The sequence below is a fragment of the Ciconia boyciana genome, chromosome 2, assembly GCF_034638445.1.
Source record: "Ciconia boyciana chromosome 2, ASM3463844v1, whole genome shotgun sequence".
Taxonomy (NCBI): domain Eukaryota; kingdom Metazoa; phylum Chordata; class Aves; order Ciconiiformes; family Ciconiidae; genus Ciconia; species Ciconia boyciana.
The window spans coordinates 91355456-91427544 of record NC_132935.1 but is presented as its reverse complement, the minus strand read 5'-3'; the positions used below and the strand labels follow the sequence as shown (position 1 = coordinate 91427544).

General features: G+C 43.0%; 1 protein-coding gene across 1 annotated transcript; it reads right to left on the bottom strand.

The window, feature by feature from the left end:
• Window positions 1-29284: 29284 nt before the first annotated feature.
• CDH20 (cadherin 20) lies at window positions 29285-66020 on the bottom strand. Its single transcript, XM_072851362.1, has 11 exons — window positions 65778-66020; window positions 58940-59234; window positions 57119-57238; window positions 52762-52929; window positions 50723-50910; window positions 46235-46488; window positions 42614-42750; window positions 39949-40070; window positions 37945-38062; window positions 31260-31511; window positions 29285-29784 (listed from the first exon to the last, which is right to left on the bottom strand). Exons 1-11 carry the CDS (start codon window positions 66018-66020, stop codon window positions 29285-29287), a joined length of 2397 nt encoding a protein of 798 aa, XP_072707463.1.
• Window positions 66021-72089: the final 6069 nt, after the last annotated feature.

The following is a 72089-nucleotide window of genomic DNA, read 5'->3' as shown; positions in this document are numbered from 1 at the left end:
ACTAACCAAAACCATACATAGATACGTGTAACGCTCTGAAACACTGCCATCTTTTGGTCACTGGAAAATGTATCATATGATTTGTTTCAGATTCCTCATAGGCATCTGGGAGGAGAGAGAGGTATTTCTACACCCCAATGATTTTATCCTATGCAGCAATGCATTACGTCGAGGAGCCTGGAGAATCACATCTCCATATTTTGGTGGGAAATTCAGTGCTGCATTATTTTCCTTCCTGCCCCTGTCCAGGAAATGCACACACAGCTCTCTCCGTAGGCAAAAGGAAGAATGAACTACACATAGCAGAGCTGTTTGATGCTCTGCTGCAAAATGCTTACGCAGTCCATTAATGATGGCTTTATGAGACCCTGTATTAAGATCCTTTAGGATATGAAGGATAAGAGTTAATAAGCATGATCTGAACATCGTACTTGACATTGTACATTTTCGGGAAATATGCATCTAATTCTCTCTTTGAAGTTATCCATATCCTCCAATTAATAAAATTTCCATCCTGTTTCTATTCATTGTACATTTATGAAGAGTTTTGAGGCCTGCCTAGCTTTCTGCCCAAAATGTCCCCAATGCTAGGGACCTTTGGCTTCAGACTGGGCAATTTAGAAATAAAACCTGGAAATAGGGAGAATGGAGGAAGAAACTGCAGATGTTCTCCGGGGCCGAGTCCCTGGCATGCTGAGACCGGACACAGGATTCACAGGCTGTTCTCTCCGTGCTGAAGGTGAATACAATCAAGGAAACTGCGACAGTGGCCTGAATCCTTCACAAGGGCTCTGTTGTGTCTTTAGCCGACTGCCTTACCTGGTAGCTCTAGTGTTTTGGGAGATTATTAAGGTGATTATAAAGTAGGACTGTAATCAGGAAAAAAAGGATAAGGTATTGAAGTTATATTGACTAGGCTTGACTTTCTTTTCCCCTATGCAGCTTTTTATGTGGAGTTAACTCTATTACTGAAGATTTACATCAGTGCAAGGAAAAGCAGAATTAGGCCCTCTGATGCAGATGCCACATGCTTTGATAGCACCTCTCTAGCAGCAGACTGAAATATGTGAAAGAAGAATTAGATGCCCAGACTTACTAATAGATGCTTACTTATATGAGATCATACAAGAATACAAGTTGGTACAGTTTTTCTTGGCAGAGAGCCAGAAGAAATTGTCACATTAAATTAGGAGGATCTATTTTAATTTTCTCCTTCTGACATCCTCCTATTGATTTAGTCCAAGTGCCTTTATTCAATAATTCTACTAAATGAATACCAAGCAGTCTAGTTGCTTAAATAGCATTTATTTATCAATATAACTTTTAATACACAGAATTTCAGTCTGTCAGGAGCCAGCTTATTTATGAAAGTGTGTAATTAAAAAAACCCCAAGAAACAACATAAAAGTGTATTTTAGCATGTAGCCTGGCTGGGAATTAGCTGTAGTGTGGAAACACTCTGTTCTCAGGAGCAGCCAGACTGCAGCTTTTCAGCAATAGTGCTGTCAGATAAACATTATCTTTCGGACAGAATCTAGCTCCTTGATTATTTGGTGTAATAGAAATAAAGTAAATAGATGTTATATGGCAGAAGGGGACTGTTACCCTATGACAACATTCTAGTCTGATGAGATTATAACTTAACCACAGAAATAATTGGAAGTGAAGAGGTCATTTGTGAAGTTGTTTGGAGGCACCATGTCAAAAACAAAGAGCTGTGTGAATATTTTCTGAGTGGTGTGACATCATATCTAAATTTTTTTGTGATGAAGAAAAGGTTTATGTGCTATGTCCTCATGAGGATTGATTACAATATCAGCAAAGCTTTAGTATGTCTGTTTTATTGCACTTATATACATTTGGAAAATGTATGTCATGATTGTAATATCTTCTTTGGAGGAGAAGCAAAACTGAAATCTTGGTAATTTATGCCACTGAATTTGTGGGGAAGGTAAGAATGGGAAGTTGGTTCTCCTCCCAACCTGGTCAACTCTATTTTGTGAAATAATGTTGTGTCTACTTCAACACCTCCAGCAGAACCAGTTGGCAACGGCACTTTTGTTCACTTCCTTGTCTTAACAGCTATGTTTTGTTACTACTCTCTACTCCTACAATTTCTAAAAGCAGTGACAGCATTTCAGACGTTGTTGTATCTGTGTTTGCATGTGTATGTGAACATAGCTATTAATAATGTTATAGGGTTTTGCAGAATTCATAAGAAATTCGTTCAGGTGCTCACTGTGTATCACTTTTGCTGGCTGAGTTTCTCTACCACTGTAGAGAAGAACTGGTATGAATATGCACGGCTCACATGTGAATGTGTAATATATATACTGTCAGGCCCCAAATTTGTGGAACCTTGTCTAGTCAATGAATGATCATAGTGGTTCAGTATTGATAATATCCAGAAAGTTGGCCATTAAATACTCTTTGGTAGGCTGCATATATATATATATATACACACAGTATACAGAACTGTGTGTGAGGAAGGGAATATTTGAAGACATGGAACAATAAAGAGAAACTTTAGCAGAGTTCAAAGAAATGTGGTCTCTCTTGTGTAATTCGCACACTTTCTCACATATGCATTATTGAGCCCTGTGAACTTCAGAAGGAAACCTCTAGCTCAGCCTGATAGACACCAGAAGACACTATATGAAGAACTTAACTACAAAGTTTAAGACTAATTAGCTCTTCTGTTACCTTAGTAGTGCTAATTCATTTAAATGGATTTGATGGAGTACAGTTTGACCAAACAAGGATCAGACAGAGGCAGTCATTGACGGTGGCTGATGGGAGGAACAGACATCAGGAGATTTGTTCCTTTCTTCCCCCATCCCGTTGGCTCTCTGAGAATTACTGTTTGTAATGATAGCAGGCTTCAGAAGAGGCTTGCTGCAGTAGCTAACTTATGATCCTGATTAATTTTCTATAACTCAGTAAACTGTAAATAAATGGATTAAAGAGCCATTTGATCTTCAAGAAGAGGTTTAAAGTGGCTTTGATGACTAAGTACCTGGGGGAATACAACGGATTATCATGGATAATTGATGAAAGAAGGGAGGACATTAAATTGATGTATATGTGAATACATATAATCTACAGTTCGTGCATGGGAGTTCTGTGTGTCTGCATGCGTGTGCGTAAATGCAGACACATAAATGAGAGAGCAGAGTGGGTGTATAGAAGTATACGTGTTACTATTTTTTACTTTGTCTTCTTTACAGTTAGGAAATGAGAGATGAGACTTTACTCCGTTAAACCGTAATTGCATTTGGAGATACAGCACCATGCTACTAAATTCCAGGTGAAGTTCAGGCACCAGGCAAATTTCTGTCAGACATGCTATCCCTTAGTAAAACTGTGAATGTAAAGGGCAGCACCATAATTATAAGCTTGTGTGAGCTGAAGCATTCAGTGATGATTGAGAAGGTAGATGGGTGGTGTAAACACTAAAATACATTAGAAATCATCTCCCCATAAATAAAAGCACAAGAAAGCAAGATTGCTCTTGCTGTCTTCCCCACTGTGTCTTAGCTTGGATACCAACACCTCTTTCTACAATGGGTATGTGCTTAAAAAGAGGACTCTGAGGAAAGCTTAAAAACATGTAGGACAAATAGTAAGGGGATGAAAAGATCAAGGAGCTGCCCCCTCCACCTTTCTTAATAGAAGAATGTAAAGACTTGGCTCAGTTTTTAAAAGACTAGGTTTTAAAGTCCCATGTGGTTAGAAATGAAAACAATGTAAGGTAACCCAGAGACTAGTTTTGTGACCTCCTCAGATTAAACAATTGGTTCTCCTGCTTTGTAAACTGGATTTCAGTCTGCAGTATATTAAGTCAGCAGAGCTGTATAAACCTGCTAAAAATAAGAAGTGAAATGGAAACAAGAAGTCAGGCTTGACCTTAGTCCTGTGAAGGCTAGCTTACAGGAACTGAAGCAAATATATATATTGTTTGCTCTCATTTTCTTTCTTTCTCTTGGATGAAATATGTTTAATTTTACAGATTCATTTTTCTTTCCCTTCATTTTAGTAAAGACTTTGTGGAATAGGGAAGGGTGAATATAGCTCAAGGAGAGAAAGAGGGAGGTGATGTTTGTACCCTGTGGCAGTTACTCTCTTGCACCCATGTGATGGTACTTCTAATTTTGTCAGTTTTGTAGTTTAAATGATAACTTTACAGATAATACAAAGGCAAAATGATGTAAAACAATTCATTCCTTGATTTTGCTCCTCTTCCACATATATTCCCTGCCCAGCCGTCGTTGCTCTTTAAAATTAAGTGGAGAGAGAAGGATTTATTTTGCACCAGGGCTTTGGGAAATCTAGAAAGCAGCTGTTCAATTCCACTAGAGCAACAGAGACGGCACAGACTGTCCTCTGGGAACTGACATCAAGTGTAGTACTGCATTATAAATACCATTTCCTAAATACAGACTAGGCTCCCCGCGGCTGATGAATAGACCCATGCTGTCTTAGTACAGGGAGTTAAAGAACAACATTTTCCCCACTTTCAGAGCAGGGGGAGGCGTCTCACAGCATTTCTTTTACTCCACCAATTGTGTGTGTGGTTGGATAGACCTTTAACAATCATTTACGGACTGACCTTCACTCTGGCTCTGGCATCATCATCTCCCACTGAGGTGAGCTGCAATTAGGGGTGCAGATCCTTCCCAGCAGAGTGAGAAGAAAGACATGAGTTTGGACCCTTCTGCATTTCTGGGCTTGGGCACCGGTTTGACGCATAGCCCTTGATAAATGGCTTCACAGCATCTTTGCATCGCATTGCTGGTTTGTGAACTGGAGCCTAAACTTCCTCATAGTACTGTGGGGATATAATCAGCCACACTAAATGATTGTCAGCTTCACTGAGTGCCTCTCTTTTCTTACTCATCTGAAATAACTTTCCAGTCTCATTTGGAGAGTTAAACTCCTCTTGCATGCTAGGAAGGAATTAACTTTGTACAAGCTATGCAAGCTAAAAGCGACAGTAAGTAACTGGATAAGCTCCCATTGAATAACTGCTGGAAATGCTCCTCATTAGCAAATGCTCATCTCTTTGGGTCCTTTCTTCCCCTTTTGTGTTCCCTTTTCTGCAGGAAGATATGACTCTTCCTATATTTCATATTCTCATGCACCTGTTCACCACGAGGTATTGTCTGAGGAGGTAAGAAAGTGAAGCAGAAGGCACTTTACAGCTCCTTGTATCAGCTGTGAAAAGCCTCCTGTGAATTACAGTTGAACAGATATGTCCTCTCTTCCTTAGAGAAAGCAGCCTAAGAGAAGACTGTGCTGTTAGGAAACAAACAAGCTGCAGGGAGGGTTGATTATTATTTTTTTTTAAATAACTCTTAAGTGAGTCTTTACTGCTCTGAGGGCTTCTTAATTAATCACCAGAACGCAAATGATTGTGAGCATGCAATATGCTCAGCTGCATGATCATTTTGTTTCTGAAGATTTGAAATTGCAGTAGCTGGTAATATCTTAGCCCTCATTAGAGCTAAATTGCAATTGAAACTTAGGAACCTCCTGTCAAGGTCACTTCCATGCTGCAATGCCAGCCCGAGAGCCACACGCAGCAGTGGTGCCACACGCAGCAGTGATATGAGTAGTAATGCAAGAAATAAGAAAGAATGCCTGATTCTTTCGCGAGGAAGAAATGAAGCTGGAATAGGAAAATACAATTTTTCACAGGGTGGAGTGGGGTTGAGTTATAACTTCAAAGAAGACATTGTTTTGAGAATGGAAGAAGACTTTTATGTTCTTTTGATACACCCCCTTGGTTAAAGCTTAACAAGTGAATTCCCGAAGTTCATTCTTTCCATCTTATTTTTCAGTGAGTTGCCTGGTTATCAGAAAGACAGCACCTACCAGCTGCTATTGAAGTCAAAAAAAGCAACCATAGTGTTTGCCTTTTATTAATTGCTTCTGTGCAGGAGATTCTCCCCTGTGAATCTGTCCCTTCATTTTTTATTAGAAAAACAGATATCTAGAGCAGTGCTATTTGCACATACTGTAAGAACCAATCAACCAAATTAAACTTGTGTTTAAAAACTGATTCCCAACGTAGAAGAAACTGTAGTGTAGATGAAACATTAGGAGGAACCAGCTGGAAACTGGGTGAGGTTTTTCTCATGAAGAATTAAATAATTTTTAATAATTTGTCAAAATGTTCAGCAGATGATCTTGGTTTTTCATTGAAAAAGTGAATAGTTCATTTTTTCCTGTCGAGACAAAGGAGTATTCAAGGAAAGAATACACTTTATGTAATGACAACATTATTGTAATAATAATAATAATAAGGCAACAGGTTTGAGTTGATGGGAAGGATCCTGGAACAGGATGAGTGGGGTGGAAAGGAGGCTGGAACAGGAGTCAAGGAAAACTGATGGGTAGCTCTGTGTGCTGAGGTTCCCAGGACCTGTGTCACCAAATAGCATTGCCACAGCAATTAAAATTAAAAAAGGAAAATTAAAAAGAATCACAGAACTCTCCCCATTTGTCTTTCATTTGCAGATGTTGCCCCTTCTTGCTGTGTACAACCAGTCATCTTATGTTTTCTGATTAGCAAAGAAGCTATTTTAGGATAGATTTAGTTATTTATGTTTTATATTTATATTTAGTTATTTTAGATAGATGATACCCTCTTTTTCTTTTGACTGCAGCCAGCTGAGCTGGTGCGACACAGAACTGACTGCATCAGTACATCCAGTAAGGCCACTTTAACAGTTACTGAACATGAATTTTTCAGGTTACTGTACTACCCATGTTCCCTGTCCGAGTGTGCTGTTTAATGCATCATAGCCATTTCCCTTGGAAATAAAACAAAAAATGATGATTCAAGTTATGTTTAAAAAACGCCGATCTTGTGTTTGCGGCTTTGCTACTTCCCTTGAGTGTAGGCAGAGCAGAGCTCTTAACCAGTGCGCGGTGGTACAGCCCGTAACACACAGCAGAAACGATGCCTTGCTCCAAGGCAAATTCAGGACAAGGAAGCCCGAGCACTGCCTTGCCTTTCTTGTGTGTGTCCTATCTCTTTGGAGAAAAAGTATTTCTGGTGTAACGGTAACACTAAATGAAAGTAAACAGGGCTGAAGGGCAACTTGCAAAGAGTTTAGCTCAGCTAAGCATTCCGGTCTTATTTCTTATTAATTATTGAGAGCAGCTGTGTGCTGGAAATGGTGGAATACACAGAGGATAACATGAACTAGAGAACACATGGTGTAACTGAGTCACTATATTGCTCTTCCACCAAATGCAGTTTACTGGGGAAGGGCAAGAAGGGGAAACAGTTGTAGAGTCGTCATGCCTGGGAGTCAGGCACGTGTAGACACGGTGACTTTCTGGAGTGTCCAGAGCATGCGTGTAGCATGAATTCTTACTTCAGAAAGCCAGTGCTTTCTTGTCTTTGCTAATCCCTGGCAAGAAAGTGGCATGGAGAAGCACAGGCTCACCATGGTCCGTTCTATGCCTGGTCCTCCGGGTGTTGGTAGTGATGGTGTCGGTCTGCTTAAGGAAAAACTTGTTCTGAATTCCATTTTTTCCACTCTATTCCAGCACATAGCCCTCACTGAGAAATTCATTCAAGACTGAGCCATGCCATCCTCTCAAGCTGAATGGGATTCAAGCTGATGACTTAAAAGGGAAAAAACATATAGGTTATTGGCAGCATCATGTGCCTTAAAGCTCTCTATGCACCTGTGAGAACGACTCTTCTAAATTTTTCTCCCTGGAAAAGTAGTGGATGAAGTTAATAATTCTTTCATAGTAGAGCCAAAAGATCTTTTCACAGGACTGTTTCATCTGGACTAAAAGTTGCTGTAGGACAAAATCAGGGCAGACAGAATTGCTATAACTAAAGTGATGCAGTCAGAGAGTGCATGATGTGAATCACACATACAGCAGCAAGTGAATGCGCTGTAAATTGCATTTGAAAGGAGGTTTAAAAGACAGGGAATGGGACCCAGTTTTCAAAACCGAGGTGTCATAGTGGCCTTTCAGATGCCCTCCGTCGCGTACACTCTAGCTGCTTCTCCAGAAGGTTGTGGATTTGCCGTCTCATGTCATGTGTGTCAGCCCCACGTGGATGTCTCAGGTACTTAAGGGCATCTAAAATGTCACTTCATGCCTGTGTTCAGGCAGCCAGAACAGCTCTGAATGACTATTCCAGAAAGTGCTTGGGTAGAGCTGTGGGGCCTGCTCCTGATTTTTGCTCTGTATTGTTAAGTCCTATTGACTTTTGGTGGTTCTGCATCACTGTTGAGACTGAAAATGAAGTAAAAGCAGCCTTCATCACAGGGTATTGCGCATTTATTTCTGCCTCACTGCAGGGCAGAGGTAGAAGCAGTAACCTCTCCTAACTGAGGTTTGGAAGGTGAATAACTCTTATTGCCACATTAGGAGTGGGTGTTTTAAATCTCTGCTTGAACCACAGATTAGAACCTTTGACCGAGTCAAAGGGTAACAACACTTATTTTGCTAAATTAGGTTTCAAAAAGATCCCAAAGGTGAATGTTTCAGATCATATAAAACTGAAAATAGTATTTTCAGTCATTAAAATCTTTTCCAGACAGTTAAAAGAAGAGGAAAATAGTATTTTCAGTCATTAAATCTTTTCCAGACAGTTAAAAGAAGAGCTGTATTAACCAGGTGTGTACTAATCAGTGGCTAGTTAGGACAGTGATTAACATTACCATAAATGCTTGATAGTTCTTGAACTTGAATTTGAATACTGAAACATTTACGTGCCATATTTGTATGGTCTCATTCTCTCTTTCTCTCTTTTTCTTTTTCTAACAAGATAATAAATTCAGTTCTTCGACAACTATTCTGATTCTTTTTTTCCCAAACTGTTCAGGTTCCTGTCTGTGAATAATAATTGCTTTTTAAAGCAGTTGTGTGTGCAGTGGAGGGTAATGCATTTGTGTTTAGAGACTCCAAAGTTTTCAAATAATTAGATTGAGGAGGGATCTTGTCTTTTTTGTATGTCCATAAAGCACTGTTATTTTGTTCTGTACAGGGCCATATGTCATTCTAGTATCTGAGTTCCTTCTGGCACTGCAGTAAGCAGTGTGATTAGTGTTTTGTAGTCCCTGAATTCCTCTAGACCAAAACCAGAGCCACAGATTGCATTTCCTTTGTTTTTCCAGCTACGCTAGGGAGCAGTGAGCACACTTCGTATTTGATACTTCTACCTGACCTTGGAAACACCAGCGTTATAAAACCTTCTTTACATTGGCTTTACAGTGCTGTGTGTTTCCTTGGAGCTCAGACAACCCCAGTTTTGCAAATGATTTGGACATCCTCTAAGATTTTAATGCAATTTAGCTTTCCCTGGAACAAAGTAATGATATCTTTGGGTGTTTTAAGGACTGCTACTTCCAGCTAGATGAGTTAATCTGGTAATAACTATGTGCCTAGAGTTTGTTGGTGATCCAAAATTTGCAGGTTTACATACAGAACTATTTTTTTGCTGAGGAAGCAATGTATAATAAGCTCTGAGAGCTGCCAGCTAGTGTCTGCAGCTTTCACTTGTGCAGCTAAAAAATAAGTTCCTCCCTGTAAATTGTGAACAGCTCCATGGGAATCTTTTTAATATGTGCAAAGTAGGACATGCATAGCAATAGCAAATGCACTGATACCACAGTGCAAACACTTTGGAGCAGGAAAACAATGTTTTTCACACTGTTTTATTTGTTTCAACTAACTCATGTGCAGCATCAAAAATTATATCCAAGACTAACTTTGAATTCTTGAAAAGTCCCTGTACTGTGTTCAACTGCAGCAGTGGGATGACGAAGTACTGTGAGAGCAAAGGAAATATGGCCCTGTGCATTACGCTTTGCTGTGCTTTGTGTAAGGCAGGCCTTTGAGACTTGTCATGTATTATTGACTATTTGGAGAGAACAAAGAGGTTCTGCAATGATTGCTTGCACCAATAAGTTGTCATACCGATGTTCTTATAAGGGCACATTTCCAAGGCAGGAAGACACTTCAGAGACTGCTAACTAACAAGTTACTGTGCTTGGGTAGCAAATTACCCAGTTTTACTGGGCCTCCTTGTGAAAAAGCTTCAGCGAAGCAGCTCTCGCGTTTTGACTGCAGTTGATCGGCTGGCCAGCTGCAGCACGATGTACTTGCTGGTGGGACGCTAGCTGCCTCTCCTGTGTCAGTGCTTACAGGACACTGCACGTCCTGGTGAAAGCTGTAGGTCAGAACTGCTGAGACTGGAACATGACACTTCCCCAAAATGCTTCACTGCAAATGTATCTTTGATATAAAAAACTGAGATACATTTGCAATCTTTCTTTTCCTGTTAAGCTTTGGGCAATGATGACTCTGTAAAGCTTTTAGTTGCTGAGGTTGTAGAAAAGCCCAGCCTTTCAATGACTGCCATGTTGCCTCTTGGCACTTGTGGACTCTGTACCTTCTTTATTTTGTTTACTTTATTGCTTCTGCTGTTTTCCCATATAATTTGGTAGGCATGCACTGTACTGGCTGAATAATTTTTATTTATGTGATGTATCTTCTACGATATCCTAGTTCTTCAAAAACAACGTGGTAAACTTTCAGCAGTTTTGCTTCAGGTGTTCTTGCCCTGTGAGCAGCCTTAGATAGATGCTTTTCAATATTCTTAGTTTCTTATTCCACTTACCTGCAGGATGTGATTGCCTTCTGGCATGCTGATCAGTCTTTGAGCAGAAAACGAAGAAAAGAGAAGACAGCGTAACATCCAGGGTTTTTACTTTTTCTGCCCATATATTATTCTCTGTTACTAAGTGAAGCAGAACTCTCTTAGTTCGTAGGCATAACATTCCCTCTATACAAGAGCTCTTTTTGTCATCTGAATCGTGTTAATTTTTCACCATTCTCTGAACATAAACTATGAAAACTGTCCCTTTTCTTCCTCCCTACTTTGTGAATCCCAATTATAAATTGTGGGAGGGTCACGATCAAGTTGTACAGAATATAAGATGTTGCATTATAAAGGTTTTACTGACACTCATTTGGGATGACCTACATAAGTCACTGGTCATGTTAATGCTTTAGAAAATTAGAAGGAATTAATTTATAAATGAAATTAATGGAAAAAATGAGCAGGAATTTTAATAGAAGTGTAATATTAACAGGGATGGAATTCATTAAACTTTGAAATATGAGGCAGCCTCTTCATCCACTAGACTCCACAGCTGTGATTATAACTGATGGGGATTCAGAGATATTAAATTGGCTGCATGAAGGCTTTCGAACTGGCCAATGAATAGCATAAGAGTAAGGGGAAAGGAGGGAGATGGTTGCAGGGGAATAGCAAAGAAAATCAAGAGTGAGGGCAAAAAATATTGAGTTTATATGATGCCTGGTCTCCACTCCATGGTGAGTTACAGTGTTCATCATCTGCATTACCTGGGGGTTTGGTTTCCCCAGTAAGAAAGCTGGAATAGTTTTTCTCACCTCTTGCATTCTTGCTTGTGTGTGTTCCCCAGTTAGAAGTATTTTTCTGCTCTGAGCATGCATGCTTTTTCTCTCTCCTGCCCCATAAGGGGCAGTCTCTGTGCAACCTGATGCTCCCCTCTGACTAGAAATGCTTCACACCACTGAGAGTGGATACAGAAGCAGCACCTTTTTCAGTTTGGCTTGCTTCAGACTGAACCACAGCTCTGTACCTTGTATCTCTTGATTTCTCTTGGTTTGTTTCCTGCCAGGCAATGCTAAGGTGTCCCATGAATACCTGATTATAAATTTTCAAAAATGTTTTCCTAGGTAAAAAGCATTCCTCTGTAGGCTGATGCTACCTGACACATGCAACTGAAATGTATGTGCATGTGTCTGTCTGCCCATCTAGCTACTAATAAGTCTCTATTTTTTTTGAAAATTAAAGCTCATCTGTGTTTTGCCAATTTCTTCAACTTGATATCTGAAGTCAGTTTCTTTTCTGCTCGTGCTTTTCTTGAATGTCTGATTGGTGCTTAGTTCTGGTTCACTTAATATGCGTTTATACACTTTACTTTTCAATTGAACTTTTACTCGTCACGGGCTGAGAGGCAAGTTATATTGCCAGGCCTCAGTTAATTACCAGTGCCATTATTTTTTTATTTGCGGTGCCTGAGCAAGCAGGAGAACAGCAGGTTAAGTCATATTTGAAAGAGATCATGACTCAATTAGTGCTTATGAGTAAAAAAGGAAAAAAGGAATAATTAAGGGTATGGCAGTAACAGCATTATATGCCTGCCTAAGTGCTAAGGAACCTGCTCAAAATAGAAACCCAATAAAAGAATGAAGGATTAGGAAGGGTGTGTATAAAGCCTGAATGCAACAGGGAATTTGTGTGAGAGGCTCTTCACACAGAGGAATTAGAGTAGCTTGTCAGAGCAGGGCACAAAATCTTGTCTCTGGTTTTGCAAAATCAATGGACACAAATGCCTTGGTTTTGCTGCACGGCTAGTTTACTTTTGGTTATGAAAGCAAAAATAAAAAGCACCAGATATTCAAGACCCTCCCTGTCCACTGCAATCAGAAAGGCCCAAAGGTGTCAAAGTTTTGCTTATGAGATCTGTTGTCTCTCACTAGGAAAACTGTTTTTCCCTTTAGGTTCAGCTATGTTTCTGTTACCTCCAGCAATTTATAGTTATACTAATTCACATTATTGTTAACTGCTTGCCTCAAAAAGTGCCAAAGTGCAAACTCAAGAACTGGATGGATCGCTGCACGGGATTGGAAGGGCTGTCTGTAATTTTGTTCTTCACTGGATGTACTTACAACCTGGTGGTGCTGACAGTCTGGACTCCGATGTAAAGCTAGCTACGGGCAGAGAGGTGCAGCTCCCCTCAAAGTAGGAGAGCTACGGCAGTTGGAGCCAGCTGCAGAGCTAGCTTTTTGGCTTACAGGTCCTTTCCTGAAAACTAACTTGAGGAACATCACATACACGCTATTTGTTAGCTTGCTGAAATATTTTTGAATTAAGTGGCAGTTAAAGGACTTTTAAAGCAATTCTGGGGAAGAAGTTGTTGTACACAGTAGCAGGGATATGCCATTAAAGGTTCTCTAGCTTTTAAAATTTAAGGTCCAAGTCTGTGTCCTTGAAAGCAGTGTGCTGGTTTCGGTGAAAGCAGACGCTCTCACCATCACCATGTCACCAGATCCAACCAGTGCCTGGAGCTGCAAAGATGGAGCCACAGGCTCCATGCCCTGAAAAATTCTCCAAGGTCCACCCAAAACCACAAAACATGTAAGACCACAGTGTACAAAACCAAAAGAAATAACCCCCCCCAAACTGTAGACCTCCTTTTCCACTGAAGAGGCTGCTCTGGCTTGTCCTCTGCTGAGAGAAAACAGCCCCTTGGCTGTGGTCTGCTCCTCCTCACACTGCATATTTGTCTTTCAAGTTTGTCAGCTTGCTTTCTCATTGGGGCAGTCTGCCTCCTTGTGCAATATACAGCTGCTTGCCTTTCCTACAGGCTGCTGGCTGGGAAGATAAGACATCCTGCATGAAGGGAATCCAGCCACTCTTAAACCTGGGTGCCTTCAGCTCACTTCTTTGTGGCACTCTTTTTACCCTTCCTTCTTAGTTTTTTAAAAATTTCTGTACAGCCCCTGTGATGTGAGTCTGAGTGATCGGACTGGCAGCAATACACAGGTGGATAGGGAAGCTGAGCTGCACATCTAGTGCAGTAATATATAATATTGGCACCACCCCAGTCTGCGGCAATGACTAGATGGTGATTTCTTTTAAGCATGGATACATTACAGTGACAGAGGTTGGGTGTCATCCGCCCCCCCCCCCCCCCCCGTGTGTGTGTACAGATCATCACAGAAGGCAGATGATGATGGTGAATGTGATTTTTTCGCTGAGTGACAGATCCACCCAATGATAAGACCCTAGAGGAAGTTGATTCTGCAGTGGAGAATGGCCACTCTGCTGTTGCCATTTGAATATACAAGTGCCAAGACATTTATACCCCACCATGCCATGTAGCATACATAAGGAGTATGCTTCTCCTACTGGGAGAAGTACAGTTTGGTATTGTGGTGTTCTGCCCTAGCACTGCGATGAAGCAAGGGTTACTATTTTGAGAAAAATTAAATTTTTGTGCAGCCAGGTTGCAGCTAATCAGCATGTGAACTTTTTCTATGGGACAGGAGTATCCAGTAACCCATGAGGCCTCTGAAAGCTCGTGCAAGGGAAGGATTGTCAAATATATCTTTCTTTTTTTTTGCGGGGTGTGTGTGTGTGTGTTTAAAATTGCATGTGTATCTTTGCAAATGTTTTCTGAATCTGGAAAACTGATTAGGAAGCATGTCCCTTCATAGAGCCTGTGACCCTTCGGCAGGTGAGCTCAGCACAACCTTAACCAGCTGAGGGCTGCAGTGGCTGCACTTAGTGCAGACATTTCATGTGATCTAAACAGGCCTGAGGGTTTGATTACATTTGCTTTTCTTATAGAAACATTGGCACCAATCTCTTCCCTTGACAGATAAAACAGAAGTGGACTAACCATACACAGAATTAGCCATTGCTCAATGTAGGACTTGGAGCAGAGGGTAAATTATTTTCTAAAAGGACATGGTCCTGAGTCAGTGGGTGCTGAGTGTGATCTTTCCTCTGATACATATTTTAGTGGATGAGGATAAAGAGTTTTGCTTACTGTGTTTGGGAAACGGAGTAGAGAGTTGTGTAGCAAGAGTGCTGAAAAGTGCGTTTCCTCATTGTTTCTTTAAATGAGCAGCAGGGTGCTCTTATGCCTCCTAGCTTGCCTTTGGTAGAGGCAAAGTATTAATACTAAAGAGCTAAGGAGGAATATCAGTATCCCAGAGTCACGGTACGCATGATAGAGAGCCCTGTCAGAAACGTTTGCTAGTGGAAATCCAGGTAATGAGGTGGGAGATGCTGCGTTTTCCGCTGCTCCAGAAGAGCAGGAGCCTGTTGACCTTCAGGGGCAGGCTGCCAGGTTAGTTATGCTCCTTCGCCCTTGAGCTGCAGAGGAAGAGCTGGAGATTAATGACTTTGAGGGACTGGGTAGGTCAGCTGGCTTTTGTTACTTGTACAAGGGGTTGTGCTAAGGGTGTGTTCATGACCAGAGAATTAGGGGTTAATAGGGCACTGAGAGATGTTTTAATATATGGTTAATTAGTTATCGTGCAGGCTGATTGATTGCCTATCTATTAAATCTTCTGTTGATGGACTTGTAAAATGTATTACTCATCTGTAAAATGATTATAACAGCTATAAATCATTTAGGAAACCTTATAATTCATTTATGAACCTATTCTTTAGACTAAAGTGGGAGTGATCTTCATCTTCATGTCCTGTATTTTTAAATTACACATATGATGACAGAACCTCATGAGAGCATGTCTGTCATACTGGGCAATTGGATAGAAAGGATCCCATGTGTTTCATAGCGACTGCTTATTTTCTTCTCCAAGTTTTGGTCCTTGTCTTTGTGGAAGTTATCACAGTGCCTTTAAAGATGCTCTACAGGGCCTGTTGCAACACCCTGTATAGCTCTTGGAGCTGACCGGAACACAGCCGTTTGATCGGTCCATGGGAAGTACGGGGTTTTGGGCCGTTATACCACCGTGAGAACCGAAGTGAGTCTGCCAAATGCCAGGTGGTCCTTTCCAGTGGAAGCTGGTGGGGTTCTCAGTGGCTTATGAGGAATAACATAAGTTCTTGGCCAACATTGTTTTGGTTTGATCAGGTCGTGGTTTAACCTGGTGGTCCTTTAGAGCAGTTCTGGGGTTGTGCTCACTTACGCCTGTTTGTGGCGCTGGGGAATGATTCCAGGGACTGTGGAAACCTGGGAGTGAAACGTGTTCCCAAACCCTCTTTTTCGCAGTGAAACCCTCTCTGTCTGAAAGGGCGGGGGCTGTGCCAGCTTTGGGCCATGCCGTCATTTCCCTGCCTCTGCAGAGACCCTGCGGAGGACGTGCAGAGCCTTTGCCCTGACTTGGAAGCTGTGCGGCTGGGCTGCCGGTATCACTCGGGCTGTTTCGATGGCCGCAGCTTCTGGCACAACGGAGTTCTTTGTTCCCGCACGGGTCTCGTCATCCCCCGCCGAGCTGCCACCGGCTGAGGGCGGCGGGTGCCGCCGGTAGGTGCCAGTGTCTCCCGGCAGGAGCGCCGGCAGCGCCGCGCCTCCCCCCGCCGGCAGCTCCGGCGCTGCCCGCTGCGGCCGGCCGTGCGGAGGGCTCTGCCGCGGGAGAAACTCACCGGGGACTTTTTGGCTTTTTTCGGTTTTTTTCCGCCATTCCCCTACAAATGTGTCATCCAGCCCCACCGCTGCTGCGGGGAGGAGACGGCCGGTGCGGTTTTTTTAAATGAGATTTTCAAACGCTTCCCTCCCCGCCCCTTTACTTTTTATATTAGCCTCTTCGAAATCGGAAACTGACATCTCTTTCCTCCCTCAGGTTTTCTTTTTCTTTCTTTTTTCTTTTCTCCCTTATATCGCTTGAGCGTTTGATGGCTGCTTTTTAGAGGCAGCCTGTAAGTTCATGAAAACAAACAAGCCAAGAAACAAACCGTACTGTATTGAGATGGGGAGGATGTCAATACATTTTGCAGAAAGGCTTTGCAGACTTCAGACACAGACAGGAAAGCAAGGACACTATAGGTAATATTAGCATGGACTGCATCCCATAAATACCTCTTGTGCCGCTCTAGCACAGATGTGAGCTGCCCGAGAAGCAGCTGATGCCACCCAATGAAGCCTGTAGACCCTACGTAATTCCATGCAAGGCTCTGTGCTGTGTGACGAAGATCTTTATAGCTGCTGGAGTGCCTCATGTCTTATACGTCTTTCAGGAGGTTATTCACATAGGTTTGTCCTATGTCCTGGAGACCTCACTCACTTGCAGAACAATTAAGAGTCCCAAATGAAATGTATCTCGTTATGGCATATACTACATTATGCCTCAGAGCATGTTGTCATGAAAGCTGGACATCAGAACATTGGTCCAACAAACGATGCCAATTTCTCTCTGTGTCCTGTTAGTGCAGTGGGGTGTGATGTCATGCAGCCGTCTGGAGGTGACGCTGACTCAGCCGGGGCTTCCTGGCACTATGCCCCTGAACCCATCTCCCCTCAGCATGCATCAGCACCACAAAGCAGGCGATGAGCCTGTGCTTGTCTTATTTCTCTTTCCATGTGCCCTGCCCTCCTGTCAAGGGATTAACTTTAGGTATGAGATACTAAGAAACTCAGTCCCTTCTTTTATGATACAAACCTGGCTCCAGGAGTCCTGGTCAGTGTTGCCGGCTTTGGGGATTTCATCACAAAATTCAAGCAATTTGTGTTTTCATTAAAAAAACAGCCTCCTAAAAAGGCAGCTCAGCTTTTCAATTATTTAGAGAGGCAAGGTTTTCATGACTGGGAGCTCTGGGATGTGAGCTCCAAAGTTGCCAGTGTTAGTGGCAAATTGTTAGAAACAAAATGCTATTTTTTCTTAAAAGAAAATATATTACGATGAAGCAAAGAAAGTTTAATAATTTGGGGATAGCTGACTTGTGTTTTTTTGAGTGCTTGTAACAGATATAACTGTTCCCCCCTACGACAGCAACCATAGGGGTACAGCAGGATTAACTGTCCTCCACGTCTCCTTCTAATTCCAGTGTGATTTACCCTTCATCTGGATACTTGGTATTAGTGACACTAAAAATATAAATCAATTATTCTTTTGTTGTTGTTGCGCAACTTTTAGCTTCATTATTGAACACTTACCCGAAAAGGGCTTCTGGAAATGGTCAAATTAGCAAGCACAGATATAAGGACAGGGGGCCCTTTTTCTCTTGGCCCATGGCTTTGTATGACTGTGTAACCTCCTCACCTGCATCAGAAATTCCAGCATGAAGTAGCTACTGCAGCCATCACTTTCTGTTCATCCTCAGATCTCTGTTCAGGCATTTCTAACAAGGTCCTTACTTCACTGTCAGCCCCTTTTCAGCTAAAAGGATGTGAAGTGGGATCAATGCTTTCCTATTATTGTTGTCCTGTCCTCATGTTCTGAACGTGCTCTTTGCAGGGATAAACTGAACATCCTCACAGCCGAATACCTCCAGCTTTTCTCCTCTGTCTGATTCCCAGCCCTTTTTGAAGTAGTGCTTTCTGTCTGACGTGCCCCAAATCTCATGATCACACAGCAGCTTCCCTCCTGCTTCCTGCTGCTCTTGGATCTGCACGCTCCCCAGCCCTGAGATGCTACGTCCTCCCTTTTCATGTGAGCTGCGCTGCCCCTTAATACAAGTCCATTCGTACATCTCAGCCATGCGCCCTTGTGCCTTGGCTCACCCATTGTGTGGGTCCCACGGGCCTGCATGAAGCAACAGGGAGAGACCGGTTGCACCCGATGACAGTCTGGGATACGTGCAGCCTCCATGGCGTCTCGGTTCGCGATCAGATGCATTTTGACCCCCTCTGATGTTGGCATTTCTAGATGGAGCCCACCCACTGCAGTGTGATCAATTCCTAGGTAATCCATAATTCCTAGGTAATAATTCCTAGGTAATCCTAGGAATAATTCCTAGGTAATCCTAGGTAATTCCATAATTCCTAGGTAATCCTAGTTAATTCCAAAGTTAATCAATTCCTTAGGAATTGATTACCTTTTGCCAGGGCTATCATGAAAAAAGTAGTTATTATTCACTGTGAACTCTATCTTGCCTGTCCCCTGCACAACATGACCTCCTTATCAGCCGTGCTTGAAGCAGCTCAGCACTGAGGGGAATCCTGTGCACAGTTAAAACAAACAAATGAGCCCTGAAGGCAGGAGCTTCCAGCCACCAAGGACTTCAGTTATAAACTCAGGTCATCCAAACACCTTAAAAATGTCACCAGGCTCCACAAACACTGCTGCAGTGTGTCAACCCCGATGATTTGTTGCAGGGAAAGCAAAGCTTTTCTTGTTTTCAGAGTGATGCCATCAGAGCTGTTGTAGGGTTGGGGCGGGCTTCATTAGCGGCGTGGAGCACCAGGGAAGTCAAAAGGGTTGAGGGGAGGCAGGAGGCCAGCAGGTGCAATGGTGCAGTTGGCCCACAGGAAGTTGCATTAAAGCCCAACCATACTGCGGCTCCTGATCCCTTGCCTCATTTTCAGCAAAGGGACACACTCCAGCTTTTAGGATGTATTGATTAGCAGGGAAAATAATGTGAGTGGTGATGCTGTCTGTAGCTTCTCTCTGCAAAACTTTCCAGCCAAAACTAGGTCAGGTTTAAAAGCCTAACATGTGCACTGAAGTGCAAAGGCAGTGAGAGGGATGACTTGTTACCAGTAATGATATTTTAAACAAAAAGAAAGAGCCGGCATTCTGTTTGTTTAATGGCTGCAAGCTGATCGGATATTTCACTACAGCTGTGTTTTGCTTTTAGACGCTATCACAGTATTTACTTGCAGAGACAGGACAATGAGTTGCAGGCAGAGGCTGGCAGGGAGGATGCTACAGCAAAAGTAGCTAAATAGCGTCATTTTTCTTGTTATAATTCTGATACATTGCAGTAGCCATTATCCACACACAAAATGAGAGATGCTCCCCTGGCCTTACAGGCAGAGTAGCTAAGGTGGAGGAGACCATTATCTCTGTTTTGTGGACAGGGATCTGATTCTAATAGAATAAATGACTTGCTACAGGTCTAAAGAAAGTCTTTACCACAACTACCAGTGGTAAAGTCTTTACCACTATGAAACCAGTGCCATGTTCTTGCAGCTTGTCTTAAGTACAAATGTCTTTTATTTAAAAGAGAGGTTGACCAACTTGTTTTTGCCATGTGTCAGTTTGAGCAGCAGGGGTGGTGGTAATTGGTGCTGACAGCAGGTATATCCACCGGCAGTGGCAGGTCTCACTCACCTCTTTTCTGGGCTGTACACCCTTGTGAAGCAGTGTGTGCAGCACTACAGGTACCCAACCTGGAAATTTGGGTTTCTGTGAGATTTTACTCTTCACTAGTCTCTCTTGCACTAATGTCTCAGTGAAGCCCCTCTTCATCCCTGTTGGAGATGTGCAGTCAGAAGTCAGGATGCCCTCAGCAGTCCCCTGGGCACCTCTGGCCCATGTGAACACCTCCTGTGTGGCCAGCAGCCGATGGCCTGGGGGGAGAGAAACGCTCTTCCAGGGGCCAACTCTTCCACTCTTGAGAAGGGTGTCTAAGGTAATACGGTTTTCTTGCTGGGGAATCTGCCTCTGTCTCTATTGTCTATAGAAAGAGCTTAGACATTTAATTTTTAGTTCTGTTCTATGTTTTTCTGGAAAAATGGGATCTGCTGTGTTATTGGTCTCAAATCCTGCTGGGCTGCACCAAGACACTCAGCTGATTTCCTTTAGCAATAGTATTAACATGTAATACTCTCCAAGGGCTACTGATAACAGAGTCACCATACACATCAATGATGCTGTGCTGCTTCAGTAATTCATATTTGCTGCGTGCTTTGATGTTTTTGGAGAGAAGGTCTGACAAAGAAGCAAAATATTGTGACTACAGCTGATAAAGTGAGACAAAGGGAATGGATTAGGATCTGGCCTGCTACAGCATTTTGCTCAAGCCTATTCCAGGTAGGCTTTAAGGGAGCCTGCATCATTACAATCTCTGAGTGCCTTCCAGTAGTGCGTTAAGAGATGCTACCAACATCTGCTACTTGTGAGTCATCCTTATTTTCCTCATTTCCCAGAGCTAGAAGAGTATGTGCTTTTTGAAAAGAAATATGCAGCTTTATATCTTATCTAGCATGTGCCTGGGGCCCTAAAATGCTTAGCAGTCTGCTTAAATAAATACTAAAACTCTTCACATTGTTATGCTACTTTAGAGTGGGTAGCAAAGATGGTTATCCCTGTGGTATGCCAGGTGGAAAGCCACAGCACAGAGAGACCTTGAAAATTTGTCATACTCGCATGTAGCATCAACATCAGAGTCAAAACCAGACCCCAAGTCTCGTAGTGCCTTGGTGTTGCTTGTTAGGGACGAGCTAGGAAAGCACATTTGGCAATATATGGCTTATACAGGGTTATGGCTGCTCACCAAAGTGTTGGTGGGAGATGCCTTCCTTTCTGTGAGCCCAGATATAAAGATATGATACTGGGATCATTGGGGAAGGTTTCCAGCCTTCCTTTCTCTTTCACCAGACACATTATTGGGGTGGCTGCTGCACTGGTTTATGCAGTCTAACTCCATCTGTGGGATGGAGCCATTTTCCTTACTGACATTAGTTTCTCTTGCGCCAATCTGCAAATGAAGTCAGGGCTGGCAAGGCACTGAGCCTAGTCCCCATCAGAAAATGCTGACAGAAAATACTTGTTTCATTTGGTCTTGTTCTAAGCAAAGCCAACAGTTTACTGCATCTTTGAATGTGCTGTTCATTTATCAAGCAGATCCATGAGATGGCTGAAATTTTTCAGGGAAGATGAAGGAGGCTCAGTGTCTTATAAATGGTCAGTTTGGAGCTCTCACTGTAAGTGATGTTTCTACAATGCTAATATCATCTCTCATTTCTCAAAATTACACATAATTTATGTTGTGGTTGTTCATTACTCTAACAGTTTAGGAAAACACTTTACAATTAACTCTGGATGATAAGATTTAATAAGAGCTTTCACACATTTTTATCCTACTCATCTGTTTTGAGTTGTAAATGCAACATTGACTTCTGATTTCTTTAGTGGTTGGACAGCTGGCTGAATAGTAGTTGAGAGTTTCAAATATACAGGAATCATGAAATTAAGTTTCCTTGGATTAGTAGCAGAAATAATTTTCTGTTGTGGGACTATATTTCTCATTTAATCCATAGACATGTTTATATTATCAGTAAAAAATAACTTTGCACCTGAGCTGTAGCTCAAAGTTCCATTGCCCACCTGCCACCTATGCCATAGGCATAATTTACGAAGTCATAAGAGGAGGTCTGCTTAGATCAACAGACTGTTGGGACAGGTTGTCATTTCTAGAATTATTTCCTCTGAAAACTTTGTAATTTTTTAAACTTCTCTGTGCTTCCATTTATTTGTCTATAAAAAAAACGGTGACTATTCTGTACCAGATATGAAGGCCTTACTTAACTGAGGTTTGCAAAACACTTTGCAATCTCAGGACAAGAGCGTACAGTCTAAAGGCAGAATATGCACGATTTTCCTTACTTCTAGTGGACATCTTAAATGCAATACCGTGGACAGTAGGCACAAGATTGAGGCTATTGAAAGTACGTACCTCCACTAGTTAGTTTTCTTTTTGAGAACCTGGCTCCAAGCTGAAAGTAAACAAGAGTTTTCTAAACCAAAAGGATGCCCCAAGGTTGGAAGAGGTCATATGCAGGCTGGGCTCTGTTTCTGTTGCCATTAAAAAGTCACTTGATTGCTTTGTACCTCTTTTGTTTCTACCTTTCCCATCCATGATATCTATGACCTTACAGAATAGTTGGTTGAGGTCCTTCAAAAAGAAGTGGCCATGCTGGGCAGGTTGTCTCCCTTTGACTGCTCCAAAAAGAATCCACGCAAAAATAAAAACAAATAAGCCCAAACAACTCATTCTGTGTTAGCACTACTACTTGGGAGAAGAGCAGCTTTTCTCCTCTGAGCTCAGAAACCCTTTTCCTGTAAGTTTGTGGTGATACATTTTATATCCCAGGTAGGGAACATGAAGGTTATGAAGGTGTAAAAATTATCCTGTTTTGAACTACATCCCAGGCTACCCAGGAGCACATACCTCCACACCTGAAGGAAAAAGGGGATTCTTGTGTTCCCTGATTTCTCCCTCATAACTGATTTGAATGAGGACCAGGTTAAGACAATCTGGGTCACTTAGAGACCCACTGGGGACCAGCAGTGGCTCTGATGCTCTGCAGTGATCATGGCAGTGAACCTTCTTCCCATTGTAAAGGGGGAACAAGAGGTGCAGGGACGTTTCGCTGTACCTGTAACAGTGGCAGCAAGGAGAGTGGGAGCAAAAGGGAGTACAGGTTCCCTTGTCGTGGGCTGTTTTCACTGCTGGTTTCAAGAGGATCCCTCTTTCCCTTCCTTTGTCCTTCCTACCTGGGAGGGGTGGCCTTTGTGCTGAAGGACTGGTGTCAGTGGAGTGCAAGAGCATTAAGCTGTGCTGGGAGGAACAGGGCACTGCACAGTGCTCCAGGCTCTCTGCGTGCTCCGAACAGCATCCAAATGAGATTTTCCAGATATTTCTTTTTCTAGACTTGGTGGAAAAGGCAAATCTCCTATTCTGCACTCATCATGGTACTCTGATGCCGAGGAGGATCATGTTGTACTCTGACTTACCCATGTTTGCTTGGCAGGATGAATGCCTGGAAATAATAAGCCTTTAATTAGGGGTTCAGCTTCCCGAGCCCTGTGATAAGTCTGGGAACTTTCACCCTTCCCACAAAACAGGCCCTCCCCGTTGTGAGAGATGTTGTCATTATTATTATTTTTTGTTATATGGCATGGCAAGCACTTCTGCCTCTAGTATTAAATGTTGTAGCTCATTCACCTTTCAGAAAAAATTATAGGATCAGTCATCATGGGACTGGCCTTACAGATATTAAGCTGCTAGCTTGAAAATTCATATTCCCCAAGAGGGCCATTCCTTAATAGAAGGCTTAATAACAAATGAGGTCTGAAAATGGTATTCAGACAGTGTACTGTCTTCTACATCAGCTCTTAAAAAAAATCATGATTTTTTAAAGTAATTGTAGAGTGACTCTCTTCCACCTCCTCCACCATATTACTCTAATATCTCTTGGGAAATACAGTATCAGCATTGCACTGCTGCTTCTCCTCAGAGCCAGTGATGCAGGTGGCCTGGTTTGCCACCTCTGAGGCCAACAGTAAAATATCTTGCATGTCTATGGGGGCAGGATCTTTAGAAGATTGATATAAGGAAACAAAACTGAAATTTGTCCCTAAAGCTTTGGTTTGGCAGTGAGACTCCCCAGCCCTTATTGCTTTCCTTGGATCATAGCTCTGACTCCACCTCAGGTTCACTGCTGTCCCTGCTAATTTTCCTCTGTCTATTTAAAGAGGATGCACTGATACAGATTATTACTGCATTACAGTCCAAATGAGAGGCAAATCATTGACCTCTATGCATGAGAACGAACCCCTTAGGTGATACAGCTGTTTTGTAGCAGTGGCTATCTTGGAGCACTCTGATGGCATATGCACTGCCCTGAGAGAGACAGGGCACTACTGAGTGAAAGGCATTCCTCCTCTTCTGAGTGCTGCAGATCTCAGCAGGCACAAATTAGGATGTCTTGGACAGACTCACTCCCTGTTTACACCAGCTGCATGTGAAGAGAATACATTAAGGGTTATTTCTTGAGCAGGATGCAATGGGCTGCCTCACATCCTGACAGACAGGAGGAGGGAGAGCAGCAGCAGATTTAGCTTGCAACACTATGGATTTCCTCACATGTTGTCCTCACTTGTTATTGAACCCACCTTCTCTCCTGAGGAGCAGCAGCCTCTCCTGGGTTTGGTATAACTGATAGCTAAGCTAGCATAAACCAGAGCGATCACGTCTGACAGCACCTTAGTAATAAGACCCTGGCAGCACAAAGGCAAAAGCAACTGAATCTACTCAACTTTGAATTTGTCCAGGTCAGAACTTTTCTGGAGTCTGTCAGGCATCATTTGTGCCTCTTTTACATGCCTCATTTCTCTTACTCATGGCCAGGACAGGTAAGATGTGGTGCATATGCAGCATAGACCTCTGGGACCCAGCTGTCCCTCCGGTTTGATGGTTCCTGGGAGCTGTGGTCAGGCAGCAGGCAATGAAGCAGGCTCTAGTTTGTGCTATATGACAGTTGCACCAAGCAAAACCCAGGCACAGGCTAGTAAATCATATTTCAAGGTGACTAAAATATAACTTTTGGGTCCCCCAAGGATCTGTGTCACTATTGGTTTTAATGAATGGTCTAAAAGGGGATTGTAGGCAGCAAATGTGACGGTGGCATAAAATGATTAAGAGCAATAAAAGCTGGAGGAGAAATGACAAAATCAAGAGGGACCTAATAAAGCTGGATAAATGGGCAATGCAGCAGCAAATGAAACGCAGTGTTGCAAGACAATTTATGCCAGAAAGAATGATGTTAACTCTTTTTATGCATTCTTGAGTTCTGCATTTTGCTCTGAAGAGATCTGGGCTCTTGACAGAGAGCTTAAAGAGAGCTGCTGCTCAGAGCCTAGATGTGACGACCAATGCAGTATATGAGATTGCAGGTCATGCAGTCTACTTAGACAAGAGAGAGATGGGTGGTAGGAAGGGAAAAGGAGAACATCAAAGACTGTAATGTTTGCCCATGGTCACTCATAAAACCAAATGTAGAGCAGAGAGCTTGAGAATGTCATGCCTAGGGCCAGACTCTGAACCACATGGATAAATCCCCAGAGGCCAGGCCATTAACTGAGAGAGAAGGACCTCCAGAGGGCCATAGCATCATACAGATGGCCAAGACAGTGGGAATGAATCACTTTTTGTCTAGCTCTGTTAGAGGCAGAGCTTAGATGGGTTGCTTAGGCCATATGCTCAATTTTTAAGTGGCTGGAATTAGTAAAATGACTTACACCCTCTGTTGTTTTTTCCTCTGAACCATTTATTTTCAGCCACAGCTGAGACTAGGGGATTGTACCTGGATGGTAAATCCTTTTGTTTTTTCCTGAGAACTGGCAGCTGTGAAAAAAAAGTGTTGTCAGAGGACTCAAATAAAATGAATAGTGATAAAAGCTCTATGCACTCAGACCAGCCTTGGAGCACAGGGGGACTGGGGACACTGGTGAGGGCATATGGGATCTTGTCCTGGCCCTCTGACATTTCTGCCCTTCCACCAGGGCAGTGGGTAGAGTGTGGGTCCCATGCAGGACTGGGGCTGTCACTTAGAGGTGTCTGCTGGTGTGGAGAAGCCCAGTCCCTCCATTACGGCAGGCAGAGCTACCTGGCTGTAAACCACTAGCAGGTTTTATGTAGTGCTGCAAATGTTCATGCACACTGCCAGGCCTGGCCTTGAGGAGCCCCAGGGCAGGAGACTGAGGACCTGCACGATCAGCAGGTTTGTTTCACTGCCAGCCTGTGGCACCATACATTTCCTTTGGGCTTAGAGTCTTCTCCCCTCTTCTACTTTGGGCCCAGCTTGCTGAGCCCTGATGTGTCCGTAAATGGATCCTTTTTATATCTCATCAGTAAAACAGAGTGTTCTTCAGTTTTGTTTGTGGGAGGGTGATAGATACAAGTGTTGGTTGTTTGCATAGAGATTTCACAGACCGCAAAAACACTGTCACCTGTTCCATAAAAGGGAAAAAAAAAAAAAGCCAGGCTGCCAAGTGCCTACTAAACACCAGCTGGTAAGTGTCACAGCATCAAGCTGTCCAACTACTGACTGGGCTCACAAGCTGAGGCAAACCTGAGGATAATCAGATAGCCTAACGCTGACATGCAGCTTAGCAAGGTGGGTTCAGAGCCCGCTCTCACTGCAGGCTCCCCTGTGGTGCAAGTGCAAGCACCTAACACAAGTGCCATTGGTCCTTCCCCACCAGGTGATACACAACCCTGGAAGGTGGTCTCAGCTGCTGCACAGCCTGTCTTGCAGAGGTCACTGCTGGGGGCTTCTGTGGAGTAAAACCAGACCTTGGAGCAGCTTGTCCTGGGAAAACCCTCAGTAAATGTAGTAGGTGTCTTCAAGTTGAAGGCAATATGATGCTGGACTGCATTTCTACCCCCCCTTCCTCCCACTCTGCCTACAATGGGAGAAGTAAACCATTGTGGTATCAGGACATGAAGAACTTTTTGTTACTGTAGACTGTGAGTAAAGGGTGAGACTGTAATGGTCTGAAAGTACCAAACCATAGCTCTACAGAGGAACAAAGTCATCTATGTGCATTACAGGATTGCATGGCAGCAAGGGATACTTGCCTTATACTTCCCAGGGAAGGCTTTCAATGCTGAATATATTGATGCAGTGGAAGATTGCCTAGAAAGGTAACAGTTGGGGGTTTTAAGAATAAACAGGCATCTGCTTAAAATATATAAAACTGTTGATTAATTCAGACAGGGAAGTGGTGGAACAGATGTCTTCTCTATCTTCATTCCTGCCCTACGTTCTATGACTCCTGTTGCATCAGGAGGTGAGGAAGCTCTCAGAAGTCTCAACACCAGTTTTGTATGCTGTACCACCACTTCCTTGATCATGGTGGTTGCAGTTCTTTGTCTAGTGTTATAAAATCAATATGTTATGTGAGGGTTAAGTGCTATGGGATGAGTAAAAGAATCATTATCACATGATTTTCAGTGCTCTTTCTGCAATGGCGTAAGGCAGGTTCAGGTGATAAGCAGAACCTATGGCATATTATTTTTGTGAAGGCACAGATTTTCACTGTGTCAGATGAGCAAATGTTTGAGAAGTCACTAAAACTTTTTTTTCCTTGCTGGTTGCCTGGCTCTCCAGGGGTGCAGGACTTACTTCGTATGAGTCTGTGGAAACAAGGCTCCTGTCTTAAATTGGTACAGCCTAAGATTAGGCAAAGTAGAGACAGCAGTGTTTTGTGCACATCTGCAACAGAAACCAAGCACAGTATGCACATAGTAAAAGTGTGGTAACGGGGTGGTTATGTCTGCACACCTATTTTCTGGGCAATTTGAGATGGAGAGAGTCCTTAGCTAGAAAGAAACCTGCAAATGTCATTGCAGACTGTTCTACTTTCAGAAGCCTTTTGCCACCTTCCATGAAACTTGTGTTAGTGTAATTTCCCTAGCCCTTCCCATTTACACATGCAAACAAGATCCAGGCTCAAAACTTTGATTGCAGAGTAAGAATGACCATAAATGGATATTGCATGTTACAGTCCATCGTGTCTCCGAAGGCATGAGATTCTGTTGGGGGCTGTGTAACTCATTTCCAAGCTTCTCAATGCCCCAGCCATAACATTTCAAATAAATCAGCCAAGACTTTCTTTTGACTTCAGCATGATTGGAATAGCAAAGTAACTAGTCTGGCGAGCTGCATGTGGGCTGATTCACTGCTAAGGACAATGTCCATGTGAACACCAATGAAAGAAGCAGATAGTCCACTTGAACCTGCAAACTGAAAGCGTCTCCTTGAAACGATGCCGATGAACCATTTTTTCTTGATGCTCAAGGCATGTAAAGCCACAGATAAGCACTAACGGCTGTGTGCAAACTAGTCAATAAATTGCCATCAGACTCTCCCTTCTGTTTAACTTTTATTAAAAGAGGTGCTAAGGTACTGTACTGTATGCAGTACATCATATTTATTACCAAAATTAACAAATATACAAAACTTATACATGTAATTTTCTTACATCCATTTATTGGTCTATAATACTGCATTTGTTCAAGTAGGTTATCTACAGTATGTAAACATCCCTTGGATTGACCTCACACAGATTAGGAAAGCCCATCTAACCCATGTAGTTACCAAATATAGCTTTTTCTTTTTTTAAAATTTATTTGGCTTTCATTGGTAGAATCTAATCTTCACATTTGGCACATGGAAGAGACATCTACAGTGCAAAAGAGGCAGATTTTCTGGTTTTGTTCTGAGCAGTTTAGCGGAGTCATGGTTTTAAAGAGCCAAGAATAAATTTACACAAACTTGATAGGAGATGGATTAGTGTTAACGCTCATAGATCAGCCATTAAACTAGAGCAGAAATTCAAAGCCTCTTCCCCAGCCCGCTCAGCCAGGTAGAAAAAAACCCTCAGCTTTGTTTCTAAAGGATTAGAAAAGGACTCTGTTAGCAACAGAGAGAGGAGGTTTAGTTTAGAAAGAGCCCTCTGAGATTCCAGTTTCAATTTTCTGCTTTGTGGGATTTTTTTTTTCCTCTTGTTAGCAAGCAATTTTTTTTTCCTTTTCAAGGGGGGAAAAATAACCAGTGGGGAACCACTTTTCTATGCTGGCAATTTCTCAGCGAGTCGGAGATTACAGTAGGAGTTTACAGATCTTTGAACCCAGACGTATAGAGCTCAGTAAGCTGCCGTGTACAAGGGAGAGAGAGAGACAGAGGGAGGGAGAAAGAAAGAGAGTAATGTCAGTATGTTCCAGTCATGGAGCTTTCCAATTTTGCTGTAAAAAACAGGAAAAAACTTTCTTCCTCTGCTTCTCACTGTTTCAAAAACGTGACTTAATTTAACTGAGTAAAGCTGATCCAGAGAGACCTTCATTCGCACCCTTCTTCCCATTCTCAGCCAAGCACCGTATTGCTATTTTTTAGGAGGCCTCACCTATGTCCATGGAAGCATCTGATGAGAATGGACCTAACCAGACACTGTTTCGCATGGAAACCCCTCTGCCTTTCCTCGTCTGTTACCACAGAGCCCCGCTGCTGTCCGTGGCACCGTACATCTCGGCCAGCTTCTTGAAGCGTGGCCCCCAGTCTGTCAGGTAGTCGTAGCTCTGGTCTGAGTCTGTCGTCACCGACTGTAGGGAGCTGAGCGACTCCGCCACCGAGCCGTTCCCTTCAAACATGTACGTCTGGAGGGAGTCGAAGGGAGGCGCCCACAGGTCCATGTCAGCTTCGTACAGCTTGGCGAGCACGTAGTTGTGGACGTTGTTGTCCATGACGCACGCCTGAGGCACGTATCGGGAGAGGCTCTCTATTTCAGGGAGCATGTCCTGCCGGTTTTTCACCACCAGCTGGGCCTCCCGCGGGTTCCACATGGCGGCAATATCGAAGGCCTCTGTGTCCTCTTCCCCGCCGCCCTCATCGTCGTACCTGACGATGTTCTCGTGGATGTTCTCCTCCTCGTCGATGATGTACGGCTGCTTCCGCTGGCGCCGCATGGAGAGGATGAGGAGCACCAGCACTGCGGGAGGCAACCGAGACATGGGGCTGTCAGTGAGGGGCCAGATCTTGCAAGGGCTTCAGACTCTCTGTTGCCCTGTTTTCCCATCAATGAGCCCAGCCAGCCCCTTGGATTTAAAAAGCTGTGGTGTTTGCAGGTGGAGGGGTGCAGAAATCCCCTCCCCCAGTCAAAATCAGTAGCTTGAGGTCCTGCTAATCTGTCCCTTTTCTCACCTTAATTCTTAACTCTCGGTGACACTTAGGACATGTCTATCCAGCAGTGCTTGCCAATGCACTGTAGCAACACTTGAGCTACTTTTAAGCTAGTCAGATCAGGTATCAGTAACGGTTTATCTCCAGTGGCACACAGCTCCATAGGGATAATTTTCTCCTGCTCTGTAGCTGGGTTTTGCAGCAGGCTTTGGGGATGCCTCTGGGGCTGGGCGCTACATGACAGAGATGGATGGTGCCGAGGCACCATGGTGATATGTCTGCCGACATGGCAAAATGCAGAGCTAGCCCCTTAGTCTGGTCTAAAGCATTTTTGTGTTTGTCTGCAAGGCACTGCCTTGGGCTGGGTATTTGCTCTGCACTAACGAGATGCAGATGCTTCTTAGCATGGGGAGAAGTGGTCATACAGGCACCAGAGGCCTTTACTATTGAAAATGTGCCGTCACCTGGTGACTGTATTTCCAGGGCTAGAACTCAGCAAAGGTTTTGAATGCTGAAATTTTGGACTGAAGTCTCCAGGCTCCTTTGCAGGGCCAGAATTGAGGCACTTTTAAAGAATTTTTCCTGTATTCTACTCCACTGCTCCTCAAACTGGTTCCTCTGAAATTTCAGGGAATGTGTGTTTTTAACTAATATTTCATAACTCAAGAGAGTGAATGCGGGAAGTGAAGTTCTTTTGATACCAAGAGCTAACAGGGGACATAGAAGGCCTGGGAAAGGAAAGGTGAAATTTATTTGTCGAGACAGAACACATGCAAGATGCTCAGCCCCTTTATAGCAGCACAGGCACCATTTATATGTAGTGTCTCAAGGAGAAAGGATGGTGGTCGGGATATCTCCTGCCAAAAGGCAAGAAGTGGAACTGGACTTACCGCTCCTGTTTCCTGTGAGAGCATATGATCAGAAACTGCCAAGGGTGAGAAAGTAACTTGTCCCCAGCCACAGCTCTCAGTACTTCCTCCTGGCGTACCTCTTGCAGGAAAGCAGGGCCATACCAGACACCCTAGCACTTTGGGGATCTGGCAGAAATATTTGCAGGCCATATTTTTCCTCCATTCCTACACCCCAGGGTCTGAAGCCATACGCAGCTGACTATACCACCTGGTCCTTGATTTGGCCCTTTAAGTATGTGTGTGTCTACATATAATATATACATATACATAGGGGTGTGTGTGTGTGTTTGTGTCCTTCACCTTCAGTGGATCAGCAACCCCCTGGCCAGAACTGAAGAGTTTGTCCCCTCCCAAGAAGAAGCCAAAGGTTTACCTAGCAGGACAAAGATGCAGGCGAGGATCGCAATGAGTGCCCCTCTGCTCAGGCTGACGGGGAGGACGTAGGCCTCCACGTTGCAGGACATCACCATGCCATCATCATCACAGCTGCACACGTGCACGGTCAGCGTACCCGTGCTGCTCAGCACGGGGCGGCCATTGTCGCTAATCAGGATGGGGAGGTAAAAGGTGTTCTGCTCATGTTGTCTGAAGCCAGAGCGCCTTGTCAAAATCCATGCTGTATTGTCTAGGGGTAGAAAATAAATGGAGAGAAGAGCTTATATGCAGAACAAATATATTCAGCAGAGAAGGAAGGTTAAAAAAATCAGCCCTAGACCCACATCCATTTGTCTTCTCTCTTTTTTTCTTTGTTTTTTATCAGTTTGTAATTAATCAGCATTTTGCCTCTGCCTCCCCTATTCCAGTATCTTATATATTCCAGTGTCTTCTCAGGCCATAGCTCCAAACCTGCAAGGCATACACACCTTATGAGCTGCCTTTACCCCTTACGACATAAAGTGCCACAAGCAAACTCACAGCCTTCAGATTTAGCTAAAAGAGCTTTCATAAGGCAAGACAGAAACAAACAGTTGAAGGCAACTTGTAGTCCCTGTTTGTTCATGCTCAGCAGCTATTCTAGACCTCACTCTTAAGTGCTGCCACCATTTTGGAGATGCTAGTATATAACCCTTTTGGACATGTTAAGGTTCTTTCTGTGTTTTTGGATACATGGCATGGCCATCTGCTGGAGGCAACAAGGAGACAAAGGAAAAAAAACAGCTTGCTATCCTAGAGCAGCAGTGAGTTGAAAATTTGCAACTAAACATTTTTCAGTGAAATACGTGCAATTTCATTGGCACTTTTGCCATTGAAAAAAGTCAGAATGCTTCATGTCATCATTGTCAGAATTATTATGCTTTGATTTGACTGTTCTGCTTCATTTAGTGTGACCGCCTGTTTTTTATAAGAACTTGAGTCAAAATGAATCAAAATGATGCTGCTGAAACAAAACAGTAAGAGAGTGACCTAACAGCTAGTTGCTGTTGGTCATTTTAAGGGAAATTCCTAACTTTGGGGCTTTTTCCTCCATATTCAGCATGTTTTTTAAAATGCCAGAATTTCCCAGTGGCATTTGAATTCCTGTTTACCCCTCCCTCACATTCCTCAGACTGTGCACCAAGTTTCCTAATCAGAAAGAAATTGGATTCAAGAATTTGTTCTTCTCAATTCTCATCTCAGGAATGCCAGGGCAAAATCTTTGGAGATCAGTGATGATGATGTCAGTGCTGACATTCAAGCTTTTTGGCCTCAGAGACTTTTGGAAAGCGCAAGACTGAGTGTCTCCAATGCGTTCTGGGCCACCAGGGAATCTGAAGGAACCTGCAGGAAAATTGGCCCTTCTTACAAACATGTCTGCAAATCTTGGGCCAGCTAAGATAAATGGGGAACAAAGGTACGTTTTCTCTTTGGCAGACCTACAAGCCCTGACCCTGTGCAGTGATGTTGTGGGATTTTTGGGAGCTGAGCTTCATGCAGTTTCTTTTAGTACTTAGTTTTTTTTCCTGTTCCCTTGGTTCAAAAGAGGTCTGGCCGTCTGCATCTCCAGCTTGTTACCAATGTACATTCGCTACGCTTGGAAATGCAGGATGCCAATCAGCTCTTCCCAGGTGGATTGGCACAATGGAGCTGCTGCTTGGAAACGGCAAGAAACCTTCTGATCACAAGTAGACTGTGAAAAAACCCAAAATATCAACAAGGAATTGTTCCATTTCCTTATTATTTCCCTGTTGATTCACTGCTAAAATTTAAATCTTGAGTGATTTTCTTCAGTGCAGAGACACAGGTTGCATGTAGGTAAATCAGCTGTATTATCTGCTGTAGTCTGAACATCAGAAATGATTTGATGGCTTTTAGGAGTGAAATCAGGAGAGTTATATACAGCCAGCTGTAGAATATATCCAAACTCAAGCTAGACTTGCTAGACTTGCCTGCTAGACTTAAATTATGCTCCAAGTTCCATACTTTGTGCTGCAAATCTTAAGGCATCAGACAGTACTGGCGCACATAAGTATTGAGACGCCTGGCTCCACAATTCATGAGATTAGTTTGAATTTGTGTCATGTTTTTAAAAGGAATCTCAGGGTCTTTTATTTCTTGTATGTCGATGACATTTCAAGCTTTTACTCTGAAAGCGTAAAATTCTGAAGTGCACGTGCATGTCTGTATGTGAATATATAGTGAAATTGTAGTGTCTTGTTAAATCATGTGATCCCAAGAGCTGGAGCTTTGAGGAAAAACCACCAAGTGCAAGATGAAATCCCCAAAGTTGCTTAAAATTGATTATGCGTCAGTGTTCACTGATTTCACCACCCTTTGATATGCCATGCAGCTCCGAATATGTGCAGCGGGTGTGGACAGACATAGATGATTTTCAGGAATGTGTCCCAAAACCCAGCAGAGAGCAGCACCCTGCAGCTACCACGGCTCCTGGGCAAGGGGTCTGCTGCAGATGGGAGCCCTCGCCTCCTGCAGACCTCCCCCTCCTCTCTCCTGGGCACATGGAAGTGCTTTCTCTCCTTCAGGCTGTTTATGTGCCCTTTAGTATGTGCTCCCCAGCTATTAATACCACATCTTTTCTTCACTGGGTCTGTTTTAGCATGAGAAAAAGCAGCCCAAAGGGCAGAAAATGGCAAAAAGTGCCTGGATTTATGTTGTGTCAATGGAAATGTCTGAGTCATCTTAACAGTGTAGTAATTTGGTTGCATTTCCCTTTCCTGGGTGAAAGACTCACTCTCTTTAAACTGACTTACAATATAAGTCACAAATTCTATTCAGGTGACAGCAAACCTTCATTTTATGTAAAATTGCTCTCTGTGAGGGAAAAAGACTTCATTATTCTGAGCTGGTCATACTTTGCCTGTAAAAGAAGTCACAGGCAGTGAACCTGACTGAAGCTGTGCAAAATCAGCTAGTGAGAGATCTCAAGTGTTTTTAATGATAATTATTTTTTTTTCAGGCCAAAACCAAGTTTCTATAATCAAATATTGAAAGATATATATGTATATATATTTTTTTGCTGTGATGTGCTGACCATATCACCCAGGTCTTAAATGTTCTTTGTGATAAAATTCTCTTGGTGACTCTTGGCATTACATTTCGACCCTTTTGTTTTGCTTTGTACTAGGCAGGCATCCAAATCATCCCTAAAGGATCGCTCTACCTGTTACTCTGCAACTGCAATACATTGGTGCCAAAGCTTGTTGTGTGAGTCATCAAAAGCCAATGCGATTTGACGTGCTACTGCAGTGCGAAGGACATGCTGGAATGTGATGCAGCATGGCAGAAACCGGAATACGCAATTTTCTTCCAAATTTGATATCTGCTAAGCCCTGGCCATCAAGACAAGAGGGCTTGTGAGGACATGAAAGCCCATTATATGAAAAAAAAAAAAGCAAGCATGATAAGAATGCACAATATTTTTGCATCACAGCTTCCAACACAGTGTCTTCGGCTTGCAGAGGGCTGGATGGTAACGCTTAGCTACATCGCTGAGCAGAGATACTGAAGACTGCAGCATGGCAGGTCCCGTGCCTCTGTGGTCAGCAGGAGGTGAAAGCTGTACTTCCCGTGGACATGCAGGGTGGTGTTTTCATGTGGTTGTGAGAGCAAGTCATGGGGCATCTCCTTCCTGCAGTTTTCTGCCCCACTGAAAGTGATGTACCTCCCTGGAGAGGTCATGGGAATTAACCGCTGTGTAGGTCCAAACTCTGAGATCAGAGCTAACCACCGCTCTTCTCACAAGAAAGGCTTGGTTTCTTTCTGCATGCATCTGTACAAGAACTGGGGATGATTAGCCCAGAACTTCTGTTAGCTTTTAAAAACTAACTGTAATAATTATGAGTAGTTAGGAATAATATAAAGAAATTTTTCACCAAGAGCGGGACAAAGAGCACAAGGAAGCAGGCATTACAGACACCACCAGCTTGAGGAAGGGGTCACATTTTTTCTTGGGGTTTTTCAGCTCACTGCTTTTGCACTCTGCCAAAGCGTGAGGTAGACCACAGTTTTAGGAAAGGAAGAAATAGCTAAAAATTTTCCTAGCACAAATTTAAACACAATGGGGAGGACTGCCAGAGGCTTCCAATGACAGGCCTGGGGGTGGTATGACACTGATGCCTGCACCCATTAAAATGGCTACTCTCCTCATCAGTTCCTGGTACCCAAAGAGGGAGGGCAGCAGTTAGAGGTCAACAGAAGATCAGCTCAGAGCTTAATCTGGAAATGCAGTAAGCTTATTTTGTTGTTCATTGCATTCTTACAGCAAGCCTCTTTTGCCAACTTTTTCCCAGCATAATCTCACCCAGATTTAGAAGCGGGGGAAGATGGCTTGCCAATGCTACATCAGTAACTGAAGAGATAGGAGACCCCAGCTCAATTCCCTGCTTCATCACATGTATCCTATACAGCCTTGGGAAGTCACTTAGACCCAGATCTTTGCAGATACTTACATGTCTATCTCCCACTGATTTTACTGAACTCAAAGGAACCAGGCATGTAAGTAGCTTAATTTCTCCTTGCTCCGGATCCCCGTCTATAAAGTGGAGAACAATAGGATTTCTCTGTCTGCCGGAGATATGTGGAGAATGAATAGACTGAAGAAGTTCTCAGAGACTAAAATGACAAGGGCCAAAGAAATATGTAAAACAGCTCATCAGAATGCAAACTGTGATCTATCTGTTGCTCAGTATAAATCAAGGTTTTAATTGTTGCCAGGAAGGCTTCATGCCTTGCAGTTTCTCTTACTGCTATATCGGACAACCAAGTAATCAGCACAATTGCTAATCTTAATAGTGCCTTCTCACAGCCTGGGAAGCATTGCTGTCTCGTGTTTATGTGCACAGGCTGTGACTAGCAAGGTGGGTTCTGTTTCTTGTCTTGTCACCCTGTGACATACAGTATAGCTACCCCCTCTGTGACCAAGTCATATAATTTATATAGTACTTAGTGGTCCCTAGATGAAAATATAAATATAAATTATTGTTACTGAAATGACTACTGCACTCCAAATTGCTGAGGCAGTAAATTAATCCTTAATGTGTATATTTCAAATAGTCAGTGGTTTGATACTTAACATTTTTATTTCAAATTTGTAACCAATAGTACCCTAAGCTTCTTGTGATATATATCTCTGGAAAACTGGTATTTTACAGAGAGTGGGCGGCACAGCCATTCAGTCACTGCTGTCACTATAAATTATCACAAGTATGGCCTTAGACAAAGTGCATCTGATGCTGGGAATTTTGAGTTTCTTTTTTTAGAACAATGCCTTGAGGATGAAATGAGCCTAGTTTGCCAAATGTTTTAGCAACGGTTGTGCTTTATTTGTTCACTTATTTTGGCAATATGTATTAAAAAATAAAAAAGAGGGATACAATGGGAGAGAGCAGGGGATAAAAATGCAAGAAATTGTGTGGGGAGGCTTCAGGGATGCTATAGAACAAAATTGCTTTGGGGATGAAAAAGTATTAGCATGCTGTGGAGGAGGGCTCCAGACTCTGCAAGTAGCATGTTTTAAGACATGTTTGGTTAGTGAAGGCAGGGGCTTCTTTATTAGCCTCTATGCTGCTCTTTCATATGCCTGCAGAGGCGCAGACAAGGGCTTATGGAAGTACGTGTGACAAGTAGGCACGTGTGGGAGCAGGGGCAGGCACTCTGCTTGGAGACTGGCCATGGATGCTGCACATGGGCAGTCTTCCTCCCTGTTTATTCTGGAATTGCTTGCTGATTTGTGGTACTTTACACACGAAACTCCTACTGAAATCCAGCCCCTTCATATTGACTTTTAAAGCTCTGCACCAGGTCACTCAAGGTTGTCCCTCTTTCCCGATGAAGGCTGGTGTGGACCTGACCTCAGCACCATTGTCTGTCCATGGAGATCCTCTATCAGCAGCAGTCATGTGAAGGCCTGCCACGGCAGGGCTTTCCTGCAGGCTCCAAAACCACCAAAGCTTCCCCAAAAGAAACAAATTCCACTGGTTAGGCTACTCAAATGCCAGCACTTTGCCATGAGTCTTCCCACTGGTGTTTCAGTTTCTACTTAGCACATCTTACACAGACTTTTAGCTGTATGCCAAGGTACCCCCCTAAGGCTCTGCATCTCCTCCCTCCCTTTCCTAGGGAAATGAGGATGTGCAAAGCAGAAGAAAAAAAGTGCTTGGGGGAATAGACTGGAACAGTACAAGAACCTTCCCTTTCTGTGCCTGGGAGAAGACATGAAGAGTACAAAAAAAGAGCAATGTAATTCCCTTCAGATTTGCCTCCTAGTTCCAGTTGCTATCCTACCTTTAAGCATCTCCTTTTGAACGAATGCAATTTCCACTCCGGTAATCCGAGATGCCTGCAGCCTGACCACAAGACCTGAATTTGCACAAAACATTGGCACATTTCCTCGAAGAAGAAAAAGGGGCCTATTGCTAGAGAATATTTATAGAGAAGAAAATACCATATAACCTTCAAGTGTATTAAGTAATATGTCATTTTATCACTGCCTTTAAGGAGCAGGTGTCACTTGGTATTATTTGAAATGGCAGTCTTATCACACACTGTAAGTCACAGCCTCTCAAGTCCAACTCAGGCATTAGAAATTAGAGTAGCTAACTGTCTGTGTCCACTCTGATTACCTTGATTGTCCCTTAGAGTAAAGTTGGGGTTGTTGGCTGCCTCCGGAGCCAGGCTGTAGTAGAAGTGCTGACCCTCCTGTGGGTCGTCCCTGTCGATGGCACTCACTGTCTGGATCAGCTACAGAATATGAGAACAAAACAGAAACAGGTGAGAAGCAAAATATATATAATATAAATAAACAAACAGATAATATATTTTTATATATATAAATATAAGCAACTGGAGCATTTGAATAAAACTGTCTTGCAGAGGTACAATAGATAAATCAAGAAGAGACTCAAAACCTTGCAGACTTCATTTATTTTGCTATGATCATGCAAATCACTTTTAAACAAAGGAGGAGACAGTCAGGAGATCATCAAATAACAGACACTTTTCTCTCATGCATCCCTATCTTCTGTTGAACGTTTCTTTTTTCTTTTGAGGGCCCAGGATGTTCAGAAGATTCACTGTGCATTAGAGAGCTTGTAAGAAAGCCCATACTTATGTTCAGCTTCATTTTGCAGGTAGAAAAGGACTTGAGGTTGATTATTTTATCACTCTTAATTTTAAATGAGTTAAATTCTTCCAAAGATGTCAGTGGAAAAGAAAGAGAGAAAAGGCAACCATGCAGACACACCGCATATTCAATAAATAACACCATGGAAAGAAACTAAGACAATGCTAAATCCAGAAAGAGATTTGTCACCTCACCTATAGAGCCTTAGTAAAGTAGGTCTAACAGCTTGAAGCACAGTGAGCTATAGCTCTGTCTGAATAAACATTCTGACATCTTTTTAGACAAGGAATAAATCTTCACCTGGATTTTTGCATTCGAAAGTTATTTTTGGATTCAAAGGCAAATGACAGACCCATAAAGTCTTATTTATCACCTTAAAACTGATTTCAGAACTTTTCAAAATGTGGCAACAGAATTTGGCTTTCTCCACTGAAGGAAGTAGTCCAAATTAGCATGCATTTCTTGGAAAGCTTATTATTTAGGACACTCACCCTTCAAAACCAGGAAAAAGGCTAGGCAATGATTTCTATTCCCTATATTATTAAGGACCTCTGTAAATTAGTGAGGTGAAATTATCCTGTATATGATAGTTGTGAGGACAGTTGTCCCAGCAGTGAGTAGCTATTTCATTCTGCTTCACAGCAAGCTGGGAGAAGCTTCAGTGAACACACAGTGATATTACTAGCATAATTTTTCCTTCACTAATCATGACTGGTGCGTCTTTGTGTTTAAACTATGCTAGTCAGCTTAGCACAAGTCCCCACCGTGGACCCTGGGTGCTGAAGCACCACGTTGCCTCCCCACCAGCGATCATCAGTAGAGCTTGCACCAGCTCCAGCAAGGGAGAGCTCATGTCCATCTGTGACACAGGCAGACCTTGTTCAAGGGCTTTGGTGGGGTTTTGGAAGGGAGACAAGCAAAGACGCTTCACTGCTTGCTTGGAGGTGCTGGTTTACAGTGTGCAGAGTGGGAAGTCCTGTGTTGTCTATGAGTCTCTGTCATCTCCAGTTCACAGCGGAACAGATTCAGTTTGGCAGCCCTTTGAAGCTAATGTAGTATGTTATGCCCAGCTCCCATAAGTCCAGGGGTGCTTAAGGCTCTTATAAATAGGGTCTTTTAACAGTAAGCCTTGTCTGTCACACGTGGACCAGACTGACTCCGTGGCACGTCTCATAACACTTCTCCTCTCTTTGTTGCTGCTACAGGACACACTGGGTTTTTGCCTGCTGGCACCTGCCCAAGGGAAGGCTTTATTTCAGCCGTGAAGTGTATTGCGCAGTGAGCCTGGAAACTACTGTGGCAGATAAAAGAGGTGCTATATACCATGCTAATCCTGGTGCGATGTGCTTGCCTTTGGAAAGCAGCACAGAAAGCTGCTGACGAGAGTTCAGATGAAATGTGTGGTTAGCTGAGCCCTCTTTCCAACGCTCACCCTTTCTGGCACGCTGTCTCTGTGTAGGACAGCATCCCCTCCCCAACCCCTGGCGTTACTAGCATTTCTCACCTGCCCTGCTTTGGCATTTTCACAGACAAAAGCTTCATAAAACCTTGCAAACTCTGGCGCATTGTCGTTCACGTCCAGGACTTTCACCGTCACGGAGACGCTGCCCACCTGCGAGGGGTTGTCTGGAAGGAGAAGGCACAATGTAAAGAGGGGCGATATATGGGAAGGGGAAGGAGCTGCTCCTCACTCTGCTCAAGAGGTAAAGCAGCTTTTTTTTGCTACTGACTCATGTTAAATGACATTTTCCCATCAGGAACTGCAGTTACTTGTGGCTTGTGTGACTTGGAGTGAAGCTGCAAAAGCTGCTCTCTGTCTATCCTGGCTTCCCATCTAATCACATCTTTTTCAAACAAATTCTGTGAAAGACTTCAACCTGGTTCAGTCCAGTGGGACTATTTCTATAACAAAAGTTTTAGACAATGCCCGGTATTTTTTTTTATTGCCCTTTGACTGGGCAATACTGTTTGTTGAGCCTCAGTACTGGTGGCACAAATTAGGAAGGGACTCTTTTAAGGATAGGCTTGTTATTTAGAGCTTGCTGAAAGTGGTAATTCTGCAGTTCAGATATGTTTTTGCTCAGAATTTATGTTCCTTGAACTCAAACATAGCATCAAGTCTTTGATACTTTGTACAGGGGGGTTTAAAATGTAATAAGACATGAAATTGTACAGAAAAGCTTTCACCGAAGCTTAAAATTGCAATGAAAATTTTACATTCTGCATGACATCATTTGTGATATTTCTGTCCCACTGGTTCATTAGCTTTCTTTGCCAGTAACTCCATACAGCATTTCTCATATCTTCACAATTTCCAAACTAACTGGCCACAGAATATTTTTTTTTCTTATTGTGTTTTTCTGCCCCAAAACATCTTTTTTTGCCATATTTAATGATAAAATGAAACTCTAAGCAGAAAGAAAAAAAAAATAATTCATTATTAAGAGGTCAGAAAAGGTGCAAAAATCCAGAATATTCTTAAAAATTAGTATTCTTATCTGCTTTTTAGCCATACCACTTCATGCATTTATCTCCAAATATATCTCCTTTTATAACAAGAAATGATATGTTCATATAAACAATAGAGAATTTTCTTAACACTCTGGAATTTTCTTAAATGTTCAATGTACTGTATCCATAACGTGTCACATTTTATCATTAAGATAATGCTCTTAAACTATATTGTTTCTCCCTAATTTATAATTTAATCCTTCAGCTTCTCACATATCCATACATATCTTGCTAACACACCTGTCATTGTGGCAGATGAATGTCTGCATTTACACTCTTGGTAATATCGATCTAACTTGTAAGACTAGGAGCTTTATTCAGGAGTGCACAACTACAACATTTTTGAAACTATTCACTAAATTAAAATACTGTGCTGCACACGTACAGAGCAAAACTGACAGAGGACTGAAGGAGGATGAGTCAAAGGAAGACATGTCTTCATATTGGTCTCACCCTTGAGTGCTGCTACAGGGGCAGTTTTACAGACTCGTCTGTATATGTGGATTTACATGGAATTGCAATGGCCATTGGTGGCTGAAAATAAAACTAGCATTAAATTGATGGGGGTGAGATCCTATCATGTCACCAACCCCTCTCACTACTAAAAAAGGGACAGAAAGGCATCGTGTGCTCGAACAGCCTGCAAATATGTGGCAGAGTCACCCCAGCTCTGGTGAAATATTCCCTCTGCCAGCTCCAAGTTGGCTGATTGCATTTTGGGCAAGCTTCTTGAAACTTTTTCCCTCTCAAACTGTCCCATAACTCTGGTACAGCCTGGATGTGCGGGGAGCTCTCTCAGACATGAGGAATGACTCAGCTGTTGGCAGCAAGCTTCTGAAAAGCTGCTGCCCCTCAGCAGATGAACTGAGATCCTGCGCAAAAGCTATGTGGACCAAGGAGATTTCAGGTGAAGATTGGGTGAACCTTTTATTTTATTTGCTTATATATCCCAAGCTCCTTTATGAAGCTCACATGTTAGTATTTCAAACTCAGCTAAATTTTTCATACTGACACTATGAAATGATCAGCATCTCCTTGTTCTCATAGCCTCAGTAAATACCTGGCGCGGATGAATCCTGAGCTGAGTTTTAGCTCATTGTAAAACTCAAAAGGATAATGAGTTCAGCATACTAGAAGATCCCAGAGCACGCTGGCCCGAATTATTTATGCAGCAAGCAGATGGTGATGACATTTACTTGCTGCTGAACCAGAGCAGATTTCAACTAGTGACCTAGCAGGGTAGGATCATTGCTGCCTACCAGTCCCTGCACCGCTCAATCCTCCCAGGTAGGACTGGCAGCTCTGGCAGCTGTGCAGCCTTTGCAGTGTCTGCTTTAGCTGCCTAGCCCTTCTGAAGAGACAGAGCTCTTGCAGAAGCACATCAGGAAGAGTTTTAAACAAATCCCTGGAATACTAATGAATTGAAAAAGCAGCACTCCACATTTAATTGCCAGCCTCTACTCCTCCCACCACCCTGTGAAAAAGAGTGTAAAAAAGAAATAAAATGCAGTATTCGCTTGTTGATGTCAGAAGAGTAATTCAGTTAATACGGCTTCCCACTCAGTGCATAAGAACATGTGAATTGCTGAATTCAGGTCTCTCAGCCTGCTTTGTCTGTTGTATCTCTCTAATCTATGTACAGTCTGCATTCTCCTTACTCAGCTCCACGGCCAGCACAGTGATGTTGTGCCAAGAAACATCCTCCCGGTCAAGAGGTCTTGCAGTCATCAGTGCTCCTGATGTAATGTCGACATAAAAGAACCGCCCCGGATCACTGCTCCTGTCAATCGAGTATCTGCAAGAGTATGTATTAAAAATATTATGCAACCCTTGTGAAAACTGTGCGTTATAGCCAGTGAAGTACCCCAGCAATGGGAATACTGTCATACACAGCAGATCCACATTCTTCCACAACCTAGTTATGTGCTCCATTGACTTGTATAGGTACAGAGTGAGACGCTTGAAAAACTAGGAGTTCATGTGACTAACGGCATTTAATGGTGAGTACTACTTGGACGGAGCTGGAACACAGGAAGATTTAGAGGAAGAAGCCTCAAAGCAAGGCACAGCTCAGCACAGGAACATCTGCTTTACAGAGAAAAATCTGTCAGTGAGGAGTGTGATTTCTTTTTCTAAGCAATATAATTATGCCCTTTCCTTGGGCACAACTCAGACAGGATGAAAACGACTTTACATCAGCTCGTTCTCTGGGCACTTAGGATGACAAGGAGGAATCGTTCCCTTCCTTGTGCTTTTGTATTCTCTCCTCCTTCAGGGGAATAAACTCCACCTGCATCCTGGACCTTCCTACTGATTGAGCCATGTCAACGCAAGGGGGATGATGACTGGCTTTTTCATATCATCCAGCCAGAAAAACAGCTCCCTCTGTGAGGCTGATTCATCATAATTACTGAACCTGCCTGGCCAATATGTCAGTTTAATGCTGGGAACAAGCTTCTCACACCCGTGAGCAGGGGAGTGTGGTGGTACCTGCAGGCCAGAAAACTCGGGCAGGGAGGCAGCTGATTGGCAGCTGTCACTGCTGTATTCGGTCAGAGGGACCTTTTCGCAGGGCATGTAAAATACTCAATACCCTTCGTATGCATCACCTTGCTCTTAACAGCAGTTTGTATGAGTTGCCTTCCTAGCTAGCTATGTTAGCATGGTAAGAGATCCTTTGGCAAAAGCCACACATGTGCCTATGTAAATGCCACAGCCTAGAAGAGAGCCAGACTTATTCTTGGTTTTGTTGGTTCTTTCTTTGAAGTTGATGGGAATTGAAAGCTTTAGTCATAACGGATGCTGAACGGGGCTCGTTCTTCTGAATTTTCTCCTTTCAGCACAAATGCATTCACTGGAACAAGCAAGCCAGCCTGATCTTTATATAGGCACTTATTAAACTGGGATATAATTTTGAGCTATGTTGTTGGGAAATTCTTTTACACTTTTTGCAGAAAAATTGAAGAGGGTGGGATGGCAGGTTTGCTTCCCTTTCCTTCCCAGTCCTTCCTATCTCTTCTTAAATAAAGAGATTTCTGATGTATTTGATTTATTTAGGAAATAAGTACGAGTGTTGCTATATTTTGCTATAATAATTATTCTTGTATGAGGGCTATAAAAAGAATTTCTGACAGTTTAAGGACAACAAGTATCTGAAATTGAATACGGCCTTGTGATTAGTGGTGCAGGATTAATCACTGGTGTCAAGAGGCACAGGTGGAGTCTTTGTCTGGATTCTCCACATAAGTTCTCCTGTTAATAATACGTGCTCCTTCACACTTGTTTCCACTGTACTCTCTCAGTAATCTTCCTGAATTGCTTAACAACAATCATGGCATATTTCCAGCAATCAGAATTTCACAGTGTGGGAGTCCAGATACTAGATGCTGGGAAAATGAGGATTTGAGAGTTCCCCCGTGTTTAGTGAGCCCTTCCGAAATGTGCCCTGGCTTTTCCATACTTGAAAAAATGGCAAAAGGAGGGGTCAGATCACAGTTTTAATTTCAGTTGGATTTCATCTTGTGTAACAAAATATGTATCTGGGATTTTGTTTTTCTTATCTTGCCTTGCCCTGAGCAAAATGAATGCAGAGCAAGCCTAAAGCATTGCCAGTCTGGTATTGCACAGAGCTGGCATGGATGGAGGAGACCACGTAAGACTCAAGGAGAACCAATTCTTAACATTTGCATTTTGGATAGCATTGCAAATGGTATTTATTCTTTTTTTTCCTGTTTCCTCTACCCCAGTCATTTACGTTGGTACATACAAGGTGTCAGGGAGGAAGGAGGGAAGAAGGGAGGAAAGAAAAGAAAGTGGGAAGGGAGGAAGATGGGAAGGAAAAGACAAGAAAGTTGGGAAGGAACAGAGTTACAAAGGAGTCTGTGCATATTTGCAACTTTTTTTTTTAATATATCTTTGGTGATGCATTCTGTGCTTTATAGAGTGCTATTTCATCAAGGGTAGTCACTGGAAAGCTCTGAAGAGAACTAAGAAAAACCTCATTAAAAATAACAATGAACACTTCTACCCTCTGATAGTCTACAGAATTATTCTTATACTATTTTAAGCAGATTAGCACAAAGCTGTTTGCACTGCAGTGTTTGCATAATGCTAGACAGTAATCAGCAAAATAGAATGCAAGTGGGAAAAAGTTTAAGGTAATGAAATTGTGCTGCAGACAGTATGATACTTAGTTTTATTGAAGAATTTGAGACAATGTCATGAGAAGTATGATAACCTTATAATGTAGGTAGAAAAGACAGGTATATTAAGGTAGCAGAGATGAAAAAAATAATTAGAGCAGCAACACAGAAAGCAATATCATTAAGAAGAACAGGCTTGTGTCTGCTCAGATCTCCTAGCTGAAGCTCACAGAGTTGCTCATATAGATTTAACTTTCTTCAAAAACTCAAATACTTGACGTTTCGACTCCCTCCTGTATTTCCCAGGACTGTTCCCAAACGCAGACAATTCAGAAGCAGGACTGACACAACGTTAGGTGAACAGCAGCTGTTTCTCAGATGAGAGAAGGAGCCAACCTGCTGGGATTATTAACTTGCAGTCACCTGGAGCTTCTGCAGGTTGTGAAAATTAGTATGTGGGCTGGCCTCAGAGGAAAACAGTCTTCTCTGATAAACTGGGCTGACTTGGCAGCCACTATGGAAGAGAGTGCTGTGGTCACACAAATCTGCTCCTTTGGCTCCTTGCTGAGTTGCAGCTATGAAGCTCCCATGGCTGTAAATACAGCTTTACCTTTCTTAACTCCTTAAGGGAATATCTAGCTCTGCAGCTTTGACCAGACACTATATAATTTAGTGGTTCATGAATATTTATTAGTATGCATTCGATCTACTCTAAAAGTAGCTGTGTATTTGAGCTGTTGACAAAGGCGGGCTTTGAAACAGAAGGGAGAGAGAGGAGAAGTGAGTTAATTACCTTCCCCTCAGTATGGCAGCAGATTCTCAGCAATGCTGTCAGGTTTTGTGCCAGCAAAGGCACGAGTCTGGGGTTTGTTTTTAATGTATGCTATCAGGACATGCCTGACCAGTTCATTGCAATGCTAGATGCAGACATTCTCCAAACCATGGAAAAGGCAAGGGTGAGCTCCTGCATTGCTTGGGCAGTCGTAGCAGAGCCCATCAGTGTGTGAGATCTGGTTTGACTAAACCCATTGATGACTACCACAGGCTAAAAAGAGAGTTTCTCCTGTTTCAGCCCCATCACTGCCCCACCAACAAAAAGGGAGCGCTCCTGGGGGAACATGCAAAGAGAGGACAGACCTGATTGAGTTGTTGGTCACATCCGGGTCCTTGGCAGAAATGATCTGTATGGAGGTTCCAATCTCCACATCCTCGGGCACTTCCACAAAGTAGAAGCTGGGCTCAAACACAGGAGGTTCGTCCACATCCTCCACACTGATGTGGACAGTGGTGGTGTCACGGAAGGGACCCAGGTTCAGGAACCGCATTTCCAGGTGGGGGTTGGCACCCTCTACTTTCAAGGTGTAGCTCTTCTTGCTCTCAAAACTTAAAGGCTGAGGAGAAAAATTATATCTAGCATTAGGCACACTGAGCCGTATGATTTAGGCCATATAATTTTAATTTTCAGAAGTAAAAGATGCCCTCTAATATAAAGTAATGCTTCTTTTTTAAAAATAAATCTTTACCATGATTTTTAATCATAAGAGTAACAAAGATAAGTATTTGCAGATGGAGACAAAGCATCGAGTGACAGTAGTATCAGGAACGACACTGTCTACATTTTTTTTTTTTTTAACTTGACAGTTGAACTGAAAAAGCCAGAACAGATATTTGCAGATCACTTCAGAATACGTATTCTTTCATTCTTCTTGCTGAAATGAAAATAAAAGCGGACGCACCACCACTGCATTGTGATTCACACAGTGTGTTTCATTCCTCTCTGGGAAAAAAAAAATGCAGAAACAGACAGTGTGGGAGCACCTGAAAATAAGTTAAAGATACGAAGAGTTGGTTCCTCAAAAATAGGTCCTGGTGGCAGGGACAAGGATGCTCACACGTGAGGTGGGGTCCCAGTTAGGATCCTCTCTTCTCCCTGGTGAGATCAGATTCTTGTCTCCAGAGCACCTGTCTGCCAAGCTGCTAAAGGGCTCCAGTGGGAGCAGGGGACACGGTCAGCCTCAATGGTGGGATCCTGCTCCAGTTTGTATCAGTAATCTATCCTTTCTAGAGGTGTGGTTTTTCACCTCCTCAGTAAATGTCCTAAACACAGGTTCACAATCCAGGTGTGCTGGGTGCTAGGATTTTAATCTCCTCCCTGCCTAGAGAATAGTTTAATTTCAAAGCACTATCAGCTACCCTGGCATCTTCCTGTGGGAGCCCTTCCACTTTGTATGAAATACTCAAGTATGATTTGAAACAAGGAGTGGGAATGGCTCTTTTTTTTCCTTTTCTTTCCTGGGATAATGGATAAAGGGGGGGAAGCTTCCTCTATTAGTAGTTTAATGAATTTGATTTCCTTTCTAGATAAAACTACTTATTTGATGAACATGCATATAGAAATAATTGATGCTGGCACTGAACTTTTCAATAAATAAATCTTTCATCTCCTTTCCTTCTTCTTTTCACAGATCCTTGAAGAAAATAGGGCCTCTCCGAAACCTATTTAGACCTAAACGGAGAATTCCCTATTTAACTTGCCATTTACCAGTTTCAATAACAGACGACTAAAAGCATCTGACAATGACAGCATGGAACGATCATTCCAAAGCATACAAAAAATTTTCACCATATGGAGTACACCTTACAGAGGACACAGTCATACTTCCCAAGTTGCAGTTACAAGTTACAAGCAGTCCTGCTGTCGTTAAATGGTCACAACCCTTTACTTCTATCATCTGGAGAGTTTTAATGCTGAAAACCAGCACAACTGGATCCCCTTAGCTGGCACAGATCCTGAGCAAGACAAACCAAGAGAGAAATGTCCCTCAATTCTCAGGGTTGCCCTGTGGGACATACTCCTTTTTGTTACATGAATGGCTTTCAAAACCTCTGGCTTTATTTGTATGTAGGAATTTGAGCGTTGTGTGTGGAACTACCACGCACAGCCTCAGTTCATTCAGACTCCAGTCAGATCACTGCTGTTCCCATCCAACACCTTTATTTTTTCCTATTCAGCTCTTTCTTTTTGAAGACCTACCACCAGACTGGGGCATGGAGATGGGCAGGAGCACAGAGAAGGAGGAGGATGCCAAAGCAACCGGAAGACAAAGGTAGAAAGATCATTACTGTAGCAGTGAAGTCCTCCTTGGCCAGTCATAACCCGTCTCTTTTTTGCCCTGCTCAATAGTGCAGCCGGGAAATTCTGCCGCCATGAGATGTGTATTAGTTTAAGCAATATCAGCAGAAGTTTCACATGCTCAGGCATGGCAGGAATATATATTATAGGCCTCAAAACACCCCCTGAATTCAGTGGAGGTGTCAGTAGTTGTCTACTGCCACAACAGCTTCTCTCCAGAAGTGGAAACATTGCAGTGACATACAAAGGCTCACGCTTTCACAGCAAAATTACCAGTACAGAGGTCCTGCATAGGAATGCCTGATGAAAGACTGGAGTTCTTGAAATTATAAAAACTAGAACTCACTCAGCATTTAGTACATGGGGTTAAGGAATGAAGACTAGAATGGGAACTGGTTTTTTTGCGCTGGGGGAGATGATAGTCCAGTATTACTGGAGATGCTGTCCAGCGATACAGTAAGAACTGTGCAACCTGCAGGAGCAGGTGCGGATGATCTGAAACTTGCTCCTAATGCCCTTAGTTCCACCTGGTAAATCAGTGACTGCTGCAGGCACAGCGCTTGTCAGAAAGGATTTACCTAGGTCTACAAACATAATACTCATTACTGCAGAGTCATTATGGTCTAGCATATGTTGAACCTCAACACCACTGTCTCCCTCATTAGATTTGTCTTCCATGGGTGCGTTCAAACCTCGTTCCAACACTGGTCCCATGGTGAGGGCAAGCAGGTTGCCTTCTCCTGTGAACCAAGCATGCTGCAAAACACAGCTGAGAGGAGTGCTGAGACAGGCACCGAGAGGTGCACCACGCAGGCGGGATTTAGCACAAGCCGCTGCGAGAAAGTGATTGACCAGGCAGCGGCTGGGGAGGAGGGCAGCGCGGGGCTCCACGGGTGGTGGGCTCCATGTTGGCTGGATAATCCCCCCACCCTGGCTGCTATGGGCAGTGTGAAAGTGAAGGCAGGGAGAAGGTGGGGGCCGTCACTGGGGTGAGTATCAGCCTCACAGGCAGGGAGCTTGGAAGGAACTGTAACTTTTCAGGAGGCACTCAACATTTTGTGGGATTAGTTGGCTGAGATAAGTGGCCACAAGACCGCAAGCCATGGTCTTCTCTGTAATTGTAAATTCTGCCCATGATAGAAGTGCTAGTTACTTTGTTTGGGAAATCTGTCTAGAAAAATTAAAAGGAAAGTTTTGCTTTCTCTCTGGGTTTAGAAATTCTCTCTCTCTCCCCTTCACCCCATTTTGATATCCTTTTCTATCAATAGCAGTTGATTTTTGTGGTTTATTTGGTTGAGTGGATCCAAAGGACAACTTTCCTAATGTTTGACTATTGCTAATCATAACGTTATAAAAAGCTACGGGCATATATAGAATTTTACAAACATTTATGTACAGTAGATGTATTGAGCAGTATGTACCTGATGCCAGTACATATCTGGTATGATTGATGCCATAAATTTTTGTAACTCCTCCTCCTGACATACGTGAACATCTAATAAAACCATATTCATAATAGCAAAAGTCAAGCTTATTGACACATTTACTCCAAAGAAACTATTTTCTTTCATCAATAAATGAGTGAAAAATTACCTTACAGTTTGCATTCAACATCTATTTCATTCCAGCAAAGCACTTTAAGCACATGCTTAACTTTAGGGACTAGTGTGCATAAACAAGAGTTGGACGAAGGTGACCATAAATACCTGCTTAAATGCTTTGCTGTAGGCTTGCAGGGTCAAATCTCTCCCATGTGTTGTTCCATTTTAGTGCACAATTTAGTCCCAGGCTATTTAATGGAGACTATACTTCCTTATTAGTACACAAGATATGCTTAGGCAGAAATATGGTTACAATTTCATAAGCTAGAAACAGAGTTGAACTTCTAGCATTTATGTAAGATTGTAGAATAAATATCCTGTAGCAGGGAGTCTAAGCAAAATACTCTGTTCCTTTCTGCATAGCCTGCGGTACAGAGTACTAGCAGTTTCACAGCTGCCATTTTAGAGACAGCTTCTTCTAGCTTCCTAATTAGCATTTATGGATCTTCAAGCAGCAATTAAAAAAAAAACTGCCTGGGTTTTATTGGTTTATAAATAATTCGAAGGCATGCTTTACTATTGTTTGTGGGACACCGGAGTGAAAAATGTGTACAGTTCAAATGCAAATATTGATCTAATTTCTTGCATTGTAGGATAATTAAGCTACAGAGAATATTTAAATAGATAAATAGTGAATCAGAACATTCCTTAGGTGGGAAAAGACATGTTTATGTTAATGCTGTCCCCACTTTTTAAAGGTTACTCCTATGAACGCAGTCTGCTTTCATATTTTAGCAATGAATGTTAAAGAAATTGTGTTTTATAGCAGGAAAGGGGCTACTGTCATGTAACAGGAACCAAGTTACTACAGGCATAAGGGAATATTGCACACATAAAATGTAACCAGGACTGTTAGCTATATAAATTACTATAAAAAGGAAACTTTACTACCTTTCTCACAGTTATGATGCCAACTTGGTAATTAGGATCAGTATTAATATCAAAGACATCCAGTCCGTCTCCATCTACAAGGCTGTATTTCATCTCCGCATTAATGCCTTCGTCCAGGTCTTTAGCAACCACGCGGCCCACAGTGGAGCTGACGGGAGCGGACTCCAGCACACTCATCTGATAATGCTCTGGCACAAGGAGCAGAGAGGGAGAGGGGAGCAAAAAACAAGCTGTGAAACAGAACTGAAAACTGCACAGCGATGCAAAGAGTAGATCAGGGCAGGCCACAATATTGCATAGCCTGCAGGGAGTCTCTAGTACCTTTCCCAAAGCTGCAACAGCGGCGTGATTTCCTTTAAAAAGCCACAGCCAGACTGAATTGCTTGGGAAAGTTTTATTTAAGTGTTTATCATATCAACAGGTTTGTTCAACAGTTCTTTTCAAAACAGCAATATACCTGAAAATGGGAACTTCAACTAGAAAAATAGGGCAATTAACACCAGGGCTGTTGCAGCCACGATATAAAGCAGGATATGAAACAGATTTAACAGGACAAGCATCTTTTATTAGATCAGCTTGTACAGCGGGAATAAACACACAAGTTTTGAGCACCACAAATCCTTTCCCAAGTCCATATAAACTTCTTTTCCACCTTGAACAAGGCTTTGAGAGCTCAGAAGCTCGCCTGTTTCTTCCAAATTTACCAGTTACACTATTAAAATATAGTACCCCTCCCTACAAACCCTATCTTGAGCACATTTGGTGTATCACTAATTTGCTTAGCAACTGTTTTAAAAATGTGTTTTAAAAATATAAATGTTGTATCTAAAGTACTTCTCTGCCATTATCTTTTATGTTCAAACCTTCCTTGCTGCGCTCGCTCTGTTAACTCCACCACTTATTGGACTTTACAAGGCAGAATAACACCAAGGATGGGGTTTGATCTATTCTCATTTTTCTTAATCAAGAGTTTGATATCAAACAGTTACAATTCATGCTACTTTCAAAACAGGATTGGCAATGGTATGTTCAAGGAGTTGCTCTGACAGAAGAAGAAAAGTGGAAGTTGATGCTTCTTGCTGATCTTAGTGGAATGCTTCGATTTAGCAGTGCAACATGCAGAAACTGATGAAGAAGAATAGCACCAAAAAGAAGTGCAGGAGTTTTCATTTCTCAGCTAGATGAGAAAAATGGCAAAACCAAAACGGCTTGAGACTGATCTACACCACCAAAAGAATCAGCTTTCTTTAAAAAAATAAAAAAAAAGCAGATTCCTTGAAAGATGTAGTTCAGTCAAACCCAAAAAGCTTCTTTCAAATTTTTAACAGTAATATAGAGTTACGTAGGTAAATTTGGTCTAAAAGAATTTTAAAAAGGAAGAGCAAAATATTGCAAATCTTGCTTTGAGATTCTCTTCTGTAAAGGCAAGGTAACATTTCTAATAAGAGTGGAGTTACCTATTTTTGCATTGCATTAATGATGGTTGTTACATATCTTAGGGTTTAACTGTGTATTGCCAATGTTCAGACAAACCTTTACTGGAGAGCAGCCTGTAAGTCAACACACTCTACACTGGCAGCACAGCTACCAGACGCTCCCCTGCAGCGGCCTGGCTGGAGTGTTGAATGAATTATCTTTCAACTTCCAGCACCTCCACATGTCCCTGATTTGACAGACATCCTTTTGGAGATAGGATGAAAAGAGAATCAGGGCAGCAATTCGCAGCCAAAGGCAATGGCCATGAGCACTCTAGGAACACAAAAGATCTCCTTATTTCCTTTTTCTGTAAATTAATTTTCCACCCTTTAAAGAAAGTGTTGGTTTTGATGATTTTGGAGGTCAGAAACCTCTTCTGAAAGACAAGCTGGTGAATGCTCCATTTTGACATTTTTCTGAAGGCAAGTTCCTGCTTCGATCCGAAATTCTGCCCATCTCTAATTGTCACTATCCTGAGTTTGAAAATGGCTGTAATGAGAGCAAACAGCAGCCGTGTAACTCAGCCACCCCTTTTTGCCCGTCCTGACGCAGCGGGTACTCACTCTGTGGAAATCTGGGTGGATTGTCATTGACATCAGAGAGGGTGATGTTGACTGTGGTTGTTCCAGCTAATCCTCCCAGCTGTCCACCCATATCCTTGGCCTGGATAATCACTTCGTAATATTCTTTTGCTTCTCGGTCCATGTTCATTAGAGCTGTTCTAATTAAGCCTGAGATTGAGGGGGAAAGGGGTTTTGGGAACAAAAGAAACAGCAGTTAAGGAGTACACAAACAAGGTGGGGTGCTCTTGCTCCTGCAGCGCACTCCCTACGTCAGGCATGAGACCAGACTCCGCATTCAGTCTCACCTCTCCTGGCAGAGTAAAACTCACCCACATTAAATCTAGGTTAACAGAAGGTGTGAATTTTCAAGCAGCCCAGTTAAAACGCATCAGCTGCGGGGCAGGCTGTCTGTTCGCAATTAAAATGTTGCCTTCCAAGGGAGCTGGAAAAATAGTTCGGGAACAGAGTGCGCTGCGCTGAGTTCAGGCCCTGCTCAGGATAACGATGTCCGCACAAAAGGTGGGAGTGATGCGACTAGGTAAAAGATACGTCAGGACGAGTTTTGCGGAGTGTCCCTACTCCGCAGTCCCGGAGGCAACCTGACAGAAGCCCGCAGGCTTTGCGCGCGTCCTTCGGGGCCCAGGGCGGGGGCTAGGAGAGCAGAATTTGGGGAGATAACCAAATCCGGGCAGTTCGGGCAGCTTGCTCCCGCCCCGGGCGGGGGCGGCGGGGGCCGGCCGCCCTGCTCCCCCCGCCCTGCAGAGCCGTCCCTTTCCCGCGGGGTAACACTTCTGCGAGAGGACGGGAGGTGGCAGCAACGCTTCTCTCACGGCGGCTCCGGGCAGCGCTGCCGGTGCCGGCTGGGGAAGCGGCCCTGGCCGCCGGGGCTGCCGCGCTGCCGGGCGCTGCTGCCCGCTCCCGCCCGCTCCCGCGGCCCGCGTCCGCGCGCGCTGCCTGCCGTTCTGCCTCGCCTCACCCCGCTTGTCGGGTGCCCGCCGCAGGGTTTGCGTGCTCCTCTTTCCTCCCCCTTGGCGCCAGGCCTGTTGGTGAACGCACTCCTTTCCTTTTCACCCGGCTGCCCCCACTGAATCCTGCCTTGCCCGTGTCCGTCTGTGTCCTGGTTTCAGCTGAGACAGAGTTACTTTTCTTTATAGTGGCTCGTATGGGGCTATGTTTTGGATTTGTGCTGAAACAGTGCTGATAATACAGAGATGTTTTAGTTGTTGCTGCACCAGTCAAGGACTTTTCAGCTTCCCATGCTCTGCCAGGTGCAGAGGAAGCTGGGAGGGGGCACAGCCAGGACAGCTGGCCCAAACTGGCCAAAGGGCTATTCCATACCATATGGCTTCATGCTCAGTATATAAAGCTGGGGAAGAAGAAAGAAGGGGGGACATGTGGAGTGATGGCGTTTGTCTTCCCAAGTAACCATTACGCGTGATGGAGCCCTGCTTTCCTGGAGATGGCTGAACACCTGCCTGCACATGGGAAGTAGTGGATGAATTCCTTGTTTTGCTTTGCTTGCTTGCGAGTCTTTTGCTTTACCTATTAAACTGTCTTTATCTCAACCCATGAGTTTTCTCACTTCTACTCTTCCGATTCTCTCCCCTATCCCACCGGGGGGGAGTGAGCGAGCGGCTGTGTGGGGCTTAGTTGCCGACTGGGGCTAAACCACAACAGTCTGCCAGGACGGAGGCGCATAGGCCTATGTTCAGAGCTGTCAAACCTCCAGTGCTCCCAGTGCCACCCATTGCTCTGGCCGCCAGCACCTCCTTGCCCACGGTGTGCCGGCAGCTGGCTCCTTTGCAACACACCTGCCTGGCGCGACTGCTCAACTGGCTGCTTGGCCGCAGGAGGTCCCGGAGCAGGAGAGAAGCAGTGGCTGGTGATGCAGCCCAGGGGATGTCCTGGCAGGGGACACTTTCTAGGGCACTAATGGCCCTTGCTAGACATGGACTGTGACACATTTGGGGTGCCCTCCTGTGTGGGGGCAAATAAGTGTCAGCCCCAGGCACTATGCCAGTCGCATGACTTGACATGCAGTACTTGCACATCAGGACACTATTAACTTGAGTGATCTGCATTTAGTCTTTATTTTTAGCAGAAAGACAATGTATGGGTTTAATAAAAAAGCAGTAAAAAGATACCGCATTGGCAATTATCGCTGTATGTAGAAGGGAAGAAATAGTGACCAGTATTGAACAATTCACAGTGCGCTATTTTAATGTTGGAGTCCTTAAGAGTCTCATCCTGCAAAGCTGAGTGAATCCCATGAAGTGCTGTAGCTCCTCAACTCCCATGGATATAAATAAGATATGAAAATGCTCAGCGTTTTGGGAAATATTTTCTCCATATATGAATACTTTGTAGGGAATTTCCACTCTTGGCTTGTCCTTAATACAGAACAGGCTAGATCTAAAAAAAGACATCAGTGCCTAAAAGCCAGGCTCTGCCTTGCCTGTGTTTGGGGCCTCTGGTCCCTAGAGGAGGGCCAGGCCAGGACATCAGGACTCAGAGCCAGATCGGGTTTCATGCTCCTCCAAATGGGACCCAGAGGAGCAGCCATGCTGAGCAAAGAGCCTCCGATGCTGCTGCACGCAACTGGTCAGCAAGGAAATGCTGAGGGTGGTGATGAATCTTAAAATGTTCCTTAGGGCTATGGGAAAGGCTCAGATCCTCAGATCTTCCAAAATACAGGTGCTGGTACCATTTCTTTCACCAAACCGATTGAGGTTTGCTCTCTTAAAAAAAGTAGTAAAGAGCAGAGGTGATGTCCTTTCTTTTCTGTAACAACCAGATGGTTCCTTGGGAAGTGGGGGACTCAGGGGCCTTTGCCTACTCCACCCGAGGGGAGGGGATGTAAAGCCATGTTTTTTACCTTCTAGGGGAATATGATCACGGGCAGGCTGTAAAAGTATTCTGGAAAATGGAGGAGGAGGCTCTCAGCTTTCCTTTGAAGTTGTGCCTTCACGTGTACATTTGTTCAACACCTGTGAGGCCAGTGACAGAACAGGAACAGGAGCATGCTTCTGGAACCAAGAGGTTGTGTCGGGAGCTGAAGGATAAGGAGCCCAAATGCTTCTAGCAGAGGAATGTATTGAAATGGGTTGCCCACTATTGGGTGCTTTAATCACCACCCATCAATATGAAGGAGCTGGCCATCATTTATGCTCTAGCTCTGTTTTAGAAGAAAGTGAGAGCTGTGTTTTGTGGGTTACCAAATCCTGCAGGTGGGTTTGCCCTGGGGAGGCTGTTTGGAGTCCTGTGCCCATAATGAGGAAACGGTTTCTGGCTCACAACTGCGCTTAGCCTAAATGGGTGCCCTGCTGCCCACTTGCAAAGGCTGAGGCAGCTCTGGACATGTCCAGAGATGCAGGTCTAAGTGACTGGGAAATTAATAAGTGGAGAAAAAGACCATTTCTGGGTTAAATACCAATCAAGTACATGATTTTGGACTTAAGGGCATATCTTCTGTCTAAGTTGCGCTCTAGTGGTTAAATCTGTACTGGATCTGACCCTGAATATTGCTGCTTTGCTTTCTTAGAAAGCATTCAGTAGTTAGCAAATCTATGATTATGCCCTTTTTTGTCTGTGGCTGATAACCTGCGTACAAAATGAACATTACTGTTTTATTTATATTGTAAAGAGCTGAGGAAATGACATGCCACATACAAGTTTGTCTTTGGCTAGAGCACCTACTCCATAAACTGCTAACTTTCAGAAGCGGATTATGCAGTGTTTTTTCTATTTTGTCCCCTAGGGCTCAGCAGTGACTATCATCTCATGAATTTCTGACCTTAGCACTACAGATGCCCTTTAGAAGCTGTCAAAACCTGTCAGATTCCTCTTTTGGATATAAACCTTGGATATACACAGAAAAAGAAAGAGAGAAAGCAAGCAAAACAGAGAGAGTGTCCTATAGATAAATTTAAGGTTATTAACAAGAACACCCTTAGGTAAAACTGCTCCAGATAACTGCATCCTTTAGCCTGCACTTTGCAGTTCTGGTTGGTTCATAGATTGCTTTTTTTCCACTAAGCCTTGTTACCGATTAGATCTGCTGAAGACATTGTTGCAATGATAGAAGCCAACAAGAATCTTTACAGCACCAAACCCACCCACCTCCCGAGCTGCAGAATGTCGTCATTCACATGAGTATATCAATGCAGAAAGCACGTCCTTCTTCTGGAGCTTATTACCACAGCCTTGCTTTAACCCTCACACAGTGCTGTTTTGTCTTGGCTCCAAGCCACAGAAATACATTTCTCTGACCACAGTCATGATGCACTGCCTTTTCTTTCTGCTTGAAACTTTTTCCTTCCATTTTCACACTGCCTCATTCCCTGATGAAATAACATACCTGTCCGAGAGTCCACAGAGAAATATGGTTGTCCTTGGAGAATACTGTACACTACTCTTGCGCTGTTCCCATAGGTTGGGTCATCAGCATCTGTCGCTGTCACCTGGATAACCGAGGTGCCTGACAAAAAAACCCATCAGGTAAGACCTTGTGGGATAAAGAGCTAGCATGAAAAGTACACAGTTCAAAATAAATCGAAATGCCTAACAAGAGCTTTCCCACACCAGACTTCTTCATTTGGTGCTCATAGTGCTTGTACTTATTGCTCATCCTTGTATCTCATTAGCACTAAAGGAATTAATAGGCATAAATTCATCATGCGTCTATAAGAAGATATAAAAGAGCAAGTACTCTATGGACCACAGTTACAGGATTGCAGACCTAACAGCACTTCGCTATGGTTTGCAGAGAGCTGGTAGTTATATACTGCTTGCTTCTTTCCCCCTTTTCTTGATTTTAAATGTTATTTAAAGGCAGCTCAAATAAGATCTATAGCTATGCTGACATAAATCACAAACTCCTGCAGCAGGCCCATGGATGCTGTATGTTGACTAAGAGATGGAAATTGTACACAAATAGTGAGCGTGAAGGGATGTATCTCTGAGATAATATCTCTGTGGGATTGCAGTTTACATTGCATGGCCTAGAGATTATACCCTGCTGAAGTGCCTGTTGGAACCCACACAGATGCATATATATTTCTTTTCTTCAATTGGTTTTCAAGGTCTGCTTCCTCTGAAGCTAATAATGGCTTGCAGGTGATGTAATTTATCAAGAACAAGGAGAAGGTAAGGCATAACTGTCTGAAATATATGTGAGTTTTGACTCCTTAAAATGTCAGACAATGCCTTTATGAATGTATCTAGCCTTCTACGTAATGTTTTGTGTTAGAAACAAATCCAGTGTTACTAGATACGCACTGGAAAATAAATCCAAATTCAAGCTAGCTGTTACCATTAAGAAACATTATTTCTGAATGGAACTTTTGTATTTGATGCTTGTCTCTAACTTTATGTCAACATAATATTGAAGAATGAGAAGTAGAAGCATGACTGTAACTTCAGTGATTTATATGGTATTATCTCTGTAATAACGTCACAGAGCCAAAAAGCAATAAGCATCTCCAAAAGAAAGAAAAAAGTCCAGAAAAACAGTATTTTATGTGACTATTGGATTTGTTATATGGAAATGGTTTCTCCTGACTTGTGTAGGTAGGAAGGCTGCTGCTTGTCTTCTGGCTGCATTGCAGTAACAGGACTGTCTTTGACATGATCCCACTCTCTAAAAGTGGAGAGCAAACAGTACCAGAGCTTTGGGATCCACTGAACTGTGTTTAGTGCAGGCTTACACGGATTAGAAGGGGCAAAGCTGCTAATAACTGATGTCATGTCTCCATGATTTCAAGGGCTCCTGGACAGTATTTCAGCTCTCAATACGAACTAGAATAGGTTCCTAAAATCATGTTATTTCCTAGATGGTAATGGATGTCTAAATGGTCATTACTGTTGCTACCATCTGATGGCAGAGGAGAAGGGGCACTACGTTACTACAAGTTGTCTGAGGATGGCATGTTCAAATTACACCTTTTTTTCAGCTCTCCTGCTTCCCTTGGCATGTTTTCTTTCAGAGGGCCCAGCTGACAGTGGTGTAAAGCCTGCTATCCCTCTTCTGCGGCAGTCAGGCACCCCGGGGGAAGCTCTCCTGCCCTGCAGCTCCTGCACAAGAGGCAAAAGCTGAGTCCAAGGAGCCAGGGAATTTATGTTTTAGTGACCATCTCTAATTTGCTTACACAGGGAAGAGACTCCACAAAATCTGCCTTACCCACAGGTGACATTTCTGGAACGGAGGCTATGTAAGGTCCATCCAGGAACTTGGGTTCATTGTCATTGATGTCTTGGATCTTGATGATGAACTCCGACTCCGGTTCCATCGGCCGGCCCGTTCGCCTGTCCAGAGCCTGCGCCCTCAGGGTGTACTGCGACCTTTCTTCCCTGTCCAGCCGCTGGATGGCATGAATGTCACCTGTGGTATCATCAATTGTAAACACAATGCCAGCTCCCTCTCCTGAGAGGATGTATTTGATCGAACCATCGCCCCTGTCCATGTCAGAGTGGAGCTGCGGAAAGGAACAGGATTCAATTAGACCACGAGCTGGGCAAGCAACTGCTGAGAAACACTAAGCACGTGAGCATCCTGAGCATTTTGGTCTCACTGTTGGGACTCTCAAGCTGGTTTTGATGAACTTGTTATGCTGAAAGAGGCAAATACTCAACAAAGTCTGTATCACAGAGTTGTGATTAAAAACCCTCTCCTGTCTTCCCATTTCTGCACCCACAGCTGTGCCAGAAGAAAAGGGCAAACAGGAACAGGCTCTGTGCCTTTTTGAAATCTCACTTAACAAAATAATTACCTTTTGCCTGGTTGCAATGGCCTTTGAGAAGGACTCACTGCCAGGCTTGGGATAAGGTGAGGTCAGCAAAGCCGCAGACTGTGCTTGCTCACATGGCTTAAGAGGAGTCAGATATTCCAGGGGTGGCATAATGTCGGGGCAGATAAGGCAAATCTGTTTGGGATCAAGGGGAAAGCAGGATGGGAGAGCTACTCAGTAACTGTTGCGATTCAGAAATATTTTCATTTTTTTTCCCATGAAAATTTAAGTGATAAAAAGTAGGCTGGATCCTTACATCTTCAGGAAATAATTGTTGTTGAACAGCAGGTAAGGTAAGCAGCAAGGAACATTTGATTGTGTCCATGGCAGGCTATAGAGATGAGAGGCATCCCAGATTTTCTAGGGAATTAGCAAACGGATTTATTGCATGACTGCTAATTAGTTCTGAGCAGCCACAGATAGCTGTGAATGCAGCAGAACAGAAGAAAAGTAAATGCAGTGCTAATTATCATCTAAAACAGAGAAACAAATCATCCTGGGGACTACCATTCTGTTAAACACCTGGTTCCCATGAAATACTGGAATGACTACCAAAAGACAAACAAATCACTTAATTTCACTCACACTATGAAGATGCTTAACAGTATGCTCATACTTCCATGCTCTTGAGGAACAGAGCATAAAGACCAATGCCCAGAGATGGTATTGGTTCAGTCCCAAAAGACAGGAAGGCAATAGACTTGAGGTGTAATAATCAAAATGGGATTTTCAAGAATGGCTCAGGTGTGAATACCATTTTCCCAGGGTGACTATCATTTTGAGAGATGAATAAAGAACAGATAAATAATAATAAAAAAGTGGTTGAAGTGGGCTGGATTCAGTTAAGCACGTATTAAAATGCATGTATGAGCTAATTATCTCAAGAAATATGGTCAGAATTAAGTGTGTGTTTAATGCTTTGGTGAGCTCAAAGGACATATGGGAATAATTGTGGAGGATGGGGCCAAACATAGGTAAATATTTGTACTGGAGAGAAAAATCTTGGAATAATAAACTGAATATATTAACACAGGATTGATAGGATTTGAAGAAAGAATCCAAATAGAAATAGATAATTTGTGTGGAAAAGCAGAAGTCAAACTTGATGCATTTGATTACAGGCTGTTCTCTCAAGAAAGAAGAAATCTCATCTCTGAGCTATTTAAAAACACTCTGAAAACTATACAATAACTTATCACATAAGAAAAAGTTTTATAGGGATGTGGACAAATTGGCTTATCTGACCTAAACATTTCTAATGCTAGTGGACTAGCTCTTCAGCTGTTTTAGGGCATATGGTCCCATCGACGTGGGAGCTGAAAGACCATTTCCCCCCATGAAGGGTCTGGTTGGAAGATGCGTATTCTCTGGAGGTTGTTTTCCTTACTAGCCTCTCAGAGTGCAGCACATGACCACAAAACTTGGGCCTACTCCTGATTTTAGGGTAAGACTCATTTCAGCTGAGGTGGGTTCTATACGGTTTTCTGTGGCACATCCCACCCTGCAGACAGGTCTGTCTGTAGGTGGCCCATCGACTCTTAATGACTGCTGGGACAATGAGTGGTAATGGCAGGTATCCATCTGCTGCAGCAGCACTGCAAAGTGGCTGCAAGAGCTCAAGGTGCAGGTTGTGGCAGGTTGTGACAACTGCCGTGTCAGGTCATTGATATTTCCTTTCATCGCTTTGCCCCTGGTCTCTGCAGTGGCTACTGCATCTGAGAGACAGCAGTCCTTCTGAGGAATGCTGGCAGCTCTCAGGTGATGTGTCAGCTAAATGGAGGAAGAACAAGCCCAGAAAAATTTGGCAGTGGCAAACAGTTAAATTTAGATGACTGCCATGTGTATTAATTCACATGCAGGCATCAGGACTGCAAACTGGCGTATCTTCAGGAAACACCATCTTGTGATTAATTTAAAAAAAGACAGTGGTTGTCATTATTTACCCTGAACACCCATAACTCAGAGATTATCACTGTAGGAGCTAGTAAACAGGATGCTTCCAGAAGGAGGACACTATTATAGCTTTTTGAATTGGTTCAGAACCACTAAGCTACATCTTGGGCATTTGTTTTAGTGCATCAGTGCATCAGTGAGAGAATGCAGCTGCTGAGACAGATACAGATGTTAGACCTGTTTAGGGAATTAGAACTGGGCCTGATAGAAGCAAATGTGTTTTGGAACATCAAGAAGTCTTCATTAAATAGGAAAAAGGAAAGAAAAAGAAAGAAGAAGACAAAGTCAAATTCAAAGTCAAAGAAAAGACAAAGGAAAAAAATTATAAAAGAGGCAAAAGCAAAGGAAATTGAAAATGAAAAAGAAAAAGAAAAAAGAAAAAGAAGAAAAAGAAGAAGAGAAAGAAAAACAGAAAAAAGAAAAAAGAAAGCATCTTTTAAAATAGCAGAAGGTGTTCTGGAAAGTTCAAAAGACTTAGAAGAAGATACGGAATCAAACTCACAGGTTAAATTACACCTTCTCTCCGAAGCCCTATTTGGAAAGAATGCAGTTGTGTAGGGAGCAAACAAGGAATGAACATGGCACGCTAATAAGAATTTGGGAATACAAGAGGATCTCTGTCTAACTGTGATTTGTTAAAAGCATTGGGTCTCAACCAAGACTAGGCAGTAAGAAATGCTAGCAGCACTTTTGCCGCTTCTTGTATAACCTGCTTTTTCTAGACAAAGCAAAAAAGAGCATAAAAGACTTAATACTTCCAGACTGCAATAAATCTGAAAGAATTTGGTGTCTGAAGGGACTGATGCTCACACCATTACAATGACAAACCCAGTATCAGGATGCTGCAGTTTGGGGTGTATGTAGAAGTCACTGTGTTGGAAAGGTGATCCAGATTTCAGTTGGCTTTGTTTTATGGGTGGTGCAATAAATTGTGCTGCCATGTGGCTAACACAGAAGTAAAAGGAATTAATTTGTACTTTCTCCTCCATATTAAAGAATGGACTATGGGAGGAATGAAGCCAATACCTCCTGAGAAATTGTTAACTGTGACAAACTGGGTTGCTTCTTTTGATGAGGATAGTACAAAAGATTAAGGAGGCTATATCTGCACCCGAACGACACCTTTCCGGCAAAGGGCACGTGGAAGAGAGTGGTGCTGCTGGGGGCATCTCAGGGAAGGACTCGCACAGCTCTGCTAACCGGCCTGTGACTCCGTCCTCGACATGCTCTCCTTTCTCTGCTTCCAGGGAGGTAGGACCTGCAGGGGATTTTTGTGAGGATGTGTGAGTGTGTTTAGTTGATCTGCAGTGATAGTCTGTAGAAAGGATGAATTTTATTCACTCATTCAGCTGCTGTGGCTCAAATGCCTCTTTCCTTCAAAACAGGGTTAGGGAGTCTCCGACACGGCAAAGTGGTGAAGTCTGTTCCCAGTTCAATTACTGACACAGTTTAGGCTGCTGGATGAATGTGGAAAATACCTGCTGCAGCAAACACGGGGGCTTTGGTTTCCCTAGTTCATCGCATTAGCCAATAATGGCTACCTCTAGGAAAGCTGAAGCCTCATATTTATCTGTGACAGGATCAGGAACCCTCTGAAGCCAAAATACTTTAAATTAGGATCATGAGCGCTGGAGAAAAGCAAAAATTGTACTGACTTCACCTCAGGAAGTTTCTTTTAATTTCCCTGTCCAGAAGATATTTTGCCCCTTGCCTTACAGTTAGGTAGGAAAGTACATTTTTCATAGCAGCCTTGAAAATCATGTTAGGCAAGCTTGGACCCATGGTTCAAGTCAAGGTGCTTTTTCGGTTGCTCCAGTCATACGTAGCTAGCCATAAACAGCTGTATCAGAGCATCAGAAAAGCCCCTTTCTTATAGGAAGCCTTTAGAGTATAAAGTAAATACAACTGGATCTATGCCGTGTGCTCTTTCTCCTTCTGATATGGGCTTGGAGAGACCAGATGGATAAAAGCAGATGGCTAGCACGATGTTTCAGGGTGTCGTTGGTGGTATCAGTTAGAAAAGTCTCTGCCTGGCCAGGCATAGGACCGAGGGCTCTTTGGAGGGCTGGTGCTAGCAGCGAGCAGTAGGCTGCGAGTCCTTCTGCACCTCCACCGAGCTCTGCGCAAGCCCTGCCAGAGCTATTTCTGAGTCAGCCTGGGGTGACTTGGGCTGAAAAATGTCTGGCCTGCTGGAACAATTAGTTCAGCCCACAGTCTATTCCCTGCTGACCCCTTTGCTAAGGATCCCTAAGACACAGGCAGCATGAACGCAGGTGGGGTGATGAATCGTGGTGGGCTGCAGCTTCTTCCGAGAGCCTGTGCCTTTGGCTGTATGAGACGAGGAGAAGCCTTTCCCTCAGGGCAGCCCCCACTGCGTTCATCCCACTGCTTGGCTGACTGCTCTGCACCCAGGTCAGGGATGGGAGAAGATAAAATGTTTGACCCCCAGAGGCCCCTTTTGGCAGCAGAGTTCCCTGGTGTCTGGTCTACCTGGAGCAGTGCAGAGCTAGGAGGCCTTCAAGAGTGATCCAGCCATGTCAGCTCAGCAGTGCATGGGGCTAATTGGCCCTGTTAACCGTGGGACCTAATTAGCCCTTGTGCCCCCCCTATGCTAACACAGCAAGCTCAAGAGCACTGCCGACTGCACCAAGTTTTTGTACTCCTAATGACACAATCAAGTCTAAACCAAAGATGAGTCCATTTCTTCCAGTACTTGTTTTAGCTGAAATTCAGCTCACAGTGCAAGTCTGGAGTCATTTCAGATAAAACCGAGTATGTGAAATAATATATCTGGCCCTTGTTCCAAAGCTGGGAATTGCATGAAACCAAGTATTAATTTTCCTAATCAATAGAGATATCAAGAGCTAAAAAGCTAGGTGCAGAGATAAATGAAGACTAATGAGGTCTCATTTGGCGGCAATCACTAGTAATGCCATTGCTGTGGGAGGAAGGAGAGCACATCTTGCTGTCAGTCACACAGGGATAAATCAGGAGGAGGTCTTTTGAAGCCCATGGATTCATTTGGATTTATACTGGTGTGACTGAGGGCACAGTTTAGCTCTATGGGGTTGCAGAATGATAAATACAAGTCCAAAATGGGCCTCTGGATATGTGATTTTCTTTTTTTCTTTCTTTTCTTTCTGCAGATGGGTAGCTTGGAAGGAAAGGAGCCTTGATCATGTAAAAATAAGCAATTAAATCTGAAGGAATTGTTTTCTGACATCCTTTCTTAGTTCTTAATTTTTCATATCTACTTATATGTCGTCTGCAGTCATCATACTGGTATCTGATATTCTAGGCATGTAAAATCTTAATTGTATTGTTCAAACACTTAAGCACACTAACTTTCCGCCTCCCCACTTTTTCCAGATTTGTCACCTTGGTGTAGACTAGAAGCAAACTTGATGCTGACCATAACTCTTTGAATAACAGGGTCAATACTTTAAAGAATTTAGAGTCTTTAAAAACAGTCAGAAAACAGAAAAAGGAGGATGGTTATAGTGAGGCAGATTGTGATGGCAGACATCAGTGGTCTGATTTCCATCAGCTTGTTCCTCAAGGAGCTACAGAAAAGTGAATGCAAAATACTACCAAGTAGATGGGGTGAGCTTAGGGATCCATTTTACACTTATCTGTACTCATGTGTAGGTTCTTGGGGTATAAGGGGTCCAAAAATAGGACCCTTCATGGTTAGATTTAATGAGCTGTCCTTCTACCCTTCTAGATCTGGAGCAACTTCTCTGTAGTCCACAGACTTAACCTGCGGTCAGGCTGTGGTAAGCAAGAAGATACTCTGACCCTAGAGATTTACAGAAAACAAAAATTGAACTGTCAGTTTTCAAGAGAAACTGGCTATTTAATTCGATTGTGAATTTCAGCTTCCAGCTGACTTGATCACAGACAGAAGCATGATCACAAACTCTTCCTTTCTTTCCTAATCCTCGTATGTCAATATAACCTTGCTTTGCCTTGACATTGTAGGAGTCCCTGGAAAGATCACTGCAGATTTCTAACACTACTTCAATTACAGATGATGATTGGTGCAGCAGATCTCTTTGAAATAGGCAAATATATTGACAGCCCCTTGAAACAGAATTTCTTCCCAAACGAAAGTGACACTGGTCAAAAGCTCTTGGGAGCAGAAGTGAAATTAACGTGGATAAATTCACTGCCAGAAAGAAGGTAAAGGCACTGAGGGAAACTTCCCGTGTTTCACCACAGTCTGCAGATACACAGATGTATACACTCTGCCAGATATCCTCCTGGTGTGGGTCTTACCTTCCCGACGTAGAGAGGATCAGTTCCCGTGTACTCCTCCAGAACAAAGAACTGGTTCCATACCCAGCTCCGCTTCATACGCTGATGCAGCTTGTCCGACAGGTTGTCTTCTTGCCCCTCAGTGAGGGGCCTGGCACTTCCTGACAGCACAGTTGTAGTAAGGTCCATCAGTCCCCAAAAATACAAGGAGATGCCAAGTCCAAGCAAGTTCTTTGCATTGCTCATTCTACCTGAAGTCCACATCCGTATACTAGGGCTGACTTAAAAGTCAAAACACAGTATTTTAGGTCCCTTGAGAAGAAAGTAGGTCCTGTGTGTAGTCCTTTGAAATGTCCAAGAGAGATCCCAGTTCTGAGAATGGCAGTCTCCTGTAAAGTTAAAGGAAATTCATAGGAGGACTTTTTTTTCCCCAAGATAAAAGAGTTTCCTCAATAGGCAAAAAAGCTATAAAATATTTAATCTTCTATATAAAAATATAATATCAGGATGCACACCTTCTGAAACTAGGAATACTATTACCATATAAGCTGCAGAACTGGAGCCTTAGATACAAGAATTGTCAGGGTTTAGTCAATAAGTAAGAGTTCTCTACTTTGCTAACTTAGCTGTAGTGTTGCTTTATGGTATTGATTGGCATGAATTAAGTGCATACTCTTTAGAAATATTTGTGACCAGAAGTCCTTAGAGAACATTTAAAAACAGTTCACTATGGAAAATTATAATAGCTGGTGAACACTTTTGGGCAACCATTTTTCTCTTTCTGTTGGAAACTGTCATTGTCATTACACACAAGTGCACGCACACGTGTCTACATAAATACAGATATTATTGTTATACTGCAAACCTTGGATATAATTTCTACCAGCTCCAACTTATTTCTAATTTTAATTATTTTTTCAACCTCCCCGTTGCTTGAATTCAGGTTTCACACTCTGCTGCCTCCCCTCTGAGGAGATGATTGCTGCTACACACGCAACATTTCTAGAATTTGAATGGTCAGTTAATCATTTTATAACCCACAAAAGGTTTCACAGTGCTGATGGTCACATGCTATTGTGTGATATGTCCAAGCAAGTCAAGCTAACACATTTTTTCCTCCACAAGCCTGAAAGACCCGTTTAGGCAGAGGAATGCTGACCTCTATCAGAGGACACTTTCTCATCAATCTAGGATCTTTTGTTGTCATGAAGTCAGTTAAGTTGGTGACCTCACTTCAGGCTATGGATTGTAGCAAACCTTCCCTTCACCACTTTGCTGAGTTTAATGATGTGGTGCTGCACTCAAGTTACTTTGTCAAAACGCTCCATACATCCTCTGTGGGCCTAGTATTTTTGCTGTTCTTTTTAAGAACTCTTTTTTCCCTTTTCAGGACAGACTCATTAGGAAAGGCGTATGGGTCTCTGAGGCTTAAGAAAGTAGTTCACACTTCTTTTTATTGCTGTTCTATACTTAAGTCTTTAGGCTTAATTAATTGTTTTATGCCGTGGAAATAAAATGTAGCAGGAGATGTCTGTCAAATATTTCTAACTGAAATTCTTGAAATATTTCAAAATAATAAAAAATATTTTAAAGAGTTGCATGATAATATTTTGAAGTGAAGACTCAGACAATGCAATATTTTCAACAGAGAAGACAGTGTTTGAAAATTCCCCAGCATCCAAGGTGGTACAACTGGAAGACTGGGTACACTTAGAAATCTACTGAAACAGAAATTCAGAATTTAATCCATAAGTTGGCTGAAATCTGAAAAAAGCAGCTTAAGTCTGGAATAGATGTCCACAGGGGAAGTAAAGACAAAATAACTATATATCTTAGACTAATTTCTACACAAAATAATGTTTCCAAGTATAAAACGCAGAAGGAATATGACTACACAGCTCTGCTAGTCTATATAGTTGTGAAGTATAGCAAACAAGTAATAGGTCCTTTACATTGAAAACTTTACAACCTAAGTCTCAATAGATACAACAAAGAAAGGACAAACTGTAAGCACAGAACATGGTAAATCTCTTCTAAGCAGAGCAATGTACAGAACTGCTGGTTGTTTAGACATTGGCTACGTAATGTGCTAGGGCTTCTTGTCTGCAAAGCCAAAGAATGGGGATTTATCTAAGCAGTATGAGCCCAGAAGGACCACAGTAATCTCCGTGTGTCTGTCACTTCATGAAGAAGCTGGCAGCTGTTTGTGAGAGGCAGGGACAAGGCTCAGCTTGCTGGATACCCACAGTAAAAGGAGTCCAAGAGCTGTGTGTGCAGTACTTCCCTCTCTCTGTCCCATGAGTCCTTAGCTCCCACTAGCCAATATACATTTACATGGAAAGGAGACTGAAGTCCTCTTCACACAAGGTACGTCCACCTTGTTCTGGACATGAGCTGGCAGTGTGCACTTGCAGCCCAGAAGGCCAACCGTATCCTGGGCTGCATCAAAAGAAGCGTGGCCAGCAGGTGGAGGGAGGTGATTGTGCCCCTCTGCTCTGCTCTGGTGAGACCCCACCTGGAGCACTGCATCCAGCTCTGGAGCCCTCCGCACAGGAAAGACACGGACCTGTTGGAATGGGTCCAGAGGAGGGCCACAAAAATGATGAGAGGGATGGAACACCTCTCCTATGAGGAAAGGCTGACAGAGTTGGGGTTGTTCAGCCTGGAGAAGAGATGGCTCCAGGGAGACCTTATTGCAGCCTTTCAGTACTTAAAGGGGGCTTATAAGAAAGATGGGGACAAACTTTTTAGCAGGGCCCGTTGCGATAGGACAAGGGGTAATGGTTTTAAACTAAAAGAGAGTAGGTTCAGACTAGATAGAAAGAAGAAATTTTTTACAATGAGGGTGGTGAAACACTGGAACAGGTTGCCCAGAGAGGGGGACTTTATTGACAACCTGTATTTTGCTGGCAAGTAGGTGTGGGGAAGGGCCTCCCACCACCCCTCAACATGACTTGAGGGAACCCAGCACTGCCTCTGCCATGTAACAGGAAGGGAAGGCAGAGGCAGGCAGCTGCTAAGGTCCTGCCCGGAGTTTCCACTTTAAGAAATTCCATCTACTGTACAAGTCAGTTACATTTTTGTCCACGTGACAAAAGAGATGATATGACATGATGGACCAATTCCTGTGGCAATGAGAATTGTGTTTGTAGGTGAACTCCCAAACCACAAATTCAAAACTAATGGTGCCAGATGTCTCCTGCAATTAAGTTCAGCCAACAAGGATCAACAGCGCTCAGGCAAGGTAGTATCAAGACATGGTTAAATAAACTTGCACAGTTACCAGTATACCTGTAATGAGGAAATAGCAAAAGAAATCTGATCATCAGGATGCTTTTTCTGCACACGTGCATTATATCAGCAGAAAGCAAAGTAAGTAGAAGCAGTGAAATAAAGGTCAAGAGTAGGGACATACATGCTTCAGGCTCTCTGTGATAACAGCTTTTGTCATTTGAATGCCACTTGGCATCACAGTGCAGTTCCATGAGGAACCTTTCTTGAAAATAGTATGCCACTCAGTGGCCCCCAGGAGCAACATCCCTAAGAGCATTTCCTACTCCCAATGCAATCTCATTTTGGGCTATAGCAACTATCAGGAAACTTGCCGTTAAGTAATGTAAAGTCTTGTAAAAGGATGTTCCTTCCCTGAATACCAGTCATTTCTCCATTTAATGCCAACCCATGGTGACACGGTCATATATTTTTGTAGGAATGGAAGAAAGCACCAGTGGTGAGGTGGCACACAATTTTTTTATGTTAATACCAGGGTTTCTGGTGTTTTATGCCTTTCAAAAACTGTGAGCAAGCAGGCTCAAACTTGTCACATTTTGCTTCTTGCCTAAAGGAAAATTACTACTATTAATAACAGTGTTTAATCAAGAATGGTTCCTCTGTCTCTGAGGCTGAAGGAGAATTAAATTTTTATTTTTCTGTCTCAGGTCCTCAGCTGGTATTAAAAGAATGAAAAACACCTTTGTTAGCTTCTGGCCTGCAGAGCTGCTGATCTCTCTGGGGCTCCTTTCCTGCAGCTTCATCAGCTCCAGGTGTGTACTATTGGCCTCTGGATCTGCAAGGCCTACTGGTCAAGCAAGGTATTTCTCAGCAGTATAGAAGGCACTCATGTATATTTAGGATTTGAATTGTGTGGTAGCACAAGTGACGGCTAAGCTACTGCTAAGGTCATGGACGACTGAGTCTTTCAGAGGATTCATGCGGATGGCTTCTTCACCAGTTGAGTATGATGGATGAGTATGGGGTCACTTAGACTGTAGACACGACAGTTGGTTAGGATGGTAACCATATGCTTTGACTGTGCTAGCTTGGTGGGATCTCTAGCCTCAAATGGACCTTAGTGGTTTTTGCCACAGAGGGACGAAATAGGCTTTGAGGCAGAGTCTGTTCTTCTGCCTCAGGCTGGGTAGTTCCTTGCAGGGAGATCGGGGGACCAGTCATACAGGAAGGCTCTTATTGGCATGACTGAGTGAGGCAGAACTGAACCTTTAACGTTCTCTTAATGCAAGTTGTTTCTTGGAGTCCTCCAAAATTGTTTCTTAAGGACATCTGCAAAGATGGAATTGATGACCCTCTGCTTGTCATATGAAATACATTATAGAAACACATTTAATGGCTTAGCATGGAGATGTGCAAAGGATTTGAAGGCAGTAAAGGGAGGGAAATCTTGTTTTCCTTGCTCACACAAAAAAATTATTGAGCCCAGGAAGACTGCATGACCAAAACCTGTGTGAGTTCTGCAGAGGGTATTTTATTTTTCAAGAACAATTTAAATGTTTGAGAACCCAGTTTGTTATCCACAGTTGAGTACCCCATTGTAATAGGCTTAGCTGCATCTGTGCAGTTTAGATCCCTGACCCAAAATGAATGCCTTTCTTGCCCCTGCTTTTGTGATGAATATTTGATTACCAGCTCAGTTGTTTATGTTACTTTCTCTGTTCTTGCCTTGCAGACATTGCTGAAAATCCTTTTTCTTGTCACTCAACAGTTACAAATATGGCTTTTGGCTTCATAAAGACCCGTGAAGATCTGACTGAAATCTGTGCAACTGGTGGTCTACACATGGTACAAAAGAACTACCTAATTATTCTACACAAAAGACTCACAATAATGCACTTTCCACCATTGCAAACAAAATTTTCTCTTTTAGCCCATATTATGAACTAAAGTAGGCGTATTCCAAGTGTGAGGTACTCTTCATGCTCCAATTTTAAAGTTCTCCCCAACACATATTTGTACTGTAATTAAACTGTTCTTAATTGAATATCTAATTCTGGGAAAAGATTAAAAGGAAAAAGAAATATCTGCCAGAACCAACTTCTAGCATTTCTCACAAGTGACCCATTTATCTTGTCAATTCTGAAGAGAACAGCACTTCCAAAGAAAGGATAAAAATATTAATAGTTTGGATGACCACATGGGCATCCAGAGAGTTCCACTGGGATTGAAATTTATTGTGCTCAATACATACTTACATAAACGCCAAGGATTTTGTAGTCAAAAAGCTCAGACTTGAAAAGGTTTATACACACACTTAGTGTATTTGTCATGTTGAGCAAGTGGTCTCCCAGAAAGTCAGTGGACTATTTGCATTCATAAATTAATTACATGCTTAAGTCTTTTATGCCTAGTCCTTCCAATGGATTTTTGCTGTGTGGACCCAGCACTCATGTAGAATACTACAGACCTTAGTGGATCCCATGCAGGCACATAGCCTGAGCAGAGGCAATTCATTTGCAGGAGACATATTACACTGAGAATGTGGGGAAGAAAGAGGCAGTCACTTTTAATCTCCCTCCTCCACTTTCTCTGTACATAAATACACAAATACATGTGATATTTCTAATTATATATGTAAATATCTCTTAGCAGCACATACACTGCACTAGGAATATGTTAATGGAAAAGTATTTCTGTGTTTAATGACACATTTAAAAAGTTTCCCCCCACTATTTTGCCAAAAGAAACCAAACAACTCAGTAATGAACGTAGTAGGAAGAAATTAAATTTGAGTGAAAAGAATTATCCAAGTGAGCTATTTTATTTGTTCCTTGAATTTCTTGTGATATTTTAAACCCAAGGTGGGGGTGTGAGTATTGCACAGTTTTTTACCCCCCATTAAATGGATTATTCTTTTAAGTTTTCACAGATTACTTCTTTGGTTTCCTGTACCCTTAGTCACTCACAGCTTTGTCATAAAATGCCTTTGCAATAACCCCACAGGAGCACCAGTCCTCTAAGAAAGTGTAGGCTGTATTCTGCACAAGGCAGACCACCCACAGTAGGTGCCTAACACCAGCCTCCAGGGATGGAGGCTCCACC

What these genes read in the sequence shown, in the direction of transcription:
- CDH20 (XM_072851362.1), bottom strand. Translation starts at nt 66,020, where the DNA reads ATGTGGACTTCAGGTAGAATGAGCAATGCAAAGAACTTGCTTGGACTT. An exon ending in CTCTGTGGACTCTCGGACAG is followed by an intron (nt 52,930 to 57,118) that starts GTATGTTATTTC and finishes CCTCAATCTCAG; the next exon opens with GCTTAATTAGAACAGCTCTA. An exon ending in AAAATGCCAAAGCAGGGCAG is followed by an intron (nt 38,063 to 39,948) that starts GTGAGAAATGCT and finishes CATATTCTGTAG; the next exon opens with CTGATCCAGACAGTGAGTGC.